Genomic DNA, 72,089 nt, shown 5'->3' with positions numbered 1-72,089 from the left:
ACAGTACCTGTGAAAGTCTATTTCCAAGAAGAATGACAGATGCCGCATCAGATGCAGCATTTTCTTTTGCTTCCGTTTGCAAAGCAACCCCAACATCGGCAAGAGCCAGAGATGGTGCATCATTTATGCCGTCACCTACCTTCAAGGGGACGCTAGATGTGTCAGTGAGACAAACATATTCATTTTCTCAGTTCTTGAAATGATATAGAATCTGAGAAGTTAGCAAATCTTAGCCATTCAAAATTCTGTAACTCCCATTCTAAGAATCAAAATGAGGTTTTAAGGAGCTGGGTACATTAAGACACTACATGTCTTGGCAACCAACACGTCAGATTCTTCGATTTTGAACTTATTTACTAGACTATTGATGGTTGATGGATGGAATCAGGTTACCATAGCAACACGATGTCCCTTTGATTGTAGAGTTGATATAACACCAGATTTCTGCTGTGGAGTTAAGGAAGCATTGATACTTTCACTCTCTATTCCAACTGTCTTGGCTATAGTTGCTACTGCCTCTTCCCTGTCACCTGATAAGAGAACTGTTTTGATCCCCTTTTTCTGGAGCCTTCAAATCCAAAGCAACTGAGTAAGCACATGAGACAAGCCTGATAGTTATAAAGAACTAGGTAGAAAAAAAGAATCTGAGATGAATAAGGAAATAAAGTATAGGAATCTGTAGAAAGAGATGATAACTTGGAATAATGCTTCCAAGATTTAAAACGTCGTTTGGATGCAAAGTTCTGGTCAGGAGAAAAAAATAATAAGGTCTCGACTGAAACATTCTGAGATAATCCAAAACATCAGAGTCAATGTCTCCAGTTTTGACCAAAACTGGAATGTTCTGCTGAAACATTCTGAACTACAAATGATTCTTTCGATATTTTGTAACTTACAGAATATCTCGAGGCTACATTTTCCAAATACCAATTGCACCAGAGAGAAAAAAAAAAAAAGAGGAGCAAAAGCACAAGCTAATGACTCATGGAATAAAAAAATTTAATTGATAAATACAATGTAAAGTGGATTGCAAAGAGAAAGAAAGCCTCCAACTTCCAAGCAAATAAATTACACTAAAGTCTGCAGTTCAGTGAGGGATAATGCAAAAATTATTATCCAAGAAAAATAAGACTTCTGAATTCCATTATTTGGAAAGAGCGTAACAACAGGGTATTTCATAGCAAGGAGAGCTCGGTCCACACAGTGACTTTAGAGATTATTGGGCTTCTGTTCCTTTGGTCAAAGATGAACAAAGCGTTTGAGGGAGTGCGCTTTCAAGATTTCTTATTTAATTGGGATTCCATTTGTGACAGCTAGTGCCAATCCTTGTATTTGTTCTTTGCTTTTGTTTTCTTTCTCTCTTTGTTGGTACTTGTGTGTAGGTTGGGGGCTAACTCAGCCTCCCCCTTTTCTTCCCTTCATTTATATAATCTTATACTTATCAAAAAAAAAAGAATGATGAGTTGTGTCTCAAATAGGGAATTCAACTAAAAGTATATTATCGAAGATATTTAATTGATAATCATAACGCAAATTGGAATGGAAAAGGTAGGAAAGCTTCGAATCAAAATGAACAACAAAGACTCAAGTCTGTAGTTATGTGAAAAAAGCCAGGATGAGGATAAACTTAAGTGTTCTACAACAAGAACAAAAATTACTGTCTAAGAAATATAAAGACTTTGAAACTCCATTATTTTATTAGCACATCCAAGTTAAACATGATGAGATACGGTTCCCTGAGTCATAAACAAACTATTTAATAGAAGAAAATGCTAGGTGAGTGGTTGGTAGTTTCGATTAATCCCTCCAGATAATTTCAAATTGGGTACAAGAAATTAAGCATCCCTGGCATAAAATTGACCCAAACATATTAAATTTTCGTCAATCTTACATTATGGAATAGGAATAAAGTCGATTATGCTCAGATATAAATATGTTTAACAATGAATAGAATCTTAACTGCTCAAGTACTTTAGCCAGTGTATGTCGTTTCTGCCTACATTTAGGATTTCATGAAAATGAAAAGTACCTGTTTACTGTAGATCTTGCATCATTGCGTAAACTATCAGATATTAAAATGGCACCAATGACCCCTTCTCCTTCACGTCCAACATAAACAATTGTTTCTGAATGGTTTGACGATGATATCCCTTTTGATGACAAATTTGTCACAATATTTTTCAGATCTATTAAATCAGAGGGACTTGATCTTGTCTGGAAACGTTCACGAACCCATTCCAATGAACCAACTGCGACCAAGGACCCATCTACTTCTGCTAAGGATCCAAAACCTGGTTCAGTTAATTGTCCTCTAGTGCTAGGGACATTCAAATTCAAGGACTCAGCTTTATTTAGAATAGCCCTAGCAATTGGATGTGATGCTGTTTTCTCCACTGCAGCAGCAATTCGAACAATTTCCGGTTCTTCGTAAACCAAAGAGGCCACAGCAGAAACAGCTGGTTTTCCTTCTGTGAGGGTTCCTGTCTGGAGATTAAGCAAATGTGTCAGTCAGAGACTACAACTTTCAGATAATCTAGTGCAAAATGTTGCAATGTTCCAAAACGTGCTCATTTAAAGGTAACCCACACATGAAAAAAGAAAACATAATCCTGTAAACATTATGCGTACTTTGTCTAAAGCGATAATATCTATCCCAGCCAAGCGTTCCAATACATCTCCCCCTCTAATAAGAAGTCCTTGTTTTGCCCCTGTGCATAAGTCAATGAAACAAAGGAAGAAAAATAAATAGATTAGAGCTTCACTGAAAATAATATCCATAATGTACCCTAGTATCACCTACAAAAGCTTAAATGATTAACTAGAAATCTTTTATTTCGAAGAGAATAGTCAAATAAAAATGAGAAGTTAGATGGTGTACCAAGAGAGGTGCCTACTAGGATAGCTGTGGGTGTAGCAAGGCCCAGTGCACATGGGCAAGAAACTACCTGTACAAAAATGTGTATATATTACTTCCCAAGAGCAACTAGCAACCAGAATAAAGTTTGTTTCTTTCCTTGAAAGAAGATTGCCTACTTCTACATGGGGATTTTCTGACCATGTATCAAGATAAGAGACTGACAAGTTTGAAAACCCCTTTTTGTGTCTATCCAGAGTCTAAGTACCCCGTGGCAAGTATGTTAAAATATTTCACACTACCACTTTAGTTAAATTAATAAATTATCCATTCTTCTTCAAGTGATATCAGATTGGTAATGCCCATAGAGTGATTTGTGCACATTAGGACAGATGAGATGAAGAAAATAGGTGCACTGTTCTGATTAATTCCCTTTTTTTTCCTGTTAGCCTATAACAATTCATTTTCTTATTTACTACTCTCTTATAACATTTTTTCATCCTCTCAAAACTCCCATTCTACTAGTTTATGTCTATGAATTTGATCGATTTTCCTTTTCATTGTCTCAAAGTTCGTAGAGTTCAAGGGACAGCCAAAGAACACTAGAGATGTTCAGTCGATTAGTTCTTTTCAATGTGACCCATTTTAAAATATTTTATTCGTTCTTTCTTGTAATATATTTTTATCTGCTAAACCTGCTTTTTTAATTAAAAAAACAAAACAAAAGAAGGGCACGAGTTTTCTTGCTTTGGCAGCTAAATTGCACTCTGGAAGGGAGGTATGAATATCCCAAGGAAAGTATTTTGAACACTTAAAAGGTCATGAACAAGGATGAGTTCATGAGTAATAAACTTGTCGAAAAGTTTCCTCCGCAATTTTACATTAATTATCATGTATATCAGAGTTAGCAGCATTGAGAAATAGTCAACCATGACATAAAACACAAGGATGAGCTGCACTTCGTAACCTCTCCTTGGTAGTTCAAGTTTTAGTTGGACTAGCTCTATCCTATCCTTGGGCATTCCTAGAACCTAAAGAGATCAAATTGCCCCCTTATAAGAACATTTTGCCACATCCTCATAATGACAATTGAAGAGATCATTACAAACTTATTTATTTGGAGAATTTATTAATGGGTTTAATTGAAATGGAGAACTTGTACGCATGGTACTTTCCACATTTCATAAATAGGAAAAAATAAGAAGAAGAAAAGATGACTACAACATTTTATTCATGAAATCGAAGGTAAATTTATTTGTAAGTAAATTTGAAGATCTTGTTATTTAAAATGATTCATTAGTTCACTAGGCACTCACAAGGACATCGACAGAAAGCTTCATGCTTAGAAGAAACGGGTTTCCATAGGGCCCCGCAATATCATTGAGCAACACGTCCGGAAAGATGTGTGTCCCTATATAGTACCTAAACACAATTGCCATAAGTTGTAAGATAAGCACAATAGCATAGAAAATCACAAATGATTTTGTTACCACAAATTTCAATTAATGAGAATTACTGTCCCAATGATTGAAACATGTAAAAGAATTATTCTTTGGTTAGAATCATGATGAAGTGTTTGAATAGGAAGGGTAACACTGGAAAGCTTCTTAGGTAAAAAAAATAGTAAAAAAGAAAAATAAATAAACAACAGGGGAAAACCATCTCAGAGATCTTGGTAACTGCTTTTATGAAGGTTCCCTTTGATTTTGCCTCTAGAGGCCCAAGCCCAAACAAGAATAAAAGACATCTTACACAATAATTTAACCCTGTCAAAACTAAGTTTCTACAATTAAAGGCTTCCTTTATTACTACTGAATCATAAAAAATTCTAATAGAAAGACGCCACAATAACTTAGGCTTGCATGGTACTTTTTAGTTCCTACAGTCATAGGGCTTTGCTCGTCTCATGTGAAGTAGTGTGCTGAGGCTCTCAATACGATGGTCTTTAGATTTATTAACACTTGGAACCTTTATCGTTTTGCGATACTTGAAAACTAATTCTTCATGAAAGGGAACATGACACTTTGAAGTAAATGCATACCAGAAACCAAATGTTGCGGCTGATAAAGTCATTATACTGTAAACAAATGGCCCTGCAATTGCATCTGCTAGTCTTTGTATAGGAGCTTCATGACCTTGAGCTTCCTCAACCTGAAGGTCAAGAAACAAAACTTTCAATGTATTACAAATAGTTAACAACAAACAAGGCTCTCATTTTTTATTAAAAGCACGTTAGGACAATATGCTAATCCTCATTTTAGAAAAATAGCCCTGTTAAGTATAAAAAACTTCCATTTTATTTTTATTTTTTTGACAAGTAAAGAAAGATTGTTAAGAGAGAAAAGAGATACAAAAAGGAAGACAAGTGGACCATCCTAAAAGAGAGAAAAAACATGCAAAAACCAAAGCTTAAAAAAGAAACTAAGGAGTCAAACCACTCCAAATATTAAACATATGAGATCAAATCCATTTCCTAGATTTTGGACAATGAGGAGTCCTATCCCAATTTCCTGTACCACTCTCTCCTTCTGATGAGTTCATTAAAGAAGAAAGGAGGTTGAGATGATCAACCAGAAAACATGGGACAAGCAACCTCACCCCCAAACCCACAACTAAGCACTTGCAATGCTACACACCCAATCCCACTCCCTACAAAGTCATTGACGTAGCGGAAGTGTGTGAATCAATAGATTAGAAAAGAATTAAGAGATTGCATTCAATCAAACACACAAAATCAATTTGAATCAATAGATTCAATTGATAAACAAACGATAACTTGAAAATGATAAATAAAAGAACTAGAAAGTAACGAAGCGATAAAATATAATTGAATTGATATGTTATTATTATTATTATTATTATTTTTGGAGTTCCTTATATCGATAACTTCATCTTAGAAACCTTCCAAATTATTAAAAAGTAACTTTCTAATCTATATATAATATAATACTATCTTTCTAAGCCTATTATAACTCAATTTGGACACTTACAATAATAGCCTAAAGAATAAAAACGAAATTACAACAAAATAGAAACCTAAAAACAAACTAGAGACTAGACAAAATAGAAACTTCTTAAAGTTTAAATAGAAACTGACTAACCAACTTCTAAATAACTTAAAATTGAAATAAACTAAAAACATACGACTAAAATGAAAATTGGGTTGAGTGTGGACCCAACCTGGTCAATGTGAACCAGGTTGGTCCAACCCGAGTTGGTCAGATTTGACTGAATCAACTCGACCTGAAAATTCTGGTCTTCCTCGTGTAGATGTCCTACATCAGTCATTAGTAAATAGACATCTTAGTTAATGGGATCGCCACATGTAGGTGTGCCAAATCATTCTTGTGGTTTATGTGCAGCTAGAGAATAAAGGAACAAAAACATATTCATCCCACTTTTTTTTTTTTTGGCATTCCTGTTTAATTAGATTTGGAAAACTTTGCAAAACATTTAAAAAGGGTTCAGAGGAAAATTCGAAATAGACATAATTCAAACTCTTCCCATGGATAGAATTATATAATGAGTTATCTGAATTAATCAAAAAAAGAGGGGAAAACCTTCATAAAGCACGAAAGTAGAGAGTAAAAATAAATAGAGCATGTCTAAACTCTTTCCATTGATAAAAAACATATTGTGTGATAGTTCATTACATTTTATTTCATTTTTTTATTTGTTGTCAGAATAATACATAAGCAAATAATTAGCAATTACATTGCACCTGGACCACAAATAGTTTGGACATTCCTCCACTTTTTTGCATCAGAATTAATCATAGCTTAGCTATCTCAGGGACGGTCTAGCTCACAGTGGCAGTACATCCATTTCTCAATGTTTCGCGTCATAATTTAGTGCTCTAGTTCATGACTTTCATTGTGAATCATATACTTTCCAACTACACAATTAGAGATAATATTATGAGGAGCATCTAAACATTTTTGACAGATACCATTAGCATTTAATTGCAAATTCAAAGAATAGACACAATGAATATCATTAAATATGCTTCTCATACATGATGTCCTGAGCATATTATCTGGCATATCAAGCTCATCGCTCGAGTGGGTTGTGATATGTTGGCACCATGAAGTGGTGGGAATAATGTGCCTTAGCTAATAATAATGACATAAAACTAAGAAAGTGCATACAAAGGTCCCTTGTAGATATATTTTACATCATAATTATTTGGTCCTAGTCAAAGTAAATAGCATACTTACCATGCGGACAATCTTGGAAATTGTTGACATTGAACCAGTTGTAGTGGCTTCAATCCTTAAAGGTCCATCCTGAGAAAAAGAAAAAACTATATTTCCATTTTTTTTTCTGAATAGCACCAAAATCAAATATCCAGAAACAAGTAGAAGAATCCTATCCTATACATTAAAAGAAGAAGAATGGACCCACCCCCAGCAGTCAGTTGACAATAAAACTAAATAAGCATGCCCGGCCTCAAATTGACTATATTTTGATATCCAAGCCTAAAATGATCATACTTGAATAGTAAGATTTTATAACAATTTAGATCTCTAAGTATAAGCATACCCAATTCACTGTTCCAGCTGAAACTGTAAGGTCCCTTTCCTTATACACAGGAAGAGATTCTCCAGTAAGCATGGATTCATCCACAACACTTCTGCCAGCAAGAACCCTCCCCTGAGTAGGCAGTTAACAGAGAAAATTAAGCTTCATTTAAAGTTTTATGAAGCGTGAAGATGATCAAAGAATAAATTTTCTAACATAGTTCACAATTAATGTGCTTTAGCATTTATTTTATACTCAATCGTCATCTTAGTCCTTCCAGAAATAAAATGGATGCACAAACGACCAAGGACCTTGAACATTCAAACTAATTATTATGCACCTTTATGAGTTTCAGTAAGACCACAACTATAAACACCTTATATAGTTCTCAAAGATTTGGAACACAACCAGATTATTGTGGAGCTGTCCAACAAAGACTTGTTTCCAGTAACAAATGACTTAATGAAGCATGAAATAATATGTCTCATGATGGAGAATTTTCAGTCAAATCTTTCTTTAAGGCTATTCAACCTTCAACCCAAGTATCTTTTCCTGAAGTCGCAATTAGGAGACCAAAGGTTCCATCCAAAGTAGTTTTTTTTATTTTGGGGGGTGGGGGACAGCCTCTGGGAATATAATTTTTATTTCTGCTAACATCATCTCTAGAGGGATTGTTGTGATAAAAGTTTCTCCCTTTGTAAGACTAACAGGGAAGACACCTAACATATTCTTATCCATTGTTCCTGCATAAAAAATCTGCCACATTTCCTCTCTTTTGTTCAAAACTCCTTGGGTTTCTGCGTACTCCATTTCTTCATTTTATTAATGGAAGTCCATGGCATTTTTCACAAAGGGAAGGATCTTATGCAGTATGACTCCCTACGCTGTCAGGCGTTTTTTGTATTAATCGGACTCACTGCAATCAGATATGCCTCTTAGAATAATTGGAACATATGAAACACCTATGTATCTAGATATTAACATCTTTTTGCAAAGTTTGTCTGATTTTCATAAAAGGATTAATGGACATGCAGCTTACCGCCAAATTTATGAAAGACAATATGATTCAGCATTAGGCAATAGTTGAAATTACCAAGTGGTATTGAGAAGAACATCATAAACATTAAATATTGCTTAAATAACTTACATCTACAGGAATAGTTTCCCCAGGTAAAACCAATATGGCATCTCCAACTCGAACATCATCTGTCGGGACTTCAACGCAAATTGCATCAGAACTAAGCACACTATCGGCAGAGGGGTTACCTTCAGAAGAAGTAATCACTAGTCGTGACTGAGTGGATACCAGTGACTGTAGAACATAAAGTGTAAGCTTCAGAGAGGGAAAAACCAGTGACTGTAGCATTAGCTACAGATTACATATATGAAAAAAACAGTAAAACTTACTAAGAGTTCATTCATATCACTTGAAGCCCGAAGCCTCGCTTTTTCTTCTAGAGACCGTCCTAGAAGCACAAAACCGAGAAGCATGACCTGCATGCTACAAAAGAACAGTCAGCATGAGAAACATATTGTAGAACAAAAATGTTATGGTTAAGCTTTTCTACTAACCAAGCATTGCTGTTATTATGTGTACATGAAGGTACATTCATGAGAAATATGGGTGCTTGAAAGACAAGCATCAATGCCTTGGGAGAACTCAGTGTCCATTAAATTTAACGAGTTGTCAACTCTTCTTGATTGTACTTTGTTTATTTTTATAAATTATAACTTAGAATTCCTGTCCACGAGACACTAGGACTCTAATGATATTATTGGCTGGGAAAATGAAGCAAATCTATGCTGATTATCTACGACAACTATGCTTCTTCCATTGTACTCAACGATCCATATCTGGAGTGTATTTTCCAATGTCTCATATATAATTAAACATATGCATGGTATCAAAAAGATCTCCTCACTTCCAGTTTGAAAGGCATTGCTCTCACTAACATCTGTTCCAGTATATCATACCGGTCTACTATTTAAAAAAAAGAAGAGTCGTGTAGATGAAGTTCGAAAAAATTTCTCTTAGACCAAGGATTGGGTGTTAGTGGCTTTGAAGATGGAATACAAGGTACTGGTAGTTCCCATTTTCCGGTGTGATCTTCCATATTGCTATGTACTATGCAAAGTAAACACATAAAGGTATCCTCTACAAATGCTACAAAGAACGAGAGTAAAACAAATCACCGGTTCATCAAAGAATGTCGCATCCCATTCCATCCCGGGGTTCAGCAATGACACCTACGAAGAAAGAAGTAATTATAAACAAACAAGCTAAAACAAAACCAAATGAAAATCATCCTACAGTACACTGCTAAAACATAATCTCAGCTTTCAGAAAGAACCTTACCGCGCTGATAATAAATGCAGCCATGGATCCAAATCCCACAAGAGAATTCATATTTGGTGATCCCTTGGTGAATGCTCTTAGACCATCAAAAAGCAAGTCTGCAACAGATTTTGAAATTTATAACAAGAACGATGACCTCAAAAGTAACTTCTGCGCATTTTATTATCAGGATGGTAATTATTTTAAGATAAGAATGACCAACCAGTCCAAATGGAAATCATGTGCTCCCAATTATTCAAATAGTCGTTCCCATGCACAATTGTCATGTATCATCCAATTGAAAGTCCTAGTCAAACAAGATATCCTAAACAAACTATGGATTGTTATAGAAAAGTGTGTGGGCAGTCCAAATAGAAATCATGTACTCATAATCATTCAAGTAATGTGAGGTTTGGGGCCATCGCAGCTCATCCATCTGACAACCATCAGCAATATAAGCACATGCACATCCTTGTGTAATTATAGCCTCACCAAAATCTGTCTATGTTATGCTATATTTTTCTCAACGAACTGCTATGCATCTTATAATCAACAAATTTAAGTCGCCTGGTGTACTTTCTTGGGCAAGTCACTAACAGATGGTTTCCATACTATATGAGGTTATTAGATCCTCTTTTCAAGAACTGTCGATTAGAATGTGAATTTCAACCTTAAAAGTGAAAAGAAGCCAAGAGGATACTGAGTGGAAAATTTAACCAATCGGTGATAAATGCTAATATGATGAGATACAGAGTGGCCAAGAAGCAACAAAAAAAAAATGCTGACTTTTAACAAGTATCAGTCCTCTTTGCAAGGCTTGGAAGTAGTTAACATTGAAAATTTCTTGTTTTTCTATTCAATCAAGTTGCAAATTAGCAATCAAGAAAATTCAAAACCCAAACCCAAACGATCCTTCAACACCCACTTCACAATTTCTAATCACAAAACAAAAAATGCAAAATCAAGAGTGCAATTAACAAATTAACTAACCTCTACCAGGTCCCAATAGAGCCCCCAAAGCCAAACCACCTTTCACATAAGAATTATGCAATAACTCCAAAACCGAGCCTTCACCAATGAAAACAGATAATAATAAAAAATTAAAAATTAAAATCAATTCCACAGCACTTAATTGGTTTTTAAAAATAAAAATAAACAATTTTCTAGTGTTATTAGATTCCACACTGATACACATTACCATGACCGACATGAATCCCAACAGAATGCAATATATGTGAAGCGTGTGATCCGCAACACAAAGCCACCAAAGTCCAAGCAATCGCCACCCGAGTCTGACTTTTCTTAAGCATCGCCTCCTTCTTCTCCGCCATTTCTTTCCACTTCTTAGCATTCTCCACAATCCCTAACCCCGAATTCCTCCTCTTTGAAGGAAACCCACACTCCGTCAACCTACGAGCAAGATCTTCAGAAACAGTTACCGAAAATCCATTATCCACAACTTCCGATCTCAAACGAATCGCCGCTGTTTCAGTCAAAATGTTGACCACAACCGAATCAACACGGTCGTCGGTAGATAAGATCGATTTGACGCGAGAGACACAGGCGCCGCACATCATTCCGGAGACATCTAGAAGCAACGAAGACTCATCGGGAACTTTTTGCACTGGTGGCTTTTCCGACGGACTTCCGATCTCCACAGCCTTCGCTCGTATAATTTTAGGGTTTCTGCGACTTGAACTGAAATTTGCGAGCGCCGAAGGAGTAGAGGACTGAACAGATGTCTGTGGACATTTGAGCTTTTCTGGAGCTGAAGCAGAGCTTCGGCTGAGATGATAGAGAGATTCGCAGAAGATTTGTCGCCATTAACGAAGCTCACAAACACAGAGAGAGAGAGAGAGAGAGAGAGAGAGAGAGGTGAAGGTTTTTATTGGGTAATAAATTCTAGGGGTGGATCGGGGGAACACTGGTGGTCATTGACTGTTAAAAACGATGGCACTGGATAATACACGTTCAACACGTTGGTGACACGTGTTAATATTCTATTGGATTTTTGTGGCGTAGGTGAGGTCTTAAAACGAAACTTTTTTTTTTTTTTTTTTCCCCAGAGTTAACAGAAATCTGGGATCCGCCAATCACATGTGCCCACGAGTATCGAATGCATTTCTAATTTACCCTTGTGTGAGGAGTCTGTGAGCCGAAAAAAACGACTCCCTTTTTTCGTGTCTGCGCAGCTATGGAGGTAATATTTTGATACTTTAAATTACAGCATTATAACAAAAACCCCAATAAATGATGGGTTCCCCTTCTGCATTTAATCCACGTGGCATGAACGTATTAGATATGAGTAGTGATCCAGTCAGGCGTCCCGTTCCTAACCAAGGTCAGAAGGCACCCTATTTTTATGCCACATGAGATATATTTTTTTGAATAAATTATCAAAACGGTAGACTTTTAAAAATTATTTATCAAAATTATTTAGTAATTCTACCTAATTTTTTTTGAGCCATATGTGGCCCATCCATCCTTTGGTGAACCTAGGTTGCGAAAGTAATAGTGTTTTATTACAAATAATAATATAAAGTCTTTTTAGCATGTAAAATGTGAAGTTCTGAACATTTTTTTTTTTTCCAAATCAGTTTATGTTTCTTTTGTGAAAAAAAAAAAGCATAATAGTTTAGGGCTTTTAATGTTGGTGTGTAACTTTGTTAATTTATTGGTAATTTGTTGATGAATCTGTGAAACTTGTGGTAAAAGAAAACTTGGTCTAACATGAGCGAAATATAAGTCTATCAGGAGTTCCATAGTGCAGATGAGGTCAATTTGTTTACTCTCTGATTAGAGCTGATTGAGTTTTTGTGGAAATTTATGAAAATACTTCAATATTTGAAGAAAAATGTATTCATTCCTGCAGTTTTAGACAATTATGTGTATAATATGGTTGCATATTATTGTGGTGCAGAATTTACCCGCAAAGCATTCTCAATGACAGAAGATGAGTTCCTCTCTCAGTTAAGAAGCAGTGGCTCAATAAGCCACAAAACGTTGGTGGGATCTTGCTGTTTTGTGGGTTTTTTTTTTTTTTCTGAGTAAGATTTGTATGATAGAAAAAAAAACAGTGGCAAAGCCTTATGTTACAAGATGATTCTAGGGAATTAAGCTCAAGCCTATCACCCATTAGGCAATGTTTAACAAGAGAAGGAAGAGAATCGGTAAATTAAAAAATCTGACTAGTTCTTAAAATGACTTCATTAGCAAGCGCACCTGCGACTGAATTACCTTCCCTATAGGAGTGCTTAATGTCCATGTTCCTCTAAAAGTGAGTCTTTTGATGGAATGCAAACAGTGGTCCAAATGCCATGGAAGGGCTGCACCGTTCAAACCATCGACTAGAAGAGAAGAATCCATTTCAATAACCACCCTCCTCCCCGCAAGGTTGAAAGCCTGTAAAACATGAAACAAGGCTAAGCACTCTGCCATGATGTTTGTTGAAGTTCCAAAATACCAGTAAGCTGCCCCCAACCGCTCTACCCGAATTTGATTTTGCTGCCCCATTGCACATGTTGGAAACTCTCGGATGGTGCTAGGTGTTATTAGGTAGATACTCGAGAATCAAACAAATTAAAGATTGATCAAGTTACCTTCCCTATAGGAGTGCTTGAATGTCCTTGTTCCGCTAGAAGTGAGTCTTCTGATGGAATGCCAACAGTGGTCCAAATGCCATGGAAGGGCTGCACCATTCAAACCATCGACTAGAAGAGTAGAATCCATTTCGATAATCACCCTCCTCCCCACAAGGTTGAAAGCCTGTAAAACATGAAACAGGGCTAAACACTCTGCCATGATGTTCGTTGAAGTTCCAAAATACCAGTAAGTCGCCCCCTACCGCTCTACCTGAATTTGATTTTACCGCCCCATTGCACATGTTGGAAACTCTCGGATGGTGCTAGGTGTTATTAGGTAGATACTTGAGAATTAAACCAATTAAAGATTGATCGAGACTTGTATTGAACACAATGTCTTTAAGACATGGGTCTTTTGCGCATGTGTGGGCTAACTCAAGTCTCTCTCTCATATTCATGTAAATGATATAAGAAGTTCTATATAACAATTAACAAATTCTTATTCCTATCCGATGTGGGACTAAAGAGTAGTACTAACAAACTCAATAGTTCTATAAACTACATAATAACAAATCATGGTTAGTAGGAGTTGTTTGAAGCCGATTTCACATTCACCTAAAAAGGATTTGTGACAATTAAATTATTCTCTTCAAAAAAAAAAAAAAATTCTCAAGTGATCCCGCCTCAAACAAAGTGTGGGTCTCACTTAAATCATAATTCAAAGTAACCCACTTGATCACAAAAATCTATAAATTTCTGCATATTTTTTCAACACTAAGAGATTGAAGAAGTTGATTAGAGATGTCATGATTGTTAAGTTGTCAATAGAGTACAATGCAAGTATTGAATCTATGAGAAAGGAGTTGTGTCCATCGCATCCCTACAATGTAGAGTATATGACCTTGCAACATGAGGCCCTAGCACTAGGATTAATATTATTTATTGCATATTACTATTTGATTGTAATTGTAAATCAAATTTATAAATAAATTTTTTTAATGAATTTCCTATTTTATAAATTGTTGAGAGATTTACCAGGCAGACCTAACTATTACATTTTTATTACAAAAACTCCTTTGGAGTTCTGACAACTCCAAGGGAACATTACTTTATGAAGTGCGTTACCCACCAAACCTTACTTTATCAAGTTTGTTACCCAGCAAACCTTGGAGTGGGGATCCATGTCATACAATTCAAATTGATGGGGCTAATTTGTTACTTAACATATGTTGGAGTGGATTTAAATTTCATCAGTTTTAAGCATCCAAAAACATTACTTGATGCCTTAGGGTTATAAAGAAAAAAATTCTAAGAACTTTGAAAAAAAAAATTGAAACAAAAATTAATTTTCACCTTTGTATTTTAGTTTTTAATTTGGAAGTTCGGTAGCAATCCATTTTTTAACACCTTCAATCAAGCTCAAAAAATGATTTTTATTTTTAATTTTTCTTATTGAATATGAGTTTTTACATGAAATCTAGAAGGTTCTGTTGTTGGATTTCCAATTTGATAATCCATGTAGGCCCAATGAACCTTAGTGAGATTAGAAATCTTACTAAATTAGTCATGTTAGCATGATTTTCTAAAGTAAGGTTTGTTCAGTAACCAAACTTGATAAAGTAAGGGAGTTTTTGTAATAAAAATGTGACAGATAGGTCTGCCCAACAAATCTTCCTAAATTATTTAATTTACAGGTGCATATACATAGGTCAGTAGGTATTCTTTTTTTCAAAATAAAAAAAAAAAAAATACTTATGGCGATAGATCGATCCACTGCACTAGTGTCAATTATATTTTTAAATACTTATATAGCAGTGGATCTTTCCATTGGAACATACTCAACAGACCAAAGTCATTGTATTTTTCTTTTCCGGAAGTTTCCACCTACCGAATTTTATTCTTGACATGGATCACTTCAATGGTAAAGTAAACGCCGAATTAAGCCATATTGCGTTTTTCTTGATTTTTCACCATTAATTCAAATTTTGATGTTGAACCACCTCTGCTCCGTCATCTCTCATTATATAATATTTAAGAATTTTTTTTTTTTTACATCAATTATTTCATGCATTTTATATGGTTTAATTAATGAGACATGAGATATTGTGAGGTCCTTAGAATAGGTTGGCTAAGTGAACGACTTTGGACTAACACAGGAGAAATTATCCATCAAATCTTGGCTGAAAGGGTGACAGCTATGAATTAAGTTGCACACTCCATTTTTAAGGCTGCGATAGAAGTGACAAGGTCCCATCGGTGGCAACGCAATCAAAGAGGGAGTGCTCAAGTGTATACTGACCAATTGCATACATGAAGCCTTTGGTTTACCTAGTATATCATATAAAAAGATTTTTCTCAATAAACCTAAATCAGTAACACTAATGCTGGTGACATTAAATTTTTACATTTCTGATGTGGAGGTGCGCACATAACCGTAGATGTGTTTACTCGTATCGTGAGGAAACAGCATCTATGGTTATGTGCGCACCTCCGCATCAAAAATGTAAAAAACTGCAGTAAATCTAATGTCACCCCAGCACGACTCAATCAATAAATCGGAAGACATATTGCTTATAATTAAGTGGCCTAAAATGTTTGTACATGAGATGGTACAGTAAATTAATTGATCAATGATCGATCTGCTTGAGTAATGACATAATCTTCCGACATAAATTTCATACCCATGTAGATCAGTAAATTTTCTACAGGTGAGAGCTATGGGTTGATTACTAATACTCTCTTGTAGATCAGTATCATCACGTTTCACAAATTATAACATCGATCTCCTACACACACAAAAAAGGAAGTAAAGAACACAACCTGAATATTGGGTAATGTAAAATAAGAAAAATATATAATTGAAGAAATAAATTATATTAAATGGCTAGCTAAGTGAGTAACATTTAAGCGAATGGACCCAACTTTTTGTCTAATAAACATAAAAATTCTGTTACATAAATCTTGTAAGAAAATTTCTATTACCTTATACCAATGCAACTCTCGTTGCAATTGAAGAGCTGCACCTGTTACAGAATTGAGTTGATTATAAAGTGACAACCTTGCAGCTAGATGCAAGGCATTGTTCTTCTTTGAATCTGACGTGCGAGTAAAAAGAGATCGTGTGGATTAGGTCATCCAATTTCTGTAAATGAGAGAGAAAATCCTTTCTTGAAACATAATAAACACATATCCTATCTTTGTAAGAATGAGATGAGGATAATTTTCAAGTAACTCAGTTATGATCTCTGAAACTCCATTCACCAAAGTCATCTGCAAAAAGGTGATCTTACCAAGAAACGTCCACAGCTCTGTAAATTCAACAAATTTACTAGTTATAGGAGTTTTATGTTTGCAATTTAATTCATTTTGATCATAATAAGGAAAAATATTTTAAAGGACCCCGAGTTTCATGTGAGGTCGCTTGATAGTCCATTTAGTACAAACTTTGTTTTCTCAATGGTCCCTCAACCGTATGTCAGGTTATATAATATTTTGAAATACTTAAACTACTCCCTTATTTTCATCTCTTTCCCATACTTAGTATCTTTCCCAAATTCAAATGCAGGGAAATTTATCCTTGTAAAAATTGATAAGGTCCTAATAATTTGATTTTGGGATCATAATTTTCCCAATTTTATCACATTTTAAATATTAGTTCTTGTAAATAATTACAAAATTAAATTGTTTCTCCAAATTAATGAAACTAATGAAATATTATTGCTAATTGCAGATAAATAATATGCATATGGAAGTTACCAAATGACGTAACAAAATTGGTTACAATGTGTGAATAAAAAGGAGAAATCTGACCGAAGATGAGCAGCAAAAGCTACCACATCACCACGCCGCGGTGTCACCCTAGTGCACCGCGGTGATCTAGAGCCATCTCACCTCAAGATTCACATTGAATATTCCAGATGCTTCGACTGTTGTAACTAACTGATTCTCTCGAATCGAATCATCCGAAAAGTTAACCCAATAACCCGATTACGAATGTTATAAATTAGATGGTTGATTTCAAAGAAGGGGATCATCTCTATTTTCTCTTATTGTAATTCTCTACAATTCTCTATAGTTTTCTTTGTTCTTTAAGAGAACTCTTGATTATAGTGAGAACATCAAAAGTGATTTTATCATTTAGTACTTTTTGTAATTTTTTGGAGAATCATTTAAAGAAGAATCAAGTTGTAGTTCTGTTTTACATTCTTTTCTTCATCTATTGTCTTTTTTATTTTGTTATTGCTGCAACTATAAACCTTGCAATGAGTGGCTAGATCCTCCTTATAGAGATCAAGGATGCCGAAGCAAATTCATTACTCTAATGTAGTTTTAATTATATATTCTTGCTTTACAAGTTAATTATTCTGAAAGTTCTTCTATGATTAGATAATCTATTTTACATTTTTTATTCAAACTTTGATAGTCATTGCTTAGATAAGTTCAAGAACGGCTATGCTCTGTGAAGAATTTAAATATAAGTTAAGCAACCTCAATTAAGTCAGGATTCTCATGAATAATCTTTTGGTTACTTTCGATGATTAAACTGCTCCACCTTCCGATCCATGAGCAATGACTTGCTACATGGATTGAGTTATTTTTAGAATTAATCTGCATTATGGATGGTTTGCAAAGGTCGAATTGACTTTTCTAAGTCCCCTTTCTTATATCTTCAATCTCTACTTTCTGTTTTTATTTCAATTATAAGTTAATTTCCATCTTATTTGTGTAACAAATCTGTTTTGTTTTTAAACCAATCTGTTTTTAACTTTGTTTTAATTAGTTCTCAATTTGAATGAACATTTGAATCTTCACTGTCCCTGTGAAGCAAATCTAACTTACCCAAAGTCCATATCTTAAATCTCTATTTCTGCAAATTACACATCAAGTTTTTACAACGATAAAAAATGATGAAAAAAAAAACCTTCTCCTTGCCAAATTTTTTTGTTCAGGGATTGTATGGAGCTATGTTCTTCAAAATGCGTGTTAAGTGGTTGTATTGAATAGTTGGATGATCCAATTGTGTAATTAGGTGTCCCAATAGGAATAAACAGGTAAAAAAAGACCCAAAAGAAACTAGGTTGAGATGGTAAAAATGGATGTGAACATTATTTCAATCTCTAGACAGAATTTAATAAAAAAAATCCATTTAACCGACACAAATCTTCAAGATAAGACTTCAATGTTAAACAAGGGATACGATACACGTAAACTGGCAGTGGAAGTCCATATCTAATTGTATTGTTAATTGCAATGGATTCAGAGAGATTCGAATTGATGGTTCGCATGAAACGATTTGGCTTTGGGTTTCGAAGGATTCAGAACACTGAATTCCGCCAATTACAACAGTTCTCTGTCCTTTCCAAGAAGATAAGTTGCCCAAAGGGTCAGTAAGAAAGGATTTGAAGTTCAGAAGAGCTATTCTTTCGTCTTCAAGGCAGCCATAGTGGATTGAAAATTGACAAGAAGAAGAAAAAATAGATGGAATTCCATGGCAGTTAAATTGTTTGATCTGATTGTAGAAGAAAGCTTTACATCTTTCTTTCGTAAGACCATAATAATGGTAAATTATGTGTGAGAGTTGAAATTTTAAAATAGTTTAAACGTTATGGATTATTAATACTGACTTTGAAAATGAAAATTGAATTAATTAGTAAAGCTGAAGTTTGTCTGAAAATAAAATTTAGAATTGTGCTAGATTGACTTGTTGGACGAGGCGTTCAACACTGTATTGATATGGCAGGCACAAGGAACCATAGATTATTTTTCTTGTATCTCGAGAAAAGAGATTCATTGTTATCCGTGCATTGTCATGTCAGTGCAGTGTCCAACAAAGTCAAGTGTTAAAAATAAAAGTGACCAAATGATGTTGAATACCTAATTTGATGGTCATAATAATTTATTGAGAATTTAGGAATTTATTATAATCATGATTTGATTGTATAAGAATATTGCTAGGGAAATACCGACATTCTTGAAGACTTTAATGGTCATACAAATTTTGTGAGAAAAATTTTAGGAACTTAGGTGGAGCGAATTTGTGGCAAGTAGGTTGTCAATGGGCAGGGTCGGGATGAGCTTTGTTGAACCCTGACTCAGCCCTAAAGATGTGGGTTATACCTTAGACCGGCCCTATACTCTTATAGGCCTCTATAATAATAAAAAATTAAATTCATTCAATTTTTTTTAAATCTTTTCATACCTTTTAATATTGCTTTTCACAAAATAAAATAAAATAAAAAGTATAATATCTAGCCTAATTAAAAAATGATTAGAGATGTAAGTAAATTTATTATTTATAATATGGTGTTGATATATTTTGTTATAAAACTATACATCTATTGATACACAATACACGCATCTAAAATATACTAGGCAGTCAGGTCAGTTTGCCATTGTTTAGCCTTAGCCCGGTCAGGATTTAACAAGTTGAAAATTGTTGACTCCTGGCCTACATTTGCAATTATTTCAAAAGATCAAGGCCCTTACCCTTCATTTTTGGGTGGCCCGGCCACGTTAACGTGCCAACAAATGACACTGCAAGCTCCGATTCGAGAGACTTTGCTGATCTGAAAACAACAGTCAAGCTTTTTAGACAGTGCAGGCTGAATTGACACCTATTATAGTATTATAGTGACAAGTAATTAATAGATGTTAAATACATACCTCGTGTCACGTAGGCTCTAAAGAAGGAATGAGATTCAGTGGGCAAGCGTGGAAGATTCTCTAAGCTCTCAGAAAAATTTTCCATAGTTCCTCTACATGAACACCTTTATTGCAAACTGATTGGAAGGCAAAATCTTTATTTAAAAAGCAACAAATTGAAGAAAGAAAAGAAAGTATGGGATGGAGACACCAACATGAGTTGATAAAACGTTTCCAAAATCCTAGCTGACTACCATTCTTGAATGCAGACGGAGTTGAAGCCAATCTATCAAAGGCTGTAGCCCCAGTTCCATCTATTTCGGTAGCTAAATGTGGGTATCTCCACTTAGGTACAGAGCTACATCTGAGAGACCAGAAGAGAAGAAATTATTTCAGTATATCCAAGGCTGGCTGGTTGGATGTAAGTGTTTTCTAAAAAGTTGGATAAATATACCCTATTTGGTCTAAACTTTTGTAGTCATGAACGGATGAACACATGATGAATTTATCTCCGTACCTCCCCCTACAGAAAATAAATTAAATTTTGAGAAAAATACGTTTTCATAACAATACAAAAATACTCTTCTGTAAATATTTACGTATACTAAAATTTACCTCTGTATGGTATTTTTGCACTTTAAATGGAAATAAGTCTGCTTTCTTTCTTATAAAATATAAGGGGTATAAAGGTAAATTCATTACAAATGTTCAGAATTAAGAATTTAGAAGAAAGAGGATAGGTAAAATTTTAAAATCTTTCATCAAAAGATAAAAGAATGTTATTCGTAGAAAAGTCAATTAAGGATTTCACAGAATCTCATATCATCCAATAACACGAATCCACATATATTGAGGCATCCCCAATTTACCAAACTACTGGTGCAATTAGTCAATTATGGGGAGTTTGTGAAGAAATCCCAGATTAAAACTACTCTCAAAAGTTTTATCCATTTCCATATTTCACTTGTTTTATTTTAAAAATATGAAGTACAAACTCAGTTTCACTAACCGGAGAAATCAACAGCAATTGTAAAATACATACGCCGGGCACCAGGACCACTATTGAAGGGGCTAGGTGTTTCATCTCCCGTCACAGAACAAAGAAACCATGTTAAATCCTTATGGTGGTAAAGAGCCGAACACATCATGGGTGTCATTGAGCTGTTGTTGTTAATCTGAGTTAAATTAGGGTTGATTCTCACCATGTCCATTGCATGCTTTGTGATTCCTGCAAATGTAGCATGGTGAAGGGCTGTGTTCCCACCCAAATCCTGTATCACAATATCTTCGGGATGCATCAATTGTAGCAGTTCCTCCACAATCACTGTCTGTCCTAACATAACAGCAATGTGTAGTGGTATCTTGGATGTACTTGAGAACATCCAAGAACCTCTTGGCAGCCTCCCAATTACTCTTCACAAGGGCTTTATATAATGGCACATAATAGTTCATATCCTTACTTCCTTCTGCCAGTCCACAACCATAACTTATGTGAACCAACTTATATTTTGTAACTTATAATAGTGCTATATAGTACTAAAAGAGAATATGATGCATGAGATACATTGTATCATTATCAATAAGATAGTAATGGAAAATAATACATTTAGTTTCTCATGCTCCTATTTTCTTACATATACCATATAGTTTAGTGGACTCTTGGCCAAAGTCGGCTTCAAACTTGGCCTAGTCCACTCAGATCAATTGCATTTTTGAGTTGACTTGCCCATATGCCCATAAAAGTCTTTTTCCCAAGTCGACTCAACTTGATGGGCATTTGAATTGAGTAGTCGAATTTTAAAACATACAAGAACAAATTCTGTACGTATAGGTGGAATTTTATCAAAGAAACATGATACACAGACTAGATATATGAGTAGATCTAATTATGGTCATTAGCAGCTTACCTTGGGTATTGTATGTGGTGTTGTCATTGGCAGACAGCTGTGTATTTGTCGTTGCTGGAGATGGACCCACCATTAGAGAATTAATCTTTCACTCTTGAGAACAAAGATCTAATGGTTCTGATAATGCCATGTTCAGCTCATCAGCTCGACTGGTTAGTAAGCAGGGATCAGATGGTGCAACTGATTTCTTGTCACCTTTCTTTAATGAAGACATCATTGCAAGTGATAATGAACTCCAGTTGATTTCGTGAATGATGACAAACTCTTAATTGGTCAGATTTGCAGAAGTAGGGCTATATAAGTAGTTGAAATGGGTCCCCTCATGCAAGTATTCTTGGAGTGTATTTAGCTCTAAACGCAAAAATTCCTTCTACTACAAAAACTATCCTTGGAGTCTAAATTCAATCTCTTTTTTTCTCTTTATTGTGGCCAATTGTCCTTTTTTTTTTTTTTTTTAATCTTTATCAATTATGATTAATCTTCTATGGGATGAGGAGAATTTTACTTGATCTAATATGTAAAACCTTAATTTACATTTGTTGGGTTGTTTTACACTGACTACGTTGGACACTGCCTTCAACACTGTGCTGATGTGGCAGTGCAGTGTTGAAGGCAGTGCACAGTAAGCCATAAAAAAAAAATCTGCAGTTCCTTATGCATTGCCACACATCAACGCAATATTGGACATAAGTGCCCAATGAAGTCAGTTCAGCATTTTCCTATTTTCTTTTAGGAAAATTTCCCAAATAATTATCAACTTTTCTGTTTCTTCCCAAATCGTTACTAGTTTTCCTGAATTCCCAGTTTGTTACAATAAATGACTTATTAGATCAAAATACCCTTAAAAGATAAAAAACAAGTTTTCTTTTTTTTTGTATGAAGTGACAAGTTGTAAGGTATGAAAATGGAAGCGAAAGCTTCCTGCATGAACTGATTTCATTAGAGCTTTTTCTTCTTCTCCTGACATTTCTTCTTTGTTATGGATGGATCCTTTAATTTGATAACTAAAGTAAACAGTACGACTTCAACATTTCAAATCTACATTAAATTGTTTTAAAAAATTACCCCTAATTTACATTTGTTAGGACGTATTTATAGGTTTGATTAGGCTTAATCGGTTAATTTTTATTTTTGTAATTGTTGGAGGCCCAAAATGTGAGATAATGCTTAGGATATGACTTTTCTAATGAAAAAAAAACCTTATAAAACAAGAACGAGGAATTATGAAAAAAATATAAGGGAAAACTGAAGAGAAAAAACATGCCACGATAGAAAAAACCTCTCTCTCCCGATTTGAGCTAGAAGTTTTACAAGATCCTCAATGAACTACAGCCATGATTACTGAGATAAATGTTTTGTAAAAGAATCATAACTGGGAGTTTGTTCATCTTCCTTTTGGGGAGCGGATTGTGGATTGTAAATGGGATTTCATTGTCAAGTATCTGACGGATAGTACTGTTGATCGATACAAAGCTTGCCTAATTGTTAATGAATTTATGTAGACTCTAGGAAAAGATTTTGGTACTATATTTGCTCCTGTAACTAAACTTTCTATTGTTCGCATTCTTATCTCTTTAGCTGCATGTCTCTCGTGATCTCTTCACCAACCCGATGTGAATAATGCTTTTTTGAATAGTGATCTGACTGGGGTTATCTATATGGACCCTCCTCCTGGATTTCGTCTTTAGGGAGAATATTCTGGGAAAGCATGTCGTCTCAAATCTCTGTATGGCCTAAAGCAGTCTCTGCAAGCTTGGTTTTAACGTTTTTATGAGGTTATTTTATTTATAGAGTTCTCCAGATACCACTTAGATCATATTTACTTTGTTCATCGAGGATTGGATGATCATTGCACCATTGTTTTGATTTACGTAAATAATATTATCTTGACTGGAGATGATACACAGTATATTGACAGGGTAAAGTGTTATTAAGTCATGCTTTTGAGATTAAGGATTTAACTCTACAAATATTACAAAGGCTTTGCTCAAATTATAATCTTAACATTATAAAACTTTATAATATTCCTTCATACAATTTCAATGTTTGTTCACAATTATAAATAAGCTCATATAAAATCTAAACCCAAAAAATAGATATCTACACACACACACATATTCTATTGGCACCGCATTCTATTGGTACCCCCCAACTTTTACTTATTCTAATCCATTCACTTATTTTCTTTATTTTTAATTGGGGTGTAATAAATAAAAGTTGAAAATGTTAGTTTTACCCTTTTTTCCAAATCAATTTCGCTTCAAAATCACTAAAATGAAATCATGCATGATTCAGAAGAGCAGACACTTGAGGAAAAAAATCAATTATCACAAGCTACCTCAAAGTAATAAACATGGGAGGGATCCACAGAGATTAAAAAAAGGAATGAAATTAAAATGAGAAATTCATGATTGAAAAATCCTAAAATATTTAGAGAGATTGATGATCTTAAATCCGAAAAGAAAAATAGAAGATGAAGAGTTAAAAGATATTCGATTGAAATAAAGAAGGGAAGATCGTTTATTTTGGTTGTTCATATCAAAAAATTATTAAAACAAAAATGTATGATAAGATCTAAGAGTGAGAGTAAGAATAAAAAAGGGGAAGTCATGCATTTTTATCTAGTAAAAATCCTATAGCGACGGCCAGCATATGTGGTCGTTGTTAAAAGATCATATCTATAGCGACAATTAAAAATACGTTCATCACAATAGATTGTCACTATAAATCATATTTCTTGTAGTGATAACATCCCTCTATTTTTAACGAAAATACTCTCCATAATTTTGTATATATTTGATATATTTTAAGGGATCACATGGTAAATTTATTCTTCTACCCTTGCATTAACTCATGATTTATCTCTTATCACTAGTTTTTGTGTAAATGTGCAATTCTCCTACTTTTGGCTATTACTTCTTCCAAATGCCAATTACCTTCATATTCTTAGTTTGTTAAGACTTAATTTAAGGTGATTGATTACCCTTTGTACTTAATTTAAGGTCATTCATTAATAATTCTTTGTAGTTTGATCAAATTCAAGATGTCAAGATTTTTTTTCTATCAAAGATAATTTTCTATAACCTAAGAACGATTATCCTTCTACCCTCAAGTTTGTTAAGAGCTTAACCAAAAAAATTGATCACAAAGCCCCTACTCTCTTATGTCATTTACTCTTGTTGATTTTCATTGAAGTTTGACCACTTTCAAAAGGTATGGACACCCTTACCTCTCAAAGAGAATTCTTTAGAGCCTAAAGAGTAATTATCCTTTTAACTTTAGTCTGTTAAAAGACATGAGAGTCAATTGACCCTTAGAACCTTCCCTTGATTGGTTATTTACATGTCATTATAACCAATATTTGTCCAACTTATTGTCTTTCAAGGGCAAAACCTTCCTTGCCCTCCAGTAGAAAGTTTTAGAACCTTATGAGCTTTGACATTTTTATCATTTGATCAAATATATCTATAATAATCCGTAGAAGAAACCAAGTGATATATATACAAAATGGGGGCGGATCAAGGGACATATGTAAAAACAATGGTTGTTCAAAATATGAGTTAGAGGTTTTGGATTAAGCTGAATTTTTGTGAGGATGTTCTCTATGATGAGAAGATCATCATCACAAAAAATCAGCTCAATCTGAAACTTTTAAGTCCATCAAAAGTGATTTACAAATTATTCGTAAAAAATTGACAGTCCACATTCTAAATCACTTTTGATGGGGTTAGAAGTTTCAGATTGGACTGATTTTTTTTTAAAGATGATCTTCTCAGCATAGAGATCATCATCACAAAAAATCAGCTCAATCCAAAACCTCTAACCCATATTTTGAATTTGTTTTATTATTACATTGTTTTTACATATGTCCCTTGATCCTGACCCATACTAAATATATCATTAAACTCCAGTACAACCTTCGGCGTTGTAATGAGATATACTAATCTAATAAAATAATGTATCTCATGAATCTAAATACAATATACTTGTTGTCTTAACACCCAGTCCTTACTCTAAAAATCATTATCTTGGCCCTTTTTCATCATTCATCAAAAGAATACTCAGATTGTACTTGATATATTGTGTACACATCCTTTACATTGATTGCTTCAGTTTGTGTCATCGCTAGCTATATATGCGATTGTGTTACTTGAGATACATGTCTGCAATGCAACATAAAAATATCGAGAAACCAAAAGACTAACATCGAAATAATAAATAGAAAACAAATATGTAAGCAATGCACAAATAGTGATAATAAGAAGAGAAGAAGATGATCGATCTCCAAGGCATATTAAAGTCGACAATTCAATAAGGTGACATATTCACAATGGAAAACTTGTTAGCTTGATGGCCTTCGAGCCCATCTTGATCCTTCTAAGTTGACTCAAACTCATTCGAGTTTTAAAACCATGGTCGTACAATTCACCATTGCCAAAGGAAGAAACAAACAAGTTTCAACCACTGGGTTTTGTGGATAAGATTATCACCTCTTTCTAGACAATATTATCAACTTGTCGATGAGCAATAAGAACTCTTAATCTTAAGTATTTTGCTTGTTTTCTTCCATCAAATACAATATTGATAGAATTTCCATAAGATTCTCATTGGATACTATAATGATGAACCAATGCTATGATGTCACATGTATTGAAAAAGCAAGCGTGATTGGTTGGTGGAGAGAAAATTTTGGAACGGTTAAAAATTCTAATTTTAAGTTTGTTTCAATACAACACAATGTGAAAAAATCCTACATTTGATAGTTGAAGGCAATCGAATTTCGTAAAATTTGACGGACTAAGACGTCAAAATTTTCATTGTCAAATTTTATTTTTCAATGGATCAAAATCATCAAATTAATGGAGGATGGAAGAAATTTGATGGCTCTAAGCCGTCAAATTGGGGAACATAAAAAATTTCAATGGCCATGGGCCGTCGAAATTCAATTTCTAAAATTGGTGGGCTTTGACCCATCAAATTTTCTTGTCAAAATTTTAAGTTTTCACATAGTGCAAGTGACGTCATGCCATTGGTTCATCAGCTTAGCATACAAATTTCTTAACAGCAAATCGGTACCCAATACACCTGGGTACATGTGATTGGTGGATCCCAGATTTCTGTTAGCAGAATTTTTTTCTGCATTTCATTATACCTGAATGTCTCCATTGGCACCAGCCAATTAAAGAATTTCACAATCACATTCTGTCCCATCTATCTCTCAAGTGTCACCAAAATGCCCCTATTTTTAATTGTAATGGATTTAAAATTTTGTAGTATTTTCTTCACTTATGTTCTTTTAATTTATAGTTTTAAGTGGGAAGATGGGTTTTAGATCCCAAATCTTTACCTACAAAAGTACTTCTTAGTACAAAATCATTTGACAAAAATCAATGATATATTTTACGATAATGTCAGTTTAATTTTAAGGCATATTATAGCCATTTTAAATGTATACAGAAGTAATTTTCATACCAAATGCCCAATAACTTTGAGAAATTGCTTTCAGAATCCAAACAGCCATGTTAACCATCATCAAACATCAAGTTTTTGCAATCCAAAATCCGTAAAAAAGATTGTGATTCTTGTCAATTAAAGTGATTCCATAGAAGCATTTAAATTAGTTGAAATTAATAACCAAACCTGCCTAAAATGAGAATTTGTCAGTAAATCTTTTTTATCTGCAACATCGTACAAACCATTATTTAGTAGATTAGAAAAATAACCAAAGATATAATGCCAAAAATCATCATTGATTAGAACTTAGAAGAAACCATAGCTCACAAACCTCGATCACTAAAAATTAAAGAGACCAAAGCAACTACACGTAGAGAATTGAAAGAAAGAGAGGATTACATTTTAGACTTAGCCGGTACCGCCAAGGATGGCCTTGAGCTTCTTCACTTGAGCATCATCAAGAAAAGTGGTCTTCTCCACCAATTCAGAAGGCAAATCGTTCGCAAATAAGACGAAATCAAGGATTTGAAGGCCAGGATTTGGGCTACTGAAGCTAACAGAAGCAATGGCCACAGACCCACCAGTATTCAACTGGAAATGCAACAACCCTTGAGGGAAAATCATGATATCCCCAATCTTAAGTTTCTTAAGGTAAACCTTATTCGCCAAAGAAACAAAACCCGCAAGTATCGAACCCTGAAGGACTAGTAGGACCTCTGATGCGGCCGGGTGGGTGTGGAATGGGACGACACCGCCTGGAGCGATATCTAAGCGAGCCATGGAGATCCCAAGCCCGTTCAAGCCGGGGAACTGAGGGGAGAATGCTGGTGTCACAGCAGCTTTGATGATGTTTGAGGTGTTACCCGCAAAGCCGAGGCCAGAGAACACAAAGTCATCAACAGTGACTTTTGCCATATTTTTACAAGAGTAGCCGGCCGGGCCTTCGGGGGCTTTCAGGTCTCCAACGCAGAAGTCAGCGGCATGAGAAGAGGAGAAGAAGAGAGCAAGGAGCAAGAAGAGGTGAACCATCTTCATTGTTGTGAATTATGATTAATGTTGCTTCTCTTAGTCTGTTAGTGTGAAATTTAGTAGTGTTTGATACCCCATTTATAGAGGATGGGGTGTACCATGGATGCTTTGGCTTGGTGGTGCAACTTCAACTCTACGTTAGATAGGTAGATGGATAAATAGATAGATGCCCTTTCACGTGCATGAAAATTTCGAAAGATTACCTTACAAAAGACAGAAGTTGAGTTGTGCATGAGACAAGAAGTCTCTTTCTCTCAAACGCGTAGTAAAAAAACGGACATTTTTTCCCATTCTATGGTGACATGACAAAAGCAACCTTTTAAAATTTATTTTCATTATATTTTTTAAATAATGACAATCAGATTGACTGTAGGAATTATAGATTTTAATTTTTTTTAATTTAAATTATTATAATCATAAGCTTAAGTTATCTGAGTTGTTCAATAGATTAAAGAGTTCATGATTTTCAGGATTGTTTATGAGTCCGATTCGATTCAGGTATATAAATGTAGAGTTTGATAATATGACTAGTCACGATGTGTACAAGTTCGAGAGCCATTGATTTGTATGCCTTGGGATTCACTTTTATGGGAAACTACAATCGTATATCCTGAGACATATAGATCTATGGTTCTCGAACTTGTAACATCAGGGAGTCGATTGAGTATGTCACTTGGCGAGTCATATTATCACAACTCATGATTGTATGAGTGCTGATTTTCTAACTCAACCTGACAAAATAACTCATTGATGTGGAATGTACAAGAATTATCTACAATTCTTGCACATTCCACATCAACGAGTTTTTGAGTTATTTTTTGCCAACGTTGAGTTAGAAAATCATTACACTAATTGTATAAATAATAATCAAAGACTTTGGAATTTGACGGCAGCTAAACTCTCAAATTAAATGATCAGATATTGTAATTTTGTCAATGTCGCACTCTCTCATTGAAAATTGCTATAGGATCTATAAGAAAAAAGTGCTACAGAGAATCCATTACCCTTTAGAAGATATTATTTCCACAATTTTTGTTCGCTAAATATTGGGACCCTACTTTCCAAGTGGTGCAAACTCGCTGCCAATATAAAAACTTGATGCAAAAAAAGAAAAAGTTAGTGTATAGTAATTAGTTGGTGAAGGTGGGTTTTGAACCAGTATAATGATTAGTAATTCGTTACTACTATTATGCACTATATTGCCCCCATCATGGACCATCAAAAGTTGATCTAATAGCAATGTATGAGTGAGATGCTATCGATCAATTAAAGGGCATTAGCACTATCAAATCATCCTCCAAGATGGTCATTCATTCATTGATGGTGTGTTTACTGAAAAATGAATGTTAAAGTAAAACAAATTTACTCCCTTTTTTTATCTGTTAGTGTTTACCATCATTTTAAGGAAATATATAAAAAGTGAAGATACCTGCATTTCACTGAGGTGAACAACATGAGAATCCACAAATTAGATAAGTTTGAGATTTTAATAATGTGGTCCATGAGCATATCTAGAGAAAGAAAAAGAGAGCATAACAAGACATTTGACAGCTAAAAAGATGTCTCTCTGCAAGTCTTCCTGATACTTAAAGCGGTAACCATAAAAATTGTGTGGATTATAGTGATTCCCCTTCTTTTAGAGTTTCTGGGTTATAGGGAGCAGGCAAAACTTTTTAAGGATTTGGATTTTCCGAAAAAATGAAAAACCCTTACTCAATTTGACCCCACATTAGGTAGTAGGGCATTTTAGTAATACCTTATGAAACTATGAAATTGGTAATATTAGGTTTACCCTTGATTGAAAGTCAAGAACCTTTCGTGCCTGTGAATTAATAATGAAATTTTGATTTTATTCAAGATACCCTTTCGAAAAAAGTTAAATTACCAAATCAAAATTTGGATATAATCTAAATTTTATCTTTAATCCATCCAAAAAAAATGTTAGACTTTCAATCAAAAGAATAGACCTAATCTTGAATTTTCCAGGAGGATTTCTTATGATGGTATTACTAAAATCCTGTAGCTAGGAAGCATCACTAATGATAGGGGCGGTGCTGTAACCCACCCATCCCCACCCCACCCCAGTTGAGAAGAAAAAAAAAAAAAAAAGAATTTTCAATTTTAAATTTGGGAGTTATGTGAAAAAATTCAGTAGTCATCCATTTTCAAAATCTTGAATCAAGTTTAAAAAAAAAAAATTATATTTTGAATTTTTTGTCGTTTTTTTTTTATTTTTTTATCAGAGTTTTTTATAAGAAACTTAGAGGGTTGTGGCATTGGATTGCTGATGTGATAATCCATTTGAGTAAAACGACCCTTTGTAAGATTTAAAATCTTACCAAGAAAATGTCTCTCTACTTTAATTTGATTTGTAATAGAATTTAGAAATGAGGGGTAAAACAAGAATTAGACTTTACTACCCTGAGCAAGGGGGAGGGCAAGGCAAGGATAAGGTTAGCAGAGAATGTGGGACAGCTTGAGGTACAATTGGGAAGTCAGCCTCAATCATCACCTTATCAGTACATGGTATCTTGTAGAATATTCTTGACGCTGGATTCCATTATATTTTTTCTGTGACTATTTAATCCCACTTTATGTTCTATTTAACCGAAGGTTGTTCATCAAGCAACTTGTGCCCGAATTCATAATATTATTTGACACAAAATTTATTCGAATTCCCATGTAATGGAGTTTAAAAACCTTAATTAACTAAGATTTCAGATTCCATAGCCCATATGTACCTTTTTTTTGGAAGGGCCATAGCCCATAGGACTTGTTGATCAATCTAATTGGTATTTCGCTAAATCTTAATTATATATGTTTATCTTCAACCTTAGCATTCTATTTCTATACATATCAACGTTCAAATCTCATGATTAACTACGAACCTTGGAGAAGCAGAAGACAATGAAATTTTCTGTATGGAAAAAAAAAAGGGGGTTTTCAAAGGGGTTAAGATGAAATTGATTGAATTTGAATCGTGCAACTAGAGTCATGCTGGAGTGACCTCAGGATTGTACTAAAAGCATCTATGGTTGCTATACACTTTCACGTCAGGATGTGTGATATGAGGTACAATCTTGAGGTCACTTCAGCATTATTCTTTTAACAGTTGTATTTATGATGAACATGAGTTGATTTGAAAGATAAACAATCTAACTTAAGAACCTACTTAAGAACATGAACATCAGTATTTCAATGGGGTTGTCCTTCTTTGAAAATAGAGAAGATGCCTGCTTGCCTTCCAGGATTAAAGAAAATATACCTGCTTTGATAGGACCAGAGTGAGGTGCCTTCGTCAAACGGGACCAAATTTTAAATGGGGTTTTGATTGTTAATAAACAAATTGACTAAAGGTGTGGTCCAAAAATTAGGCATTATTTTGTAAGATCAATCTCGACTAGGCATAGATCATACTAACTGAAAGTTATTGAGATATTTGAAGAGCTGAATTAGGATTGGGTCAAGATATATGGAATAATTGGATTATGAAATGTGTTTTCTTTTCTTGGTTCTGTATTTTGGTGGTTGAGAGTCCAACAGCTTTAATTAGAAATTTTAAAGGCCACCAGCCATGTGATGCTCTCTTTCCGTTTTTGTTTAATATTGTTTAGGCATTTGGAAAGCTTACTTGTGCCTAAGGTTGTGGTCATGTTTGTTGCAATACCTATCATTCGGTACTAGTACGTCAGTGACTAAAGCTCTTTCATAAAGAAACGTTAAAATGTGATGTTAGGCATATTGGGCTAATGGGTTACTTAAGATAAGAATTGATTGAGATTTATTATGGATAGAATTTGTCTTTAGATATGATTTGATTTATTATGGATAGAGTTGGATTAAGTTCGAACTCCTGAGTAGGAATTAATCTCACGACTTTGAAGAACATACTCGAGTCGGTGAACCATTGTTCTACCAGTCCGGCGGTAATACTTAGAAGATTACCTTAGGTCATGTTGGCTTTGGCCAACTCCCTAGAAACCTACACCTGATGACACTCAGGACCATGGGACATGCACAATATGTCAAATGTGTGGGGTTGTTTCTAGAGGAAAAATGGGCCAAGGTGCACATCATGACGATGAGGTGAACCCCTTACACGGTTTTCATACACGGTTTCTCATGTTGTCTCGGCACCCATCTGAGTTCAAGTTGACTTGTTGAAGTCGTTTCGTCAAAATCAATTTAACTACTTAAATTGTTATTACTATTTTTTTACTATAAATTGGTTAATTAGATATTCAATTATATATATTCTATAAATATTTAAATTATCGGACCTGTCATCTCTAGAATTAGTTAATGTGATGGGCAATTCACAATAAAGTCTTGCTCAATTACCTTCAAGATAAACATGACTCATCCTCCCCATGCTTATTAGTTAGAGTAGTGCTGGAGTAACATCAAAATTGACATCGATTCACACATTGCTGACATGAAGGTGAGCACAGAACCAAGGATGCTTTTCACTGTATCTCAATGAAAAGCATTTATGGCTCCTTACATTCATCCACATCGGTAATGTGTGAATCAATGTCAATTGTGACGTCACTTCAACATTGTCCTATTAGTTACTGCACAACAATCAATTAGGAGGGCCAAACAAGGGGGAAAATGGATGTCACTCACACTCATGGTTTTAAAAATCATTGAACTGAGAGGACCCAAATCATATCGGTATCATTCATGAAGGAAACAACGAGAAGCCAAAAACAAGATGGTGTGCTCATCCTTCAAGTTCACAGACCTGGAAAAGGCTTAAAATTGATTCAAGTCATCTTAGTATTGTTCATGAAAGGAATGAAATGAAACGTTAAACCAAATCTAAATTAATTCTTCCATCAAATAGCAAGTCAAAAGTGCAATACATTCTGAGACCAAAACACATTTTTTAAGTTTCAATAGTCACATGGTTATCTCAAAGATACATAGAAACTAGAGTCGTGATGATATAAGCCCATATTTCCCTTGTTCCTGACCTAAATATGGGTAATCTGTGTACCCCACAACAGGATCTGGGGTATAAAATGTAGCCCTCACATACCTAGTCAACGCTGCATTCTCCTTAAATCTCAAAACCAAGTCTGGGTTCGATATAAATAGACGACCATAAGATACTAAATCAGTATCTCCATTTCCCAAAGCTTCCATCCCAAGCTCCTTGGTGTACCCACCACTACATATGAAACTACCCTCATAAGCTTTCCTCCAAGTCCTCATCATCATCAATTCTTCTTCTTCGCTCCCATGTCGACCCGTTTCTGTCTGTCCGTATGCTGTATATCGAGGTTGAGTCACGTGGAGGTACCCAAGCTTCTCACCCAATTCTTGCTGGAGTTTGTTGAGGTTCTTGATTACAGCTAGGCCAAGGTTGAGTGGGTCAGAATCCATAGCATCTAAGTGATCAATTGCGGGTGAGATTCGGACCCCAACCCGGTCTGGACCAATGGCTGTGGATACTGCTCGGGTCACCTGCATTAAGAATTTGACTCGGTTTTCAAGAGGTCCACCGTACTCATCGATTCGATCGTTGATCCCGTTCTTGAGGAATTGGTCGATGAGGTATCCATGGGCTCCATGGATTTCGATGCCATCAAAACCTGTCAATCAATATCATGCCTGATCAATACATACCAATAATGGTCCTCCCATTCAAAGGTTAAGATCTTTTGATCATGTCAAAAAAAAAATAATAATAATGTAAGGGAAGCAGCAATGTGAACAATTTTGCAGGTAAAGATAAAGACCCATGTCATCATTTTCATGTCTCCCATTAAAAAATAGAGTAGTATTATTACTCCATGTGCAACCCATGTTATTGTGCCCACCACCCTTCATCAAAAAAGCTAAGGCAAGAAAGCAAGAGGTTGACTATCTCCTTTAGTAACACTTATCCTCACTAACGTTTTTTTTTATTATAAATGAACTATATATTTTTCTGATTATCCAAATTCTTGTCATTTTCAATTTTTCTCTTTCCATGTAATGATCTTTCTTGTTAATCTTCTTTACACAAAACCCATTACTCAATTCTCAAATCTTATCTTTTGTTGGAGTATTTCTAAATAATACATAAACAAAAATAATATTATTGTTATCTAAAATATTATTATAAAAACCTTCAATTATATTAGATGATATCCTAATTTTTTTTTTTAAACGTTTACAAATTATAATGGTTTCAATACTCTTTTTTTTTGGTGGGTAAGGAGCACTTGAACCGACGAATCTCAAAGTTGCATGGCAATGTGTTAACCGAGCTATGGGTCTAAGCCCCCAAATGATTTTAAAACTCACTCTGAGCCATAATTGTCAAATTGGCTTGGCGATCTGGACCCGAATCGACTCAATTAAACCAATATAGAAGGCCATATCATGGCGAATTAAGATAAAGTAAAGTTGGAGGCACACCCAAAATTGCCTAGTTAGAAAAAAAAAATCAATGAATCAAATCAACATCAGAATATACCTAAAACCATGTGACATAAGGTTAAATCTATACTCAATTCATAGTCTCATTTTTCTACTTGTTGGGGCTCATGGAGATCATGTTGAATTGACATTAGTAGTTATATTTAAATTGATAATGTATTAGTTTGAGAGATTCATCTTTAATGTAAAAAAAATATTTTAAAAAAAATCTATCTGATAGTTTATTAATTCTTTACTAACCAGCTTTAATGGCGTTCAATGCTGCTTGGCGATAATGCTGCACTACCTCTAGTATTTCATTGGTTGAGAGAGCATGAGGCCTAGCATAGTTTCCATAGGATCCATCAGGCATGAGGATTCTCCACCTTCCTGAAATCGGTTTGCTTGTCGACGAAATAGGAGCAGCAGTCCCACCAGGTTGAAGAACTGTAAAGAGATAATTAAAACTAATAATCATTATTATTATCTATGATGGGGGATTCTTAGCTCATAGAAAACACGAAATCCGAATCCCTATTATTTGTTATTTGCATAAGTAAATTCGTGAAGATGGGATTTTGATCTAAGATCTTCGATATTACTATTAACAAGACTATATACTCTCGTTGAGATTACACCTTAAAAATGCTGCTCTTGACAAAGTTTGAACCTACAAGATGTGGCCCACCAAACTAACAATCATGATTCATTCATTTATAGCTTTAAGTACCTTGATTAGATGCGCGACCCACATGCCATAGTTGACAGAAAATGATGCTCCCTTTGGCATGAACGGCATCCACAACCTTCTTCCACCCCTCGATCTGCTCATTTGTGTAGATCCCAGGGCAGCGAGGAAACCTGGTCCCACCTTCACATATCAGTATGTATAATAATATCCTACATTTTAAATCACTTTCACCGTTGATCAAGATAATGAAGATCAACCATGCTAAGTGGTGCTTCGAGCTACCACATTAATTGTGGAATGCGATTTTGGAGACCCCGCATTCTTTTTTTGATAACCAGGTATCCCTGTGGAAAGCGGACCGAGCCCGCATCTGGGCTTTGCCTAGTCCATAGACCATGGCCTTGTCCAAGGACTAGTCCTAGGGCATGTGCAATGCCCGCACATCACACACACCAGGTAAGTGTGGGTGCGCCCTTGCAGGTGAGAGACCCCACATTCTTATTGACCCACATGTATAATGTGAGTATTTTTGTAAATTCAAGATGCCCATCAATAGATGTGGCCAATATAATACGACTGTGGGTCTCCAAAATGTCACTCCCCAAAAAAGCACTCCCACGTTATGTGGTGGATCCCATCATTGAGGTTGAAGAAATTTTCTTGGCAGGATTATAAAACCTAAAACTAGGATAAAGATATCCTTATCAAAACATTTTGATGAAGATGATTTCTTAATTTATAGTCGAATTCAAACAATTTTTATAGATGATTTCTAGAAAGTTTTACTATGGATCTAGACATTACCCATGATTTATCAATTTAGGATTTTGTTAACATGCACACACCAAGGTGCATTAAATACACCTTGAAATTTAATTTTCTACCAAAAATGCCCTCAATTTTTTATTTATTACCAAAAGTAACCTCAAATGCTTATTTCGAAGGTGTATTTAATGCAACTTAACGCGTGGGCACATGTTAACAAAACCATCAATTCATTATTGACATTTGACGAGTCTGAGTTTGAAGCTTGAAGCGGGCAAGTTGCTCCAAAATTTTGTAAGGAACCTCCTCGTTACAAGACACATGGCTTTTTTATTTACCCACATGACGTACTCAATCAACATATCTGATGTGACATGCTTGGGAACCGTAAATCTGTATTTCTCGGGATACACTATTTTATGGGGAAGTACAGTTTGTGTATCTCGAGATATATAGATCTATGGTTCCAGATTATGTCCACATGAGGGTGTCGAATGAGTATGCCACGTGGGTAAATCAGATTATCACCATTGTAAGAATAATTCCTCACACTACAGCTTTTTAAAGTAGTGGCGGTGGGTGGTGGCATTTAGAATATAAAATGGACACAAAATATGGCCCCTAAAAGAAATGGTAATTACGAGATTACCCGGCGGCTGTAGGAGAGATGGTGGTGCCTTCAGTGATTAAGAATCCACCTTGTGTGGCTCTCTGCGTGTAATATTCAACATGGGCTGCCCAAGGTATTTCATTCGGAGCTCTGCATCGCGTCATAGGCGCAAGAACAACTCTGCAACCAATCGCAATAAATGAGAAACCAAAAGGGCAATTTTTGTAAATAAAATTACCAAAAAAAACCCTTTACTCACCCAATATTAATATTAATTAGACTAAAAAGTAAAGCCTACTTTTTAATTGTCTTCAGAGGCTATATTAGTAGTAATATCAGTCAGAGACAAAGGGCAATTGCAAAAGTTGCTTTGAAATCAGTAGAAGACAGGGATGACGATGCACCTCAGTTTTGGAGACAACTGGGCGAGGCCATCACATTGACTCGTCTCAGATCCGAAAACTCAGTTGAATCAATTGAATTTGGCGTTTTATTTATTTATTTATTTATAAAATAATTGTTTATAATGATTAGATTATTTGTCATTAATCTATATACAAATGATATTTGTATCATCATCTATTGATTTACTTTACAATAAGATAAACTATTATTATTTAAAGGGTTTGGGAATGATTCCTTAGAAAACACGTGACCTATTCATTAAGAATCTTGATAATCTGACTACTCCACGTGGCACACTCAATCAACTCTTTTGGCGTGACAAGTTTGAGAACCGTGGATCTGTTGTATGTCTTGAGATACACTTTCCCGTAAAAATGTATATTTTGAGAGAACCGTGTATCTTATCACGTATCATGAGTGTAATCAGATTATCGCGACTCATTTATTAATGAGAGTTACTATTGCCTCACCAACTATTACTAACGCCACACCAATTTTGTGCAATTCTTTTTGGGGAATTGGTGTGGCATGAGTAGCTCTGCATTAATAAAGAGAGATTCTATTGTCACACGAACTTTTACTAAGAGCGCTCCGATTCATATCAGATCAAGAATTCTCGCACATGTTGAGGTGCTTTTAGTAAAAGTTGGTCTGGTAATAGAATCTCTCTTAACACGAGATGATTCGAGTCAACTCGCCATTCGCAAGAAAGTAAAGAATTGGCCTCAAAATTGACGGAATTACCCTTAATTGGTTTCATATGTATTTCATGGACTCTGCTTGTCATGTTTTCAAACATAAGTAAATTTGCAAAGCTTTTCGCGGGGAATTAGAAGGGACGCGCGAAATTTTAAGATCGATCAATTAGGCATAAAGAAACTCAATACAAACTGGAATCAAACCCGAATAAATAGTCGTTGAAATCTTTATCAGCAGATACGAAGATCTGACGGTACAACGACAAGCAAAGCAGCAAAAGATGTTGCTACGGAGAACACTAGATCAGAGAGGGAAAAACTAACCTGTGAGAGAGATTAAATCTCCCCATCTTGTAAGGAGAGAAGAGAGTCGTCCGATCCCCTGAAGATTCCACCATTTTTTTTTATGTGCGGTGAGGATTCGGTTCGCCTGTGTATTTGAGAGAGAGAGAGAGAGAGAGAAATAAAATGGAGAAAAAAAGGAGAGAGAATAAATAGAGGATGTTTGGATTCTATTGGTCGGTGGGAGATGATGTGGCGTAGTGTGGTGTGCGTAAACACGCCTAAACGACGAGACTTTCGAGTTACGAATTAGGTAGGTCCGTAGTTTTGCCAATAATTCGAGTCAAATAATTGAACGACTGGGTCCCACTGTGTATTATTTATATAAAAGAAAATGGTGATTTAGATATAAACCCTCCAGGTTTTGATGAATATTATGAGATACCCTTGTGTTTTAAAAGAGATGACATACTTTTAGCCAAAAATCAATTAAGGTGTGGGTGAATTTTTTTTTTTTTTTTAACCTATTAACACCCAACTTTTGTAGAAAACTTTTTTTTTTTTTTTTGAAACATGTTATCCCCGTTGGTAGAGGATCAAGACCCAATCCATCAGGGAGTCCATGGGATAAGCCCAACCCAGGTTTTCTAGTTATTCTCGACATGATTAATCCATGATCACATGCATCGACTCACATAACACATGTCACATTTTAATCAAAAAATGATCCTCAATTTCGAATTCACAACTAAGAGGAACGAACTCTAATTTTTTACTTATTGACACTTAACTTTTGCAAAAAACTCTTGATATTATTTACCCAAATATTTATCATCTTTGTTTTTTCTAAAAGTCAAATCTTATTATAGAACTTTAAGGGTTGAAGAATAACCTCAATGTTGAAAACGAGAGTAAAATATTTTACTAGTAGAAGATGGCTGGTTCGGGAGGAAAAATCCCTGAAGACTTTGGACAAATAGATTGAAGATGAGGGCATTTAGGTCATTTTCTATCAACTGAACAGGTGAGACCAAGATCAAGGGGTATGTCACTATTTTTTTAAAAGGTGGGGGCCATCTCAAATGTGCACTAAAACGTGAAAGTTATGTCTACACGATGTTCATGATGTTTTCAACGAATAAATCCTGTGGTCTTCCGTGGCTCCTGGTGAGTGCTGACTTTTGAAAAGCAATGGGACTTTAGTCGTGCGTGAACTTCGATTTGAGAATATCTATCAAGAATACCTTGAAGTCCAGTGTCCATCGGTCGGTTGGACTGCTAATCCTTCCCAACCAGCCCAATTAGATAATGGCTTAGGCCTTGATGTTGATCATTAAATGCGGGCCGGGCCAAATGTTTAATTTTCTGTAACCTGAGCAGGTTGGCCTCTGTTGGCGATGGTATGTTTGTTTCTCAATGTATATATATTATCTACTACATCGAGCTTGAGCTTGGCCAAGTGATTTTTTGCTCATAAAATTTCTCATCACAATGGTCGCAAACTCTCTAGCGTGTGCCACGTCAAATCAATGAGGGTAATTTTGTAAACTGGGGATGCCAATCACATGGGTCATGTGAATTTTTTGAGCTTGACCTAGGCTTATATGGGTGAACAAAGATTTATTATTTAGAAAGTTATGTGCTAAGCTGATGAACCAATGGCATGACACCATGTGTATTAAATGAGCGAGAGTAATTGGTTACTAGAGAGAGAATTTTGTTGTAGTTAATTTGAGTACGAATTTGTTGTAAAGAAATTTTTATGCTATGTTGATGAACCAATGGCATGATCCTACGTTTATAGAAAATTACTAAAATTACAAACTCCTAACCGTTCAGAGATTTTCTCTCAACCAACCAATCACGAATGCATTTTTTCCAATACACATGGTGTCATGCCATTGGTTCATTAGCTTAGCACTAAAATTTCTTAACAGAAAATTTGTACTTGTTAATTGAGTGCTTTTATTTTATTTTATTTTTTCAATACACATGACGTCATGCAATTGATTCATTAGCTTAACACATAAATTTCGAAATAGCAAATCTTTGTTCTATGTGGGTCAGTCTTAAAAGTTGGCCAATTCATGCCCAATAAGGGCTTAGGGCTTAAGGCTTGGCCTGACTTCCTTCCACCTGTTGACACTCCTCGGGAGTAGTGGATCGATCATCGATAAATATTCCGAAAACATAAATAATAATGGCCAGACAGAAGCCTGAATCAAAAGTTAAATTTGGTCCAACATCGAACTTAAAGCAATTGTTTAGATTTAACGCTATTGTTGAAGAATAAATAATACTTATCTTTGGGGAAGAAAAAAAAAAAAGAAAAATTAAGGAGAAAATAGTGCTAAAAAGAAGTTTCCTTTGCTTCAAATAATTGCTTTAAAACTTCGACAGCAAAAACAACTATAGGTAAAATGTTCAAAAAGACATTTTCCTTATGAACTTTGTAAGATTTTAAACCTTATTAAGAACCGTTTTGCTCAAATGGATAATCACATTAGCAATCCAACACCACAGCCCTCTAAATAAAATAATTTATGTTGAACTTGACCGAAGGTCTTGAAAATGAATAGTTACCGAACTTCCACCTAAGTCCAAAATTTAAAATTAAAATTCAACCATGGAAAAAAAATAAATTTAAAATTCATATAATTTTGTCCTCTACCACCCGGAAGCATTGGATTATGTATTTTAATTTGATGTCATAAGGCGAGTCCAAAGACCCTTAATAAGGGTGAAAGTCCTTACTAACTTAGTAAGGCTAGTCGGATTAATGTTAAAATTAGAGGTAATAAATACCTTTTGCTTGTAGTAGATGTACTTTTGCCCAAAAATTTTTTTAAGGTGATATGGCAAAAAAAGAAATAGGGGTATCATATTTCTCTACTTCTCTTTCTCAAACATCTTTCTCATCTGAAGGTGTCAAGTAAGCTAAGTTGGTAAGGCATGTGGAGTGCCGATCCCACGACCTAGGTTCAAAGCCTATTGAACCGCTTCAAGCCTATAAACCTCTCACCCAACTTAGCTTTACGAAAAATAGGACTCAACAAGAAAAAAAATAATGCTTAAAGGAAACAAAAAAATCTATCTAGATGAAATTGTATGGGCCGAAGGATGAATCGAAGTGAAGTATAGAAGCCAGTGTTGAATCTTTCCAACACTATCAAGGTAGCAAATACTTTCAAGCTTAGGCAAAATACTTCTCATTAAATTGGATCTCCGATCTCTTGTAATCTAAATTGTGCTTCGTAGGGGTGGACTCCATTTTCTAAATTTTCAAACATTTTACATTAATTTATTTTTTTAAAGAATTAGGATTTTATGTTTGTTTTTTATTTAAATAAAATAAATTCATATTAAAGTTTTTATTAAATCATTAATGAGTTTTTAAATTTTTTTCAAAGGAGATGTATAATTTGAAAAAATGAACCAAACAAGTTTATTATATATAATCAAAATCTAAGTTGATGATCCCAAATTAATGGACATTAGTGCATGGCTCAAGAAATTTATGTTGATTCAAAGATCGAGATTTATTCATTAAGATTCTATATGAATAAATTTAGCTAAAAGATATGAATCTAAAATTGAAAAATCTTTTAGAACATATATATCATAAAGACATGTACAATACACCTGAATTGAAAGAATTTGAGGCTCATGTATCAATTAATGGTGATTCATTGCATCAAGTACATCTCCACTACAAGAGGCTTCGACGATCTTTAAGAAATGTATACACACCTCTTAGCCAAGTTGATTTGATAAAAAAATTATTATTATTATTTTTTGTTTTTGTTTCTTACAACGAAAATCAAATTTTGAGTTCGATTTTCAACATTTTAATGGTTAAAGATTAAGAAAGTTGTACATAAGTTGTTTCTTACATTTGACAGAGATGCTAAGTATAGCTTTTTGGACAAATAATATAATAAACCTGGGCACTGTTTTACCTTCGATGGGTCAAAAAATAACACTTTCCTTGGCAGATGACTTTGTGTTTAGTTAGGAAAGGCGTGTACTATGCATTAAAAGTCGTCGAGTCGACTTGTAAAACGACTTGGTTGGATTTTGAAGTGACTCATCCCCAAACTCAATGGAACCTACTTGTTAAGTAAACTCTGAAAATCATCAAAATCAACTTGTCGACTTTGTTGAGTCAACTCAACAAATACTCCAAGTTAGGTAAAAGCTCAAAGTTATTTGATTATTATATATAGTATATTTAGGAGGAAAAAAATGTTTTATTTATTTTAAAATCTTAAAAACTATTTTTAGATATTTATAAATTTAGAATAATTTTTGTTGATTTGACTGAATCAACTTGCTAATGTTGACTTGACTTGACTCAAGTTTTCTAGTTTTAAGACTGTGAGAGTTGATACCTTAATCAAAAGGAAATCCATTTATAATTCGTTGGTCATGTCAATCCATATAGTTGGTTTTTTTTTTAATCCTCCAAAAAAATCTATGATAGATGTGCACTTAAAAGATGGGTATGTTTGGTTTACACCATGATTCTTGACTTCTTTCCTTTCTAGAAATCTTTTATTAAAAGAAAATGTAGAATTGGAGGGTCCACTATCATAACATGATATATATAATAGACAAGTTTGGTTAGAATTATCCAATAACATTATAATATAATAGATAAGCTTTGTTAGAATTATCCAATCAATGATTCTTTTTTGGTAAGAAAGATATATAAGATGGAACCATAGTGGACATCAACTCCTCCTTTAATTGGAGTGATGTATTTGAAAGTGGACAATTGTGTAGTCTATTTAAAAAGGATCTTAGATTTAAAAGAAACGATGTATGATAATTCTAGGCCTAACATGCTATTAGGTTATGTTTGGATTGAGAGAAGTGAAGAGAAGAGAAACTCATTAAGAGAAGAGAAGAGAAGAGAAGAGAAATTCAATTTCTCTCCACCATATTTAGATTGACAGGAGAGAACTCGGGACAACTTTGAAAATTTTAAAAATCTTAAAAGAGATCTAGGGGCAGAGTTGGAATTGTAAAATATTTTAGAAGGGTTTCTCTCTTCTTCTCTCCACTTTTGGAGAGAAAGGAAATTAGCATTTTTTTTTTCTTCAATTCTTTTCTCTTCTCTCCCCACTTAACAGTCCAAACAAGAGAAATGGAGAGGAACTCATTTATTTTCTCTTTTATCTTCTCTCCATTTCTCTTTATCCAAACATAACCTTAAAGAAATAACTAGGCAATAAGAACTCTTTTAAAATATATTATTATTTTTTAAATATCGAAATAGCAAAAATAACTCAATTGCACAAACACACAAGGATTTGCGATGTTTGACAGTGTGCCTATGTCCACAAAATAAAACAAGAACAATCATTATTTTCTCATAAGTTTGACAATCCTAGAGATCTCTATTTATAATACCCGGGAGTTACTAAAACATGTAAAACTCCTAAGAAAATAGAAAATAAATGTTGTGTAAACCAATGAAGATTTTTCATTCTATCTTTCACTTCATGTCATCGTCAAATGACCCGTTAATTAAGGATAATTCTCTCCTTAAAGAGCTTTGCAAATAATGGGAGGAGTCACACTCAATCAAAATAACTCTATAGTGAGTTGGGATTATCTTCAAACCTATTGTAAGGGCTCTAAACTCCGATCTATAATCAATTTTTTCTCCAAATAAGAGACTAGAGCTTTATCATGAATCATAAGAAAGAAAATAAATCAAAATGCAATTACACATAAAACATAGAGATTTTGCATGATTCCCTAAAGATTAAGGCATGTTCACGGATCACACCGATTCCACTATGAAGAGAAAATCTCAATTACAAATTATACCTTTCCACTGAAAAAGAGAAATACATACCCTCAGAAAACCCTAACTATGATCTTAAACCCTTCGACCAACGAGCACTATGTTTAATGATGAACATAATATAATGTTTAAAGGTCATCATCATAGTGTAGACCTTATCCAATTACTATGGTAGGCAATACAAATCATACTTCATTATTTAGCTTTATCGTGAATTATATCTTTATTGAAGATGTATGATGTTTTATTAATTCTTTGTATTTCTATAATGCCTTTGTAATCAAAATATTTTTCTACTACAAGTTGTTCTAACATTGTATGAACACATGCATGACAGAGCACATATTTCTATTAGTAGAAAGCATGTGTCATAGATATTTTGCCCCTAAAACTGGAAGTTAAGCAAATATATTTCAATTATTTGATATTATATAATACCAACAAAGACTCAATTAAAACATATAACTTGATTTTATATACACACTTAATGCAAAGTATTCACTCAGCCTATTTCTTACTGCAAACACAAGTGAAAAAATTTGTGAACCCAGAGTAAAAATAGGAAAAACTAATCATGATTTGCACCTAAATCTTGAATTAATTGGAGAACCATGGATGACAATAATGGACCTCAAGAAGAAGTGAGGGGTAGGAAGAGAAGAAAGGAAGAACTATGTTTAGGGTTTTGGCTTTATGATCTAGTGTAGTTCGGCATTACAAAAGGAGCATTAAATGAAATCGATATATCCAAATGTGTGGAGCTTACTGCGTATACAAGATAATCTATACACCCCCCCTTCTTTGCTTCCCATTGGTGCCAAAAGTGTCTCTCATGTTCTTCTCCAATAAATAAAGAGTCACAATCCAGGGTGGCGTCCCATTCTTATAACAACATATCATGTCTATCTCATGCATTTTGGTTGGAGATTAAACACATCTGGTTGCGTGTCATATAGAAAATTGCTTGATTAGGAGCCCAACGTGTTTTAAAACTCCTACCAAAATGTGGCACGTAGAGGTATCGCTCCTATTCTATAGGAGCGGGGCACCTTACTTCATCCTGATTCAACAATAAATACAAGTTGATAAGCACAATTAACATGGTTAAAGATGCAAAACAAAAAGTGCGCTACTCCAATACTTCCACACAGCTTAGAATATTGGGGAAATTTTAAGAATTGTCCAGAATTTCGATAGAAATCGCTCTTAATCAAATGAAAATCACAACCCATATTAACATATATAATCTTTATCTGATTGTCAAACAGAAAATTCCAATTATATAGTTTAGGTCCACATAACTTTTTTTGCAATTAATAATAGCAATATGCCGTATATCAGAAATGTTATTCCAATTCTTCCCATTGACCATTATCATTTATAGCTAGCGTGGCATAAAGTGGGTGTACCATGGTACCTTAGTTTCCTAGTAAGCCTTCTTGCATAGAAAAAGAAAGCACAATAAAGACTTTCACATGTTACTTCTAATATAATATAGCTTTTGGCCGACTCATCTTTATCTCCAATTTTGCTTATTGAACAATTTTTTTTCTTTCTTGCTCATGAGAGTGTTTATTTAATATTAGATACAAACCTTATTTGCATTATGTCAAACTAATTAGATAATTAGTGTAGGAGCAAGAAAGAATTAAGTCAAGTTTGTGATATGTACTGACTGATTGATCCATAAATCAAAGGCCAAATGATGGACGCATTTTATAAATAAATATAAGTGTACATGTAACCTGACACTGGACATAATAATTTGAATCAATTGTGATATCGATCTTACATATGACCTTCATGTAAATTTGTGCACGAAATTCGATAATCCACACATGTCAACATTTTTAAGAATGCATTACAACCACGATGTTTTATGATCAAATAAGGGATCTAAAAATCTATAAGCCCAATGGATTGACCTAATGGTAAACTTAACCTTGATAAGCTCTTCAAGAAGAACAAGTTTGGCGTTCGAAGTCCCAAAAAGCAATAAATTTCATGGTGGTCCGATTGACCCTTGATTGGATCAATTGCACGTAGGACTTTCCAAGGGGGTGGTGCTTGGGACCATGCGATTAGTCTCATCCGAAGGGTGAGGATACCCATGATAAAATAAAATAAAATAATTATAAGCAGATAATGAAAAAAGGCAAATATACGTATCTCTAAAAAATCAAGTAGAGGACCTACCATCATAAATTTTAATTGTCTTGATTATTTAGCTGCGACTAACCAAAGGAGATGTCCTTGTCATTGAATCTAATTCTTCAAAACATACGTTTCCATCTCTGAAGACTAGACCGAAGTCAAGGGCATGTCGACTAGATTGAACCTAAAAATGACGCAATATGACCCTGGTAGGCCGAAGCCATTTCACAGAAGCAATGATTAAATTAGGGCATCAGCGTAAAAGGAAAGAAAAAAAGGTTTGAATAGAATAGTACCCTCAACATCATATCAATGATGTTGTGTGTTTATAACTTTTACATATATAATATTTTATAAAATCAGACTATCCATCAGTGGGACCAGTGTTATTTACCATTTTTTCTAAGAGAGCACTGAATTCTATCATGAAACCTAATTTTGACCCAAGGATGTCTAACAAGTAACAACCCACTACCGAACAAATAATGTGAAATACCAAAATTGCAGGATAATAATTAGGTAAGGTGCGGGCATTAAACGTTGCACGGGACTAATCCTTGGACAAGACCATGGCCTATGGATTCGAGAAAGCCCAGATACAGGCTTGATTTACTATTTATAAGGATACCCACTTAAAAGAAAAAAAAAAAAGAGAGAGAATCAACACTACCTAAATTTCTTAAAATAAAAGTAGAAGGAAGAAAAAAAAAATGCAAATATTAGTTGAGTTGGTAAGATGGTTAGGTTGCATGTGTCAAGAATCGAAGGTCTTAAGATCGAATTGATCGTTAAGAGTCATCCTCAAGAATTTATCCCCATTCAACTTTATCGTTCAAACATCAAGAGTGGGTGACATTTTTGAGAAGATTGAAGATGATGGAGTTTTGAAAAAAAAATTCAAGGACCCTTAACTAGACTTGAAGATAAAATCGAGGTCCAAGCGTTAGAGGTTTGACACTGAACTAACATGGAGGTGTGCATGAAATCATAAATGCTTTTCCTCGAGATATAAGGGAATTTTTTTTTATAGTTTTGTGCACACCTTCACATCAGTTCAAAGTCAAATGCAGAATCTCGAGGAAAGACATTTATGGTTCCATGCACATCTCCACGTTAGCTTAGTGTTGAGCGCAATGTCTTAAGTAATCTATAGAACGACTCAGTTTATTTACACTAAATATTTAACAAATTGAAGATAATGTTATTCTAATTTAAAATTTTAAAAATCAAAGATGTATTTTACAAGAGATTAAAGACAGACATTTTGACAAGTGAAGTATGTCTTCACTATTCAGTTTGTAAACTCCTAAGATATCTCGAATATTTACCAAACTTCCAAGGGATGCCTAAATTAACCCCCCACGACACTAGATTAAGTGGATGTTAAAGTTGGAATAATTTTTTTTACAGCATAAATGAGTAGGAAAAATTATGGAGATTCGCAATGAGTCCAACAACAACCACTCATCGTTCTTTCTTGTGATGTACTTGATCTCGCGTGATTACAAATGTAGAAAGAATCTTCACAAAGATAACGGACGTTCTCATGCCGTTTAACATTCGACGGACACGAGGCCTATTTTTTCAACCTTTTTTTAATCATTTATTATTATTTCTAATTCTGTGTTTTTATTGATTATTCATCTCTCTCTCTTCTGTTCGTCCTTTTCTTTTGGGGATTTTCTATAAGCAAGGGTTGCAGAAAGAAAAGCTTGGTTTGTCTCCCATGGCCGTCTGAGCTTTCTCTCTCTTTCTCTTTCCCTCTCTCATATAATCTATCTCTGTTTGTACGGTGAGTTCATTTAGAATCTTATTTGAAGCTCTGTTTATTATCTGTAAATTCATTTTCTGATCTTCTTTTTCTCTGTTCCTTCGATTTGTTTTTTTCATGGACGATTACTTAATTTACACAGAAATTCGTATCTATTGATCCATACTAATAGCCTCGAATCTAAACTCCTTTCCTCTGTATTTTCTCTTTAATCTCAATTAATTCTCTTATATGTGATCGGTTTTAAGGAAATTTCTTTCGGTATTAGTATGATAGTATCCTCTTCTTGTATCAGATGTTTCTTTATTAAATTCCTCACAGAAAATCGCAGCCTCTGTAAATACAAGTTTTGCATAAATTCAGTTTATTTTAATAAGCTGTGTTGGCCTGAAAATCCATGTTTTAGTTAGTTCTTGTGTTAGGGAACTTTGTTAGGCTAGGAAATTGGCTTAATATGATGGTAGAAATTTCATGCTGAGTAATTTGACACTGATTTAGTGACTTAAGCGACTCTTTCAAACTCTCTTAAGTGATTCTCAATCCATGGGAGTTTATTTAGAAGCTTAAACTGTGCATAAGTATGCGAGGGTTAGTAACGTTCAAGTTCAAATCGATAGATAAACTAGTTAGTGTTCTTTACTGTCACAACTAGGTTTGTTTTGTTAGGTGACAGGCGAATTTTTACGCTGGTTGCCAACTTGACATAACTCTGGGACTGTAACCACTAGGTTAAAGGATTGAATTCGGGCCTACCCACCCAAAAAAATAGAAATAGAAAGCTTATCTGTACCAATCTTGTTTATAGTTGAATTTGATCAACGAAAATGATTAGGTGGCAACAAGTGTTGTGAAGTCAAGTGATGCCACATTGAATTTTAGGTGTCGGTTTCTACATAAGAAGTATGTTACTTAAATATTTTCCTAGACTGTTGATAGAACGGGATTTTCGTTTCGTGATTTTGCAGACTTTAATTTATCAGCACGAAGGAAGATTTTGGTGGCATAATTTCTCAGTATGAGTAACAATGGAGATTCTGGTAGCCCTGGATGGAGTACTTCATTTTTCATGCAGACAACGGAGGATGTTGCGAGAGCTGTTGCAGCTGCTGCCACCACTGTTCGTTCTCCACGTCCGTCAGTAGTGTTTTCGTCCAAAGACGATAACAACCAACTTCAGAAATTACAACAACAGGTTACAAGAGTATTAAAGGGTTTCTCACCTCCGGCTGAAGTGAAAAGAGTGACTTATAATCCAGAAGTTCTAACTAGCCTAAAGCGTCAATGGGCAAGGTTTCAATTGCAATCCTTGGTACGCTACTCTCATTTTCTTCTGATTCAAAAGTTAATATACTTGAACACAATTTTTTTAGCATATTTAACCTGTAATTACGAGGGATAACTCTTTTTGATGCGTATGAAGGATAATTGTTGGTGATATGTAAATGGATCTCAAATCTTTTTGTCCATGAATTTGCTTTCATTTTGACTCCAGTAAAGCTTTGCAATTAATTGTTCATCTGAGTTTTGTTGGTAGTGTTCAAGATGGTGGTTGATAGTAAACGGATCCAAGTTGAAATCTTTTTGTCAATTAGTCGAAGTATTCACATTCGTGCAGCTTGTGAAACGAAAAGCATTTCATTAACCTTCTTGTGTACTTGTTACTATGTGTTTATACTACTAGCATGAAAAAAAGATAGAACCCCACCTCCATGTTTAAACATATAAAAAAAAATATTTAAACTGTAAGGGGCAGAATTACGTTCTAGGAGGACCGTTGGTGTTGTTCGTTGCCTCATAAAGCCCAATTTCCAAATCTATTCTTATTTTATCTAAGAGCAGCATGCCCATTCATAATTTCATCATTCAAGTTGGGGAGGACTTACCTTAAGATTTTGGATTTAAAAGGAACTTCAATGACTGGGAGGTTGAGTTGATATATTGTCATATCGGTAGTGTATCTTCAACTACTATCTGTCCTGTGAAGGAAGACCATCGAATTTGGGTAAGTAGCCGTGATAGAGTCTTCTCGGTCATATATATTTTTACCATGCTTTGTCCTTTTCTCCGCATTCAATCTTTCCTTTTATTCTTGTCTGGGGTGCAAAGTTTTCTTCTAAGGTTGCTTTCTTCATGTGATGGCGGTAGAGTTGGTATCTCGACCTACTCTCTCTCTCTCTTTTCCTTCATTTTTTTTTTAGTTTGTGATGAAATTCTTATATCTATGAAAGAAAAAAAATTGTCATACCACATCATGATTTCTATCTTGATTAATGATCCTCTATTCAAGTTTAGTTCGATAAATTTTAAGCCATTGTTTGTAATGTTTTATTACTTGCTGTATTTGCTCGTGAGATTCAATCTCATTTTTGAGATTATGTGTTTCTTATTTCTCCAAAAACCAAAATGATTACATTATATTTGTATGCTGTATTTCTTATGTATTAACAGTGCATCTCTGGCAATTACATTGTTCAGGATCATAGGTCTGTTAAAGAGCCGTCCAGGATTTTTGAAAGCATGGTAGTAGTTGGTCTTCATCCTAACTCTGACATTGAGGCACTTGAAAGGCAGATTTTTGCTAGAAAGTCGGAGGGTTCAGGCAAATTGCGTAGTGCCTTGGGTGGCCAAAACCAAGCCCGTGTTGAACCTAACCTTGAACCTCAGGTGCTAATTCGTGGATGCAACATTGGATTGAGATGCTTCTTAATATTTTGTTACCTTGTTGAAATTAGGTGAAATGGTTAATTAGTCTCATGATTTGTTTGGGCTTATGGTTTTCTTGGTCCCTCACTCCCACTACTTATTCTATTGATGGTAGAGATATTGAAATTTGGTTGCCTTGAATAGGAGGATAAAAAATATTGATCCATTTTTTTCCTTTTTCTTTGATGATTGTTCAAGTAGGTTTTGATTTTTAATTTCTAGTATTATTTTCACTACTTTTTTCTTGTGTCTCTGATGCTAGCATTGCTGTTGGCACAGTATGGATTTCACTGATGACTATTTTATGTCTTCTCCATCTACATGATGTCCCAACCCTGTTTATTGGGCATGCTTACTAACATATACTTATGCATTTGAGCTATTTCGTTGATGTACTTTTTCTAAATCAGTTTTATTATGAGTCGACTTAACTGATGCCTTTCACTGAACCAAACTGCTTATAATATTCTTAGTTTACCTTTATTATTACCAATTTTACATTGCAATTATGCCATAGGAATTGAATGCACTTGATTTACAGGTTTAGTTTATAATTTTTTCTTTTTATTAAAAGAATCTTCCTTTTATACTTGCAGGTTTTGTTTGTATACCCTCCAGAAAAACCGCCACCACTCAAATATAAGGATCTCCTTTCATTCTGCTTTCCAGGCGGCCTAGAGGTTTGCTGTAAACTTTTTTTTATTGATTATAAATTTTTTTATGTTGCTTTTGGGTATGCCTGTTTTTAATAAGATCAGGAACTCTGGTGATGGCGAGTTTTGAACCCAGGTCTATGGTATCAGCACCCATAAACTTTACCAACTAAGCTAGAACACCCATAAAATTTACCAACTAAGCTAGCTGTCACCTTCAGTTTGGTGTAAACTTGATGGGTCATTTCATCTTGCGCTTGGAGTTCTTAGTATTCCGCCTGTATTTTCTGAAACTTGGGCATCTCTGTTAATTTCCTTCTTGTTTTGTAGTTGCTTATGCGTATTGTGGACCCATTTTGTGTAACTAATTGGAAACTACTTACTTATTGAACAAATATCACCTAAGAAAGATCATTTTTCCTTCTTCTTCTAATCTTGGGATTTAAACATTAAAAATAGCTTTTTTCTTTCCACTAAATTTGTTTTCTCGACGTCTAATGGAATATTTTTCCAATCCTCTGGACTCCTAGACCTTTTTTTTTTCCCATAAGTGTAACGTTCATTGGAAAAGAACAATATAAATAGAGGCTGGGGCTACTTAGAACTAAAAAAAGCAATAAAGAGAAAAGAGAAAAAAAAAACAAGGTAATAAAGCATATAAAAGACAATACCATCATCATCATATCCTAGACTGGCTAAAATGACTACCATCATCAAAGCCTTATCCCAAAAATTTCGGGTTGGCTGAACAAATCTTGTTCCTACATTTAATTGTATCTAAAGCCATGTCTTTTATTAATTCAAGCATGTTCATATCCTATCTTGCCATCTCAATACATATCCACTTTGGGCTTCCTTTCCAGTTTATTGATTATCAGATTTCCCCATACTAAGCCATGCTTATTTTTATTAACTGACTATGAGCGAGTTGTATTTGAGTGATGTATCATGTTTATTTGGTATCACCCTTTTTTTGTGTATTCCATAAACTTAATGTGAGAGAGGGTACCCTTTTATGCATGATTGTTTGAAACCTTGTTAAATTCACTGCCAGGTTCGTGCTATTGAAAGAACTCCTTCAATGAGTGAGTTGAATGAAGTACTTCTTGGACAGGTAAGTTTGTACTTTCTTTCTCCCTATCTTGTATAGAGTCTGTATTAGCCTACAGAGTAAATGTTCTTGTTTTCTGTAATATTCCTTCCTGCCTCTGTCGAATCCGCTTCTTGTCTCTAGGATTTGCATCGCCTCAACTGCATTTCAGATTAGCATGGTTGAAGGTGTTGTGTCATTGCCAACATGTATATGCATTGTGTACACTAATAGCAGATTTAGCCATTAATGTGCTCTTAAATTTTGCAGGAGCACCTTAAACAAAGCGATCAATCCTTTGTATTTCGTTTACAGGTAATCTTTGAAATATTAATTTAGTAATAATTATACACAGTAATTTTTCTTCTTTAAACTCAATTTTGTTTTATGACATAATTTATCTACAGTTCCAATGTAATTTCCACCATTTCCATATTAAGGTCTGAAATTTAATATCTAACTTGCATCGATATGTGAATTTGACCTTTTTTGAGATAGCATTTAATCCACTAAACTTTTCAAAGTTATGGTAAAATACACATTAATAACAAAACATTCATACTTGTGCATCATTTTTGTTATAAAAAGGTGGTAAAATAAAAAATAAAATCTAAGGTCTAAACATCTATTCTCTCGATCCTCATCCTTCGTCCTGCACTTTTCATAGGGCATACAAGTCCTCAAATAATAGAAAAATACTTTGTTCAGCCTTATCTTTGTTCTTCAACTTAAATTTTATTTCTTTCTTTCTTTATTTTTTCTTGGTAGAACCATACTATCTTTGATTGATTTGGTATAATATTTTTAGTCATTAAAGTTTTCTTTTTTTGATGAGCAAAATTTCATTAAATAAAAGGAGAAGTTGGTCGAGATGACCAACAATACAAGGAAAACTTTTCAAAGGTATGGTAAAATACATTTATTCATAACAAAATGTATATTCATTTTGTCTCCCTAAAAGGAAGTGAAAAATAAAAAATAGAACCTAATGCCTAAGCATTTCTACTCTTAATCCTCTTCCTTCACCCTTCACTTCTCATAGAGGGCACTCCAGTTGTCAAATTAGCAGAAAAATACTTTATTCATACTCCTATTTGTTCTTCAACCTTTTTATTTTTTATTTTTTATAGGTTTAACTGTGAAGGTGGGGTTTTTTATCCCAGATTTGTTGTATTACTCCACACAGATTTTACCACCTGATCGAGGTGGCACCTTCTTTTTCTTCTTCAACTTAGATTTGAACTTTCAATTTCTTTTGAACTGTGGAAGCCGTGGTGATTTTGGTATGAGATTTTTATCTGCCAGACTTTTCAAAGATGCAGTAAAACATATAGATATTTGTAACAAAATAGTGTATGCTCATGTATCTATTTTTTTTTTTGAGAAGGGGTAGGTTGTGAAAAAAATAATCTAGAGCGTAAACATTTCTCCTCAATCCTCTTCCTTCACCCTCCACTCCTTGCAGGGCCACAAGTACCCAAATTATCAGAAAACTTTTTTCTGATAGGTAAACAGGATTCATTAAGAGGAAAAAAAGAATGTACAAGAAAGGGGGATGAGATATCCATCCCAAAAAGATAAAAAGCAAAGAAAACCTTACCTATTGGACTAAATCTCCAAGTTACAAACCCTATCCCAATTTACAAGAAAACTACTTTGTTTATCCCTTATATCTGACAGAATTTGAATGGTTTCTTTGAGCACCGAAAGCAATCTATGTGAAACTTCCACCGTACTGCACACAAGTACTCAAATAATTAGAAAAATACTTTGTTCATCCCCTATATCTGACAGAATTTTGATTGTTCCTTTGAGCACCGAAATAGGTCTATATGAAACTTTCACCATACTGCATTTTTGCTCTATTTCAATTTGTGAACTATGGTTAAGCCATTGCAATGCTATCTCTGGTGCTTGCCTGGTCACATACTTCTTAGGCAAGAACCTGATCCAGGCTATTGGGTGAGTGGTAATCAAGCACAAGCCTAGTGCATGGGTTTGTAGGCATTTGGCTGGTGACCAGTAGAGTGTCTATACAACCTGACATACCCAGGGAAAAACTTAAGGTGGTTATTATGTTATGCTTTTTGTTGTTTGCCAGATCTCAGGCAGATTGCTTGTTTCATCTTCTCATCTTGACCTTCATTATTTTAATTTCAGTATTATGTAATATGTATCATTGTCAGCCATGCACTATAACTGTCATTTGCCTCATCTATGACATGTGATTTAGATTTTTTTTTTTTTTTTTGCTTTCATGTTGACCATTATCATCGGAGCCTCATACTATTTGGGTTCCATAACAGTAATTCTGTTCATCAATTCGAATTTCTAAACCATCTTGAATCATATCTTTCGCTAATGCATGTTGTCCTCAAATCTTTTTAGTATGTAATATGCTTTTCATCCATCCCCTAGCCTTTTAAGAGTTTTCAATTTCTACATTCTGGGCTTTTTCATGTTCTGCATTGTATATGAAAAACCATCTCAATCTGAATGATTTTGGTTGTTCGGCTGTCTTATTGAAGAGCAATTCTTATGGTGGTTTCCATGTTTTTTCCTAGGTGGCAGATGATTCAACCTTATATGGATGCTGTATGCTTGTTGAGGAAATTTTACACAAACCTTCAGGACTGATTTCTATGATTTCAGAGAAACAACCCTCCCGCTCATCTTTGCGCCGTCGTATTTTAATCACACGACGATGTTATTGCATTCTCTCGAGGCTTCCATTATTTGATTTGCATTTTGGTGTACTGAATAGGTATGTTCTCTTTGTCCCCCCTTTTTTTAATTTATTTTATAAGTAGGCTATAGTTATACTGAGTGGTTGCACTTATTATTACCTAAGCATGATAAATGATCTTGGTTTCCAGTGCAAAAGATCTTTTTAGATTTCTCTCATGGCACCCCCTTTCTTTTCTTTTTTCCTTTTTCATATTTTTTGGCTTCTTCAACTCCATAAAAGTGTGATTGATGATGAATTGCACAAATGTATTTATACCAAATATGAATTGCTGGAAGAACTCTTGTGAAGGAATCATCATCATTTCTGGTTCTTTACCCTGATTTTTCATGAATCATTTAGTAGCGCCTAAAACTAGTTCAGTTCTTTTGCAGCAATGGCACTGGAAGATCTAGCAATGGATGACAGATTAAGAACCTATTCTATTCCCTTGCTAAGATTTTGCACCTTTGAAAATTTTAATTAGCATTTGAATTAAAAAAAAAAAAAAAAAATTTCTTGGCAGCGTATGAAATACATGGAATGAACTCATCAGCCTTGGATAGGAAACGACCTTTCAAAAAAAAATCTTTAATAGGAAATGCTATAAAGACTCCATGGGTTTGTGAGATAATTTCACATCGAGAACTTAGTGGGAGCTGAATTGGCTGGGGGACTTGGAATGGGTCCAGTTCTCAAAAAGCTTGGAAACAACTAGATAGTGTTCTAATATGTTTTTAAAATGAGTTGAAAGAATTGTAACATGTATGTCTGTTAAATATAATTCTGAAATTGAATGTATTTATTTGTGTAGCTACAAAACTAAATATCAACCAATAACTAGGATAAAAAACAATTGAAGTTCCAAAAGAAGACACTATTCGTCACTTTATAGATGAATTAAAGCAAGTAACGGTAGCGTAACTGTGGTGTCCCTGAGTGAGAGTGGGAGTCAAAGTGAGAATCTAAAGCTGGAGAGAACATGTGACGATAAGATGTTGAACTTTTGAAGCTCTAGAAAACAATTTCTTTTTTGCTTAAAGGATTGGTTCTTGTTTCCTGTGTCAGTGTTGTCAAAGGTGTTGCCTAGGTCCCGCTTAGGCCCCAATTGCCTAGACACCCACTTAAGAAGGGTTTCAAAAATTAATGTTAAAATGGTAATTTTTTGTAATATTTTATTGAAGATCATGGTTCAAGGGGGATGCAATTAATTTTAGAACAAGGTGAGTGTCTCAAACATTCACCAAAACTTGTAGAGGTATGTCTAAAATTGAAATACATATTTGAGAAGGGGGGCATTAAATTGAATGTTATTTGTTTTTCATGGTTTTTATTTTACTTTTCATGTTTGTTGTTACTAGACTAGTTGGCTTGCTTGGTAGTTGCTATTAACTTGGTAATGGCATATTTATCATTATTCTTGTGCTCTTTTTTTATGACCCTTACCACATATAAAAAATTGAAATATTAATGTTTTGTTGCTTAAGCCCCGCCTAGCACTTTTAACAACCTTTATCAAGAATACCATGCAATGATACTTCCCTATTCAAACTACCAGACATTCACTTATCAAATTTATGGACTGCATTACTTTCTTTATCGATGTTTTACATGTTGGCACTTTTTTATTTTTTTTGCAGCATCTTCACTGAGGAAAGGTTGGAACGGGTAATGAAAGGCATTGATATGTTAGATTTGCAACTACCGGAGGGATACAGCGAGCAAGAAGATTTGCAAGATAAATCTGATAGTATTTCGCCGAAGCATGATTGTGCAGAGGACATGCTAAATGGACATGCAGAAACTTCTGAAATAAGTACAGAAGGTTCTACCCCCAGAAGAATTGATTATGGGAGTCAACTGGAGCATCAAGTGTTTGTTGAGGGGGAGTTTGATTCACTGAGGGAAGGCAATGGTAGCAACATTGTATCTCCAATCAAATCTGAAACAGAGATGCATACAGCCAAGAGGGAATTTGGCGTGACAATGCAGATCTCCGATGCTCATGACATTTGTGTTAATGAGTCAACTGTAAAAAATCAAACAGCTGATACACGCTTACCTGAGGCTGTTCTGCCCTTTTTGCGGTATTATCAGTATGAAAGCTCTGAATCTTCCACAAGGTATACCATTGCAGTTGTCTGACATTGACATTGATGGTGGAGCTCATCTACTCTAATTGCTTGCTTTTGGGAAGTTGGAAAAATATTATATTGCTGAACTATAATTAACATCAATTTGATCATAATCTACATTTTTTGCTTATTTTTGCTGATGAAGGCTATATTGATATTATAGCACATCTAAAAATTCCCTGAACTGTATTTTGTACTGAAATTAGCCCACTTGAAATTATATTGGATTCTTCAATTTATTTATACCAATCCCATCTTTAAAATTAGCCATTCACAATTTGGACTTAATTGAAACCTATAATTTAGTTGGAATAAGAATTTGCTGATGGAAAATGAAATAAGGATTGGTATATTTTGAATTTGACTTTCAGACTTATCTTCTTTTTCGTTGTTACATTTCAGCATTGACTCTTTGAATAAGTCTATTTAGTACTGTTTGATTTTTTTGGATGAGTAGTACTGTTTGATTTTGACAGAATGATTTGAGTACTCATAGAAACCTGACTGTCTAAGAAAAGCTACAAACTGTTATGAGCTTTGAAGGGTTCTATAATGATTAATGCATTGAAGAACTAAAATACTTAAATATAATATGCATAAATCCTTCACAATCCATTAAATCCTTCACAATCATTATATAAGGATACGGTTTTGTACAAATACTTGCACATAATAGAAAATTTGTTTACCTAGCAATCTCAATATGGACTACGGAAATTCTATTTTAAGTTCACAGACGTAAAAAAAAAATACATCTTTTTTAGAAAGAAAAATCAATACCATGTGTAATCAATTAATCGTCAACTTAAATACCTCTTCACCTCTGGTTAGGGAAGCCTAAATGGTTGATCTTTCAAATTGCGTGCATAGATATGCATTTCTTCACACTTGTGCGAGGTGAGGTTTCATGTGAGAAACACAACTTTGAAACTATTTCTTAGTGTAATTGCATTGCAAAATTGCTTGTTGTACTGTTAAGTTCATTCCTCTTAAAAGTAGATCAACCTAGTGCCTTGAAAAATGTAGAGAGATTAGACTTGTGATTATTCTTTAGCTTGTGGAATTCCTTGTTCTACTTCATGTCCATCAATTCGACCACTTAGATGTTCCCTGTAAAAGGCCATATTTACTTCTTATTTGACTGAAGGGAGTTCATAAAATCAAAAGCAAGGATTTCAAAACGTAAAAAGTGAGTTACAATTGAGGGTGGACCTATGTTGGATTGATCTTTTGTTTTAGTAGAAACATATAGCAAGAAACTTGTTCCCGATTTGGCTAATTAGTGAAAACTACCTACAATTTTCTCTCTTCTAGTATTTAAATTTTTGGAAAAATCAAGGGCACAGAATAATTCATTTTTTTTACCTGAACATATGTAGATTTATTGTTCAAGTTTTGACCTGAAAATATGCCTTATATTTCAACTCACAAGATCTTAGGGAATCCTAAGATCCAAATCATTAGTCTTACCTGAATTTGTAAGATGACCAAATGATTGTTGAATTCTTGTTTAAAGGGACTCATTCTTAAGATTCAGTCATCTAAGTTAGAATTTGGTATGACATGTAGAATTCAAAAGTGGGGATTAGTGGGGAATTTGATATGAATTGTGGCGTAGGGTAGTAACTTCAAATAATGGACATTTCGTCGAATTGGTATGATACAGAATCATTCAATATAACTACAACTGTATCATTTGGTGCATGCAGCTTCCAGGGTTCACCTTGCGATGACAGGAATTGTAGGAGTGATGTGGATGAAGCAGAAATGGAGGAGACCTCTTCCTCGGGTCAGGAGGACTCCAGTGATCACATCGACATCCTTGAATGGGCTAAGGTTCAAAGTCTTACCCTCTGTTAAGACATTTCTGCACGTGTTGCAAGCTTTCAGCCAGACACCCCTCTTGTTCCCTTGAAGTCTTCTCTTGCCAATCACACATTATTTTAATTCATCTTTCAGGCAAACAATCATGGATCTTTACAAATAATTTGTGAATATTACCGACTGCGTTGCCCTGCTAGAGGAACAACCCTTACGTTCCACCCTCTCGATCACCTGCATCCTTTGGAAGTTCAGAGATCTGGTGGAACAGTTCTGCATATTGCTGGCTCAACAATTGATTTGAGATATTGCCATACAAGTCTGGAATTTGCAGAGGTAGATTGCCATGGTGGCTTTGTAGGAACAAATGAGTTAAGCTCATTTTGTATACTCACAGTTGATTTGCATTTGATTTCTCTATTGCATGTTCTCCTATTATTTTATTTTTTATTTTTCTCTACTTTTCTCAAATGCATAGTCTATTTGTATCTTACTGCTCTTGGATTTTATCAGGCACACAGTGCGCTGTTGACAGAGGAGGAGGCAGGTGCTCTATCTGTCTGGACTGTTGCATGCATATGTGGCTCTTTGCGGCTTGAAAATGTAAGCCTCTGCATCATGTTCTCTGAAGAGAAATTACAGTTTGTTCTCCACAAAGTAGAATTTTCAGGTCTTGCATTTTTTGAACAATGTTGAATTTTTTGCTCTCAGTCAGATTGGCAACAATTATTTTAGGAAACTTTCTAACCCTCAAGCAAGAGCTACTTATCGTATTGTTATATGAGGGAGAAGTAACTTCGAATTCATTACATAATGGCATTAGGACTGCAATTAGTGGAAATGTTTCCATGGATTGGTGTAGATATTTCTAAAGGTTCAACCCATTACCAATAGATCACCCATGATTCTAGAATTCTGCACATATGCAGTGAGTTTGCATGATTTATGGAACTTATTTTTTTCCATATTTATTTCTTATTTTTGGTCCATTGCAGTGCTTTTATTTGTAAAATATTAGGGAAAATAGTTAGAAATTGTTCTTTCATATGTTAAGTGGGGTAATTTTAAGAGTTGGACCAAGAGAGTTTGTCACTTCTAGTTCTTTTCTCAAGCTCCTTTTTTTATTGGACTCATAGATGTAACCATGTAGGATTTATCTGATATAATATTGTACTCTCACCTGGATCTATGTTAGATTTTGTTTTAGGCTTACCCAGCAAATGAATTATGGTGGTTGAGGAATTTACATTAACTCCATTAAGGGCTTGAACTGTTACTGTTAACACCAATTGACAATTCTCTTTATTTTATTTAATGAGTCTCCGACTGGTTTCTTCAGGAGCTCTAGTTATGAATTTACATTAACCTCCTAATACCTTTTCTCTTTATCATAGTAGTGGCAGCCCAGTGGGAGGATGATGGTAAGGAAAATTGATAATGGGGACCTTTCTGTTTTTGTGGTGGGGATCAATAATCTGGTGGTGTCCCACCTTCAGTTTGCAGATGATACCTACTGTTCCTTGATGCTTCGGTAAATCCATTTTGAGATTTCTTAGCGAGATTGTTGTTTTGAGGCTGTATCGGGATTGACGATCCTCCCTAACATGGAGGTTCTTGTTGCTTTGTTGGGTTGTCAGGTTGCTTCCTTGCCCTCCTCAAACTTAACCTAGCTTTAAGGGCAACTTAAAAAAGATCGACAATTGCAGAAGAGTGAGTCAGAGGCTTCTCTCTTGGAAGTCACTCCCTAAAGTTGTTTGGATTTCTTTGATCAAAAGCTGCCTAGCTAGTATCCTGATATGTTTTCTCTCCTTATTCTTAGTCCCCATAAGTGTGGTAGTCAAGTCAGTCAAGTCAGATAGTATGTTCTGGGATTTCCTTTGGCATGATGAGGAGGGGAAGAAAAAGCTACAGTTACTCTGTTGGAGACTCATTTTCCCCTCTAAAAAGCATGGGGGACTGGGTTTTCATTGTCTCAGGTTGATGAGCCTGTGGTTATTTGGGTCTGAGCCTAATTCATTCTGGAGAAGAGTTAATAAAGCTAAATTGGGGAGAGGGAGTGTGGTTGGGAGAGTGGGCTAGCGGGTTTTCCTTATGGTAGTGTTTTGTAGAAAGAGGTTCTCAAAGTTGCTCATGCTTTTCGGAAAAAGAGTGATTTCATGGTGGGGAGGGAATATAGTTCAATTTTGGGAGGACCACTGGTGTGGAGCACACACTCTCATGGACCAGGTTCTTAATTTGTTCACCTTGTCCCAGAAGGCGGCAATGCAAACCTCAAGCTTCTTGGTAGGACTTAGGACGTGCAGATGTGTTTTGTGAAGGATTTTGGTTTCCGCAAGGCCCTTAATGATCACGATATTGTATTTGTGGCTCGTCTTACTGATAGGCTTTCATCAGTTTAGTTTGACCTGGAGGCAGATGATAGGAGGGTGTGGGAGAGTTGTCGCGATGAGTCATTCTTGGTGATATCGATCTTCATGTCCTGCAGAGGGACCCATGCTTCGTTCCCTTATGTGGTTATGTGAGAGCCAAAGGTCCCTTCTAAGATCTCATTCTTCATTTGGGCAGCTGTGCAGAGTAAAATTGCCACAATTGACCCTTTTGGAAGGGATGCTACTACCCAAACTTTTGTCACTTCTTTAGGCAGGACGGTTGCATACTAGTATCTAGATATAAAACTACATTCTACATTTTTCTTTCTTTCTTCAGAAGGAAAACAAAGTGCTAAGGCAAGTGAGGAGAGAAAGAAGTTAGAACATGTTAGGGTTTCAATAGTTTAAAAATGTATTTAAATGTTGAAATAAATATTCTGCTTCAAAAGGAAAACAAAAAAAAATCCTTGTTTCTCAATTGCATATTAGTATCAATTATAATACTACATTCTAACATTTTTTGCTGAAGTTTCCATCATGAAGTGATACTCCTCGTTAGAAAAGGGGAGACATCCCATTGAATAAAAGCTCTTCTTTAATATGTTAAAAGGCATATTTATTGAATATTAAGTTCATGTTGACTGTACAATTTAAAATGAATGTATTTAGATAAGGTCATCTACTTTAATATCACATAAATAATATTTATATATAACAATTGGAAACAAAATATTTTAAATTAATTAAAATTTCTTGGTTTAAGTGTTTTGTCATATGTCAACCATGCGGACACATGGTAATTGACCGGGAATTCTTAAAAAACAGCTTGCCCGGTTGCATCTTGCATGGATTTACATTATTAAATTCTGACTGCAAGTCTATTTTACAGATGAATATGGTTAATATTTTGCATTCTATTCAAAGTTCATTGATATTTTGATGCCAAATTTTCTGCAAAAATAACTTTGAATGATTTTGCATCTGTTGTAATTATGGTCTTTGAATGTGAGATCTAAGTTTGATGCACCGAGTTGAGTCCTATAGCCATATTAGGAATTTTAGATTTATAGATTTTGGACATATTTTTGTTGTATTGCTTCTGGTTTTCTTTTGACTGGTGAGAAGTATGAATCTATTCAGAACCAAAAAATAAAATAAAAGGAATTGGGACCAATAACTTATCACTTAAAGGCACCCGGGAGGCCCATGCACATCCACATGAATGCAAACGCTACAGTTTGAAACATTTGGGATGGTTACAGGGGCACATCCACACAAATGCAAACTTGTGAACTAGTTTTCTTGAGGAATTCTATTTCATAAATTAGTTTTTTTTATCCATATTCTGTACCTTGAACATTTAATTGGTTTACTTGAAGGTATGCACCAGCTATGATTTATGACTCCGTTTGCACATTTCAGGTGTTAACAATGTTTGCAGGGGCACTTCTAGAGAAGCAAATTGTGGTGGTTTGCTCCAATTTGGTATGTATCAGTTATTGTACTGAAGTTGATTTATGAATAATAGAAAACAATGGTTTTATTTGGGTCAAATGCATGTGCTCTGTGTGTGTGGGGCTGTGTGTATGTGATGTAGATGAATGTATATTGAAGAAAGGGGGGGGGGGGGGGGGGGGATGTGCTGTATTTCGGACTTACCACTGCTGAAAGTTATCGACTTCTTGTTAACGTGTAATTCTAAATTACTCTGTTATTTAAGCATATTAGGGATGCGTTATCTGGGCAATGTTCCCCTAGGGGAAAATGCATTCATGTGGTCTAGTTAATAGGATGTTCCAATCCTTGCACAATAGATTTCATATCTGAAATTCTTGAGAGGATCACTTTAGTGCTATAATTCAGAAGACAGACCCTAATCCAGCTTCAGACCACTCTACAATTACATTGGAGGCTGGGTACCATCTAGTCATCCCATACCTCTCCAATTTGAGAACATGTGGCTCCTTCATCAGGATTTCAATTAATTGGTGCACCAGTGGTGGAATTCGTTTTCCTTTGGCAGTCGTCCAGAATTTTGCTCCCAATCCAAATTAAAGGCTTTTAAAGAGAAATCAAATCATGGAATTATGACTATTTTGGAAGGATAGAATTGAAAAAACCAATGTGGGACGATATGGAAAGACTGAACAGGAAGGAAGATGAGGGTCACCTATCAATTGAGGAGAAATGGAAAGATTTAACCTGAAGGAAAATTTTCAAAGTAGTAGCAATGGAAGAGATTATTTGTTTTAAAAAATCGAGGGTGGAATGTTCAAAGGAATGGATAATGACACAAAATTCTTTCATCGGATGGCTAATAGTACATAAGATCAAATTGCAATTCCCCGCTGAGAATTGAAATCCCTGTACATAATCCAGGATTACTGGAAAAACTAAGAAGGATAAAACTAGAAATGAATGCATTCCTGAGTCCTGGTGTAGTAACCCCAATTGGTGATAAATTAAGAGAATGTCGATTAATATAGTTTGGTCATGTGAAACAAAGATGTACTTGTTACTTGTCTTAGTTGGAAGGAACGTGCAAGTTGAATGTTCTAAAAGAGTAGGAAGAAAACCATTAAGAACGTGGACTAAAGTTGTGATCGAAGGTATGAACATCTGTGAATTAACAGAAGGCATGGGTTTGGAATTGAATTGAAGAACAAAATCATTCTGTCGACCCCAAAATTTTGGGTTAGGCTTTGATTCTGTTAGAGTTTAACTTCAATTATGTATAACTTTTATCTTTCAACTTGTTTGCACTTCACAAAGTTTTTATTGAACAGTTTCTATGTATTATCAATTTACTTAGGGTATGTTTGATTGCACATGGAAAATAGGGTGGAAAATCAATTTTCATGGAAAATGACATTTTTCAAGTGTTTGATTGCACATGGAAATGGAAATTCATTTTCCACCCCATTCAAAAAGTCCACTAAATCATGGATTTCACTTTCCCACCCATATGGGTGGGAAAATGAAATCTACCCATATTTTCCATCCTCAATTCTTCCCTACCACCACCACCATTACACTAACCTCGCCATCGTCACCATCGCCGTCGCCATCGGCTCCGTCTCCGACCACCTTATCTCTCTCTTCTTCTTTCTCTTCTTCTCCTTCTTCTCCATCCCTCACCTCCTCCGCCACCACCACCACGATGTTCTCCCCCCATCTTCCTCACTTACCTCCGTCGCCGCCATCGTCGCCGTCATCGCCGCAGCCACCGTTGCCGTCGTCGTCGTCACCACCTTCATCGCCACATCCTCCCCCCTCCCTCTCCTCGTCATCTTCTTCTTCCTCTCCCCCTCCTCTCATCTTTTTCCTCCTTCTCCTCTTCTTCTTTTTTCTCATATTTTTCCATGATTTTATCCAAGTGAAATCAAACAATGGAATTTGATTTTCCAACCCTATCTATTTTCCACAACTAAATTTCCATGGATTTCAAATTCCATGGAAAGTGACTTTCCATGCAATCAAACATACCCTTAATAGAAATGTTATTTTGTATGAAACTCTCGACCGTAAGGACTCCAATGCATTTGTTCACAGGGAATCTTGTCTGCTTCAGTTCTGTCAATTATCCCCCTAATCCGACCCTACCAGTGGCAGAGCCTTCTAATGCCGGTACAGTACTCTTTTTTGCTTTATATGATCTCTTACTAAGATCTACTTGCACTGTTGTTTCGTCCACACACATATAATGTTTTTAACCTTTCAACTGGTGTTGGAAGTTCTGGTGTTACAGAATCTTGATACTTAATAGTTATTTACATATAAATTTCCAGGTTTTGCCAAATGACATGCTGGACTTTTTGGATGCACCTGTTCCATATGTAGTGAGTGTTCCATACTTTCCTAGTTTTGTACTTCTCTTGGTCTTGACCACAAAATAATGATACTACTTGAGCGTATCTTCAAAGACTGCATTGTGTTGGCCATTCTGCTTGTATATGATTAGACTTGTAACAAATATCCATATGAGACTTGATTTGAAGACAACAATCATATGTCTGTTCACTTTATGTATCAATATTTACTTTTCAGTTTTCATGTTATCTTGTTTAATTTTTTGAAGATTCATATGCTGTCTTGTTGGGTTTCCTGGGGGCACATGTCATATGCCTTCTGGTCTTGCTCAACACTGTTACATTGCATTCCTATATCTAAGTTAACATCTAGAAAAAGAATTGTTGGGATGTAGGAGTAAGTATTTACTGGTGCATGAATGGGTAACTCTTAATCTTACTCTTCCTTCTTTGATTACTCTCTCTGTGCAAGTAATTGTCTCATGTTTAGCCTTGAAGCCCACATAAACCTTCTTTCTTTTAGTTGTGCACTAGCAAAATGAAAGAAACATCATTTGCATTCATTATTTGAGATTGTTGAAGGTTCCTCTTTTGGTGGCCACATGGTAAAAACATTACATTCCAAGTCACCAACATCATTTTTTCCTTTTTATGTGGTTCCACTTTTTAGTATTCTTGAATCTTGATATCCAGTTCTATTAAAATAAACAATATTTAGTGCTGTGTGTAGGTTGGTGTAAAGAACAAAACTTCAGAAGTACAATCGAAGTTGGCAAATGTCATTCTGGTTGATGCCAATAAGAACCAGGTGTGGATCTTCTTCTTCAAATTATGTATTTATCTTTGCTACAATGCCTTTTTAATTTGACAAATTGCTTTTGAAGTTCAGTTGCATGGTATCATTCTAGGCTTTATTGTATTTTTTTCACTGGGTCGTTTAAGAAACCTTCAAATTGTCGAGTGTATATTTTCCTCCACTCTCGGGTGTGTTATACCCCAGTTAAGCCCCATATCCCTCTTATATTCATAGTTCTCCCCTTCTCCAACAGATTAGTCTTTTGGAGTAGTTGGTTGGTTAACATCGTATCAAAGTGCTAGGTTTGTATAGGTCACAGGATTGATTCTTTCCACCCTTATGGGTGAGGGGGAGTGTTGAGTGTATATTTTTCTCCACTCTCGGGCGTGTCATATCCCAATTAAGCCCCGCAATCCTCTTATATTCATAGTTCTCCTCCTCTCCGACGGATTAGTCTTTTTGAGTAGTTGGTTGGTTAACACAAATTAACTAAAACAAATTATATTCTCTAACATTACTTATTTATTTTTATTACAATGGGAAGTACAAACAGCACTTTGTGTACAAGTCATTGCTCTAGGGGGTCATGCTTGGTTGAGTAATTGGTTCGCATTTATTGTACAGAACAATGTATTGGTTTAAATATTTTCAGCTTTATATCTTTTCTATTTAAAACAAGCAGGCCCTATGTCCTATTATTGTTATTGATAGGTATTGTTTTTTCTATTTATTGTTCTGCTTGATCTTGATTATTGGTGATGATCAATATTCATCTTTCATTATTGTATCCAGCAGTTGTTTAAATGTTAAATTTTAGTTATCTGATTCTTTTCATTAAATGGTGGAAATAGGTGCGGGCCCCCACGCTACCACAACTGCCCCAGCACAAGGAGTTATTTTCATCTTTAAGTCCGTATCATGCGAAGCTTGTTGGGGAAAGCTACTTGGGGAGGAGGAGGCCAGTCTTTGAATGTACAGATGTTCAGGTGGGCTCTTGATGAATGATGACTAATGCAAGTGCTTATAACTCCATTTAATTGTATTCTTCAAAAAACAAAAAAACTCCATTTAATTGTACAAAGCTCAGAGTTTACTTGTATAATCCATGTAGTTCTATTTTGTTATATATTTTTCCAAATTAATAATCATAGGGTATATTAACACCTGGGGCATGTCAAGCAAAAACTCCACCATTTATTGTACCTTTTTTCTGTTCCATTTACATATTGTTAATCTTTTATTTTTTATTTTTCTGGCTATGGTGTTACTGTTTATGCCTCACCATCTTGTGGATGTATGCACCTTGCTTTTGACTATGTTTGTTGGTTGACAAATTATTCATATCTTTGTACAATAAACGTATTTCCTTCAACTGCTTTATCACATCTCTGTTTTTATGTATAGCTGGTTTCTTTATCACATCTCTGTTTTTATGTATAGCTGGTTTCCATGCCACCCCACCAGTAAGAGTTGCAATACCTACCCAAGATTCAAATAATTACATGTTGAAAGATCATGCTTTCATTGATGGGTTTACATTGACCGATCCTGAAGATTGCTAGGTCTTATCATCCTTAGCCCGAGCTACTTACCCAAATAACAGCATAGCCAAATATTGATGGCTTCCTAGAGTACCACATACTTATGGTTACACATAGTTTCTTATGGCTAGTAATTTTTTTTTTCTTGTCTCATACCACCATCTTGTTATTTGTAGGTTGAAGCTGCCAAGGGTTTCTTAGCGGTGCTAAGATCTTACCTGGATTCTCTTTGCTCAAACCTGCGCTCTCATACAATTACTAATGTGCAATCCAATGATGATAAGGTTGGTACTGTCTTAGAAAATAAAGGAAAGCTGGTTTATGTGATTGCAAATGTCATTACTCTCTGTATTTTAAACATTAACATTAGACATATTTTATTTAAGATGTGTTGTCTTTATTCTTGAACAATTATAATTGTTGTTATTATTATTGGGTATATTTAAAAATGTTTCCCAAAAAATCTCAACAAAATTGTTCAAGTCTCAATCAAAGATTGATGAATTTGGTGGATAATCTGTGTTCATACGTCACACTTGATGTGCATTTTTGGGAATCGAATATCAGAATGCAAAATAGTGAATGCTTACCTTTTGGGGAAATGTGGATTTCAAGGTTTTTTTTCTGTGCTACTCGAGGAGTAGCTTTGAACTCAATAGAGTAAGTGGACCATTTCTGAGAATCTAGAGGGTGGTATAAGGTTTGAGATGAGGGAGCACACATGAGCGAGAACTAAACTGAAAAGGTTCAGATTTTATTGTATGGCTCTGTATCTGGCATGTACGCGATGCCTATGGAGTCTTGATACCCTTAATGTCTGGTTTCAGTAACTTAAAATAAACAAATGTAGTGAAGATGTATTACAGTACTTATAAATGTTTTAAACTGTGCATATAATATGCTGTTACACTAAACCAACTACATTACTGGAATAGTTGATGGACAACCATGAGCAGGGTGCTCTCCTCCCTTAAATTATAATTTCCTATAATTCTTTTCTCGTAAAGGAAAATTGATTCTAAGAGAAGTTACTGGTTATCTTTGAAGGATTACTTCATTAACTGTGAAGCTATCGTTTGGTGTTTAGGTGACTATATTAATCTTTTTTGCATGAAGCATGATGTCTTTTAAGGTAACATGTAGGATGCATTGAACACATCTTCAATGTGGAGTTTCTGTTATTGTATTTTTCCTTAAATTTATTCTGAAATTACAGACATTTCACTTAATTATTTGTTTGATTTTAGCAAGAATCCAGCATTAGAAGCTACCATTTGGGTCTGTTCTTGCATTGCACACTCTCGGCATAATGTCATTACAAGCACTTGAGCTACTGTATCATCTATACTTAAATAGACGAAGTATAGCTATAACTATTTCCTCTCTTGAACTGGCACCTACGGTTGGAACTTTGTTACTCATATTGTTGGTCTCTATTCTGTGGGGCAAACAATTCAGTGTTTTCAGAGGCCTCTTTTTTGAGGATTTTCTCTTTAGACGGGGTTTAATTTGTAAAGGGAGAGGTTAGCTGCGTTTTGTTGTATTTTCTTGCCAAGGACACCTTGTCCTCTCATTAATAAAAGTTTTTATCGATCAAAAAAAAAAAAAAGTCCCTTTTTCTAACTCCTTTTGGATCAAATACCATGCGACCTTTTAGCTTGTGCCTAGTAGCTCTCAGATGCTTCGTTATTCCAGATTGTTATGCTTTCACTTTGAACCATGTTTGTATCAGCAATACAAATGGAGTCTGTCTTTCTCAGTGATAACAAATCACATTCTCTAAACATCATGCTTGAACTTTCCATGCTTCATACTATAACTGATTATGTGATAAGGGGTTTCCATTCAAAGAACTGACAGACATCTTACTAAATGCTAACTCTTCATTTTTTTTTTCCCCATCATTAGGTGTCATTACTCTTAAAAGAGAGTTTCATTGACTCATTCCCAAGCCGCCACAGGCCTTTTATGAAGGTAAGCTACTTAAGCATCTAATGTCATGTACGTCTATGTGTTAAAATATAAAAACATCGAAATTCTCATGTAGTCTACGCTGGTTTCTCCTTTAAAAATCCATCTAATTTATCGATTATTTCATGTAGTAGAATGAAACATAATGTTTTTTTTTTAATTTAATTTATAATGTTAAAATATACTTGTATCTTTTCACTGGTGGGCATTACATATTAGCCATATTTGAACTAGACAAAATTATGATTTTGGAAAATCAAGTAACCGCAGGACTATAGAAAGGACCTCATGCCTTGCTCCCAATGTTATTTAAATTGTGGAAAGCCCCAGTAAAAGCTGAAATCATACTAACATTTCCCCCCTATTTTCTGCTGGAGCAGCTTTTTGTGGAAACACAACTCTTTTCTGTACATACAGATCTTGTTCTCTCCTTCTATCAAAAAGATTAGCTCACACTGGACGGGATCACTTGGCAAGGTACAAGCCAGAAGTACATTGAAAGCAAGCTTTGTACTTTATAATGTTTTTTATTTTTATTTTTTATGAGTTATCTATTCCCAATTGGGGTGGTAAAATGTACTTTTTTTTTCCTACGTCTTTCCTCCATCCCTATTGCTCAGTGTAAAATAACTATTGATTGATTCTATGTTTTACAGCTCTGTTGAACCATTATGAATTAGTTGTTACCGAACATATGAAGAAAACATAGGACAGATAGGTGAAAAGAAATGCAATGCCATTTCACATGAGAACATAAAGACTATTTTCACAGTTCTTTGTTTGTGTATTTGTCAGACTTGCTTGTATAAAGCATAATTTTGCATTCCCTCCTTGACATGATGATGATCCTAGACACATCCTCATCAGGACTGCAACATCTACCCTAACTAGGGAGAGGGTTGAATTGTGGAATTGATTTTTATAAATAATTAGTTCATTTTAAAATATAAATATGGGTAGCGTTTGGAGGCCCTAAAGATTGAAAAATGATTGGCACAATGTTTGGGTCTCTTTAGGGCCTCCGAACGCTACCCTATATGTATATATATTTAACATTATATAAAACTCATCAGGATTTGTTGTTCATGTTAAAGTGTATACAAATAAGATGCTTTGTGCCCATTGGGGTTACTTTCTTAGATGTTTAATCATGCGTATTTTCATGTCTGGGGATTTCATTGGTAGGAGTTGTTCTATTGAGTGTGTTTTCTTTTCCTAAAGTTGCATCTGTAAAGTGTTAATATCACCACCAAATTGGTAAAAACTTATCATCACTGACCATCGGGGTGTATGGTCTTCTATGAACAAGATTATGGTCCCATGTTGACTGCAAATGATGTAAGGACGTTACAGTGAACTACAAGGATTTCTAAATCTAGTGGGCACAGGTGAACTAGCTGTTCTATTCAGAACTTCAAAAATGGATTTTTTCGGCATGAACACCTAATAACTGTGGTCCCGGGGAATCGCATAGATGATACCATGTTCAATGCCATCATGCATAATTAGTAATTCAACAAGTTTTCAAAACCTTTCCATTAGCTTCCCTTGCAACTTTGTATCCCTAGGTTCAATGGTCCCGTACTATACCATCTCTGTTTCTTTTCTCCCCCTTCTTTTATGCTTGTAGTGTTGCCACAAAAAATTCTCTCATCTGATCTTACAGGCCCTAAAAGTAGAGTGTAGAGCCCATTGGAGTAGTGGTATTGCCCTGTTTGGTTGATTGGTCCCAATGGCTTTTTTTATTGCAATGTGATCTAAAGCCAGAAAATTTTCTTGGAGGAAATGGTGGGACTGGAGTCCCAGTTTAAAGTGCAGGATTGCTTGTGTATGTGCCAATTGGTTCATTTACCAATTGTCCATACAGCTCTTCCGCTTATACCGTTGGTGCCCATTCTGAGTTGGCTTTCACTTTGGTATCGTTCTTTTTTCTTTCGTCAAATGTTTTTTTTTTTTTTTTTTTCTCTGTTCAAATACCGAGTAATACGAATTCAACCAATACACCAAAAGCATCCAAGTGTTAGTGGTGTTGAAAATTGAGCCTACACACCTCTCGGTAATTGTAACCAGTTGCACCCCACCATGCAGTAACTATATGATGTATGGTTCCCAACAAATATGCCTAGAATTGACAGTTTGGGAGATGGAGGGAAGATATAATTTTCTGAATTGTTTTATTTTTCTCCAAAGGTTGTGAGGCAAATTCTCTCAAAGAGGATCATGATTGAAGCTTTTCTGTTTGGTACATTAGGAGCTCACCCACCAAAATACATTCTTAATTAATTACAAAATTAATGAGTAACTAATATTAAATTTCATCGTAAGAGATAGCAAAGTTTTTATAAATCCAAACAATGCATCTAAAAAAGAAGAAATTTGAAAAGGATGGATTGTTTGATTGGTGATGTGAGCAGGGGGGGGGGGGGTACATAAAAGGGGCAGTGCTGCCAGTGCATGTGTGTGAGTCAGAGAAGGAACAGTGCCAAGAGTGAGTGCATTTCTCTCTTACAACACCTGACACTGCCAGTCCCACACCTCTCTCAACAGTAAA

At 34.9% G+C, this 72,089-nt stretch overlaps 4 protein-coding genes across 6 annotated transcripts in view; 1 reads left to right on the top strand and 3 right to left on the bottom strand.

Moving 5' to 3' along the window:
* LOC147397686 (copper-transporting ATPase PAA2, chloroplastic) overlaps positions 1 to 11,549 on the bottom strand; it is a 13,377-nt gene extending 1,828 nt beyond the window's left edge. Inside the window, 16 exon segments of the mRNA XM_086449556.1 lie at positions 8 to 139; positions 394 to 568; positions 2,030 to 2,484; positions 2,629 to 2,708; positions 2,879 to 2,945; positions 4,171 to 4,276; positions 4,896 to 5,005; positions 7,072 to 7,140; positions 7,397 to 7,507; positions 8,523 to 8,687; positions 8,783 to 8,869; positions 9,569 to 9,622; positions 9,732 to 9,829; positions 10,701 to 10,778; positions 10,909 to 11,476; positions 11,478 to 11,549. Of these exon segments, the coding sequence (XP_086305682.1) occupies positions 8 to 139; positions 394 to 568; positions 2,030 to 2,484; positions 2,629 to 2,708; positions 2,879 to 2,945; positions 4,171 to 4,276; positions 4,896 to 5,005; positions 7,072 to 7,140; positions 7,397 to 7,507; positions 8,523 to 8,687; positions 8,783 to 8,869; positions 9,569 to 9,622; positions 9,732 to 9,829; positions 10,701 to 10,778; positions 10,909 to 11,476; positions 11,478 to 11,534 (2,412 nt within the window). The 5' untranslated portion in view covers positions 11,535 to 11,549.
* Positions 11,550 to 27,567: 16,018 nt separating this feature from the next.
* LOC147397685 (auxin-binding protein ABP19a-like) lies at positions 27,568 to 28,439 on the bottom strand. The gene has a single exon (XM_086449555.1). It carries the CDS (start codon positions 28,327 to 28,329, stop codon positions 27,703 to 27,705), a length of 627 nt encoding a protein of 208 aa, XP_086305681.1. The 5' UTR covers positions 28,330 to 28,439; the 3' UTR covers positions 27,568 to 27,702.
* A 4,690-nt stretch (positions 28,440 to 33,129) lies between these two features.
* OPR3 (oxophytodienoate-reductase 3) lies at positions 33,130 to 38,403 on the bottom strand. The gene is made up of 5 exons (XM_086449554.1): positions 38,228 to 38,403; positions 36,840 to 36,980; positions 35,465 to 35,595; positions 34,996 to 35,181; positions 33,130 to 33,923 (listed from the first exon to the last, which is right to left on the bottom strand). The coding sequence occupies exons 1-5, from the start codon at positions 38,299 to 38,301 to the stop codon at positions 33,259 to 33,261; spliced, it is 1,197 nt and encodes a 398-aa protein (XP_086305680.1). The 5' UTR covers positions 38,302 to 38,403; the 3' UTR covers positions 33,130 to 33,258.
* Positions 38,404 to 47,778: 9,375 nt separating this feature from the next.
* LOC147397683 (DENN (AEX-3) domain-containing protein) lies at positions 47,779 to 70,309 on the top strand. 3 transcript variants are annotated; one of them, XM_086449552.1, is made up of 19 exons: positions 47,779 to 47,946; positions 48,906 to 49,234; positions 50,401 to 50,589; positions 51,225 to 51,308; positions 52,336 to 52,395; positions 52,642 to 52,686; positions 54,936 to 55,135; positions 56,737 to 57,219; positions 58,941 to 59,067; positions 59,191 to 59,388; positions 59,566 to 59,655; positions 62,844 to 62,906; positions 64,974 to 65,048; positions 65,210 to 65,260; positions 65,961 to 66,038; positions 66,878 to 67,012; positions 67,744 to 67,851; positions 69,476 to 69,541; positions 69,919 to 70,309. In XM_086449552.1, exons 2-19 carry the CDS (start codon positions 48,941 to 48,943, stop codon positions 69,985 to 69,987), a joined length of 2,415 nt encoding a protein of 804 aa, XP_086305678.1. In that variant the 5' UTR covers positions 47,779 to 47,946; positions 48,906 to 48,940; the 3' UTR covers positions 69,988 to 70,309. The 3 variants fall into 3 exon arrangements, 2 of the variants coding, with proteins under 2 accessions (XP_086305678.1, XP_086305677.1); XM_086449551.1 differs by having other exon boundaries at positions 47,780 to 47,946; positions 48,891 to 49,234; XR_015180329.1 differs by lacking the exons at positions 67,744 to 67,851; positions 69,476 to 69,541; positions 69,919 to 70,309 and having other exon boundaries at positions 48,891 to 49,234; positions 65,949 to 66,038; positions 66,878 to 66,927.
* Positions 70,310 to 72,089: the final 1,780 nt, after the last annotated feature.

Source organism: Akebia trifoliata, chromosome 8, assembly GCF_017979445.1.
Source record: "Akebia trifoliata isolate Shusen 1 chromosome 8, ASM1797944v1, whole genome shotgun sequence".
Classification (NCBI taxonomy): Eukaryota; Viridiplantae; Streptophyta; class Magnoliopsida; order Ranunculales; family Lardizabalaceae; genus Akebia; species Akebia trifoliata.
Note: the sequence above shows the minus strand (reverse complement) of the source record. Positions and strands in the feature narration are given on the sequence as shown.

Excerpts from the sequence above, each read along its gene's own strand:
- LOC147397683 (XM_086449552.1), top strand. The coding sequence starts at position 48,941 with ATGAGTAACAATGGAGATTCTGGTAGCCCTGGATGGAGTACTTCATTT. Across the intron at positions 55,136-56,736 it reads CATTTTGGTGTACTGAATAG|CATCTTCACTGAGGAAAGGT; the intron begins GTATGTTCTCTT and ends TTTTTTTTGCAG. Across the intron at positions 65,049-65,209 it reads GGCAGAGCCTTCTAATGCCG|GTTTTGCCAAATGACATGCT; the intron begins GTACAGTACTCT and ends ATAAATTTCCAG.
- LOC147397685 (XM_086449555.1), bottom strand. The coding sequence starts at position 28,329 with ATGAAGATGGTTCACCTCTTCTTGCTCCTTGCTCTCTTCTTCTCCTCT.
- OPR3 (XM_086449554.1), bottom strand. The coding sequence starts at position 38,301 with ATGGTGGAATCTTCAGGGGATCGGACGACTCTCTTCTCTCCTTACAAG. Across the intron at positions 36,981-38,227 it reads AGATTTAATCTCTCTCACAG|AGTTGTTCTTGCGCCTATGA; the intron begins GTTAGTTTTTCC and ends GATTGGTTGCAG. Across the intron at positions 35,182-35,464 it reads GGGTCGCGCATCTAATCAAG|TTCTTCAACCTGGTGGGACT; the intron begins GTACTTAAAGCT and ends ATCTCTTTACAG.